General features: G+C 50.0%; 3 protein-coding genes across 4 annotated transcripts in view; 2 read left to right on the forward strand and 1 right to left on the reverse strand.

Annotated features, from left to right (window-relative positions):
• The window catches only part of LOC129046916 (olfactory receptor 14J1-like), a 20,748-nt gene extending 18,716 nt beyond the window's left edge, over window positions 1-2,032 (forward strand). The window contains exons 2-3 of the mRNA XM_054517064.1: window positions 1,285-1,372; window positions 1,435-2,032. Coding sequence (XP_054373039.1) covers window positions 1,285-1,372; window positions 1,435-2,032 — 686 coding nt within the window. The remainder of the gene's footprint in view (window positions 1-1,284; window positions 1,373-1,434) is intronic.
• A 6,885-nt stretch (window positions 2,033-8,917) lies between these two features.
• Window positions 8,918-9,337, forward strand: LOC118695662 (zinc finger protein 3-like). Its single transcript, XM_036397319.1, has one exon. The coding sequence runs from the start codon at window positions 8,918-8,920 to the stop codon at window positions 9,335-9,337; it is 420 nt and encodes a 139-aa protein (XP_036253212.1).
• Window positions 9,338-28,063: 18,726 nt separating this feature from the next.
• LOC118695648 (hydrocephalus-inducing protein-like) lies at window positions 28,064-51,817 on the reverse strand. Of its 2 annotated transcripts, XM_036397302.2 has the most exons (6): window positions 51,684-51,817; window positions 49,886-50,002; window positions 48,719-48,838; window positions 44,642-44,776; window positions 43,016-43,195; window positions 28,252-28,271 (listed from the first exon to the last, which is right to left on the reverse strand). In XM_036397302.2, the coding sequence occupies exons 2-5, from the start codon at window positions 49,955-49,957 to the stop codon at window positions 43,139-43,141; spliced, it is 384 nt and encodes a 127-aa protein (XP_036253195.1). In that variant the 5' UTR covers window positions 49,958-50,002; window positions 51,684-51,817; the 3' UTR covers window positions 28,252-28,271; window positions 43,016-43,138. The 2 variants fall into 2 exon arrangements, with proteins under 2 accessions (XP_036253198.1, XP_036253195.1); XM_036397305.2 differs by lacking the exons at window positions 43,016-43,195; window positions 44,642-44,776; window positions 48,719-48,838; window positions 49,886-50,002; window positions 51,684-51,817 and adding exons at window positions 30,423-30,491; window positions 32,421-32,881 and having other exon boundaries at window positions 28,064-28,271.
• Between the last annotated feature and the right edge of the window lie 18,448 nt (window positions 51,818-70,265).

Consider the following 70,265-nt stretch of genomic DNA (forward strand, 5'->3'; position numbering starts at 1 on the left):
GACCCTGCTGTGCCCCAGGGCACCAAGACTTGGCTTCTCTGTCCCCACCTGCCATCACTGCCTCCAGTTCTCTGCTCTGCCTAGGGCCTGGGGACACTTTCTCAGTCATGTCCCTCAGTGGGACCCATTAAAACTTCAAGAAACTTCGGAGTTGGATTCTGACTTGGAGTTCTGGAGAGGTTTCTTCAGCTCCCTCTCAGGGACTGATGTTCAGGGCCTCAGCACAAAACTCCAGAGAGTCATAAAGCCCTTGTTCTGTGTCTGTCCTGCTGAGCTGGGCCAGGCTCCTGGCCCAGAGGCAGTTCCTGGCAAGGGTAGCGCTGCAGAGAGACAGCTCTGCCCAGGACCAGCTCCTGTGCACAGCCTAGCAGGGCTGGGGTACTGCCTGCAGCCAGCCCGGGCACAGCACAGAGGCACAGAGAGCTTCAATCAGTCAGGACTGGGAAGGTGCTGCAAAGTGCCTGGGGCAGAATCACTGCCAGCCCTTGGCACAGGAACCTCTGGCTGCAGGACAATGCAGCTGCAGCTCCTGGGGTGATCTCCTAAAGCTGCAACATCCCAATGCCTACAGACTCTGTGAGTACAACTCTGAGTATTTCTGGTGCAGGGGAGGTGAAATGCTCATGGAGCTCTGACATGCTGAGGGTTTTTTATCAGTCACAGAATATTCTCAAGACAAGGATTTTGATAAAAATAAGGAAATTTCCTAAGATTTTGTGTTCAGTTTCCTACTATTGGAAGATGGCAGGGAAGGGGGGATAAATATTAAAGATATTATGAATTGTGACAAGTGCCTGAGATATCCAAGCTGTTACTCTTAGTGATCAATAGGTTCACAGGAGATCCGTCATGTGCTTTCAACCACGCAACTGCCCATGGACAGCACCAGCATCAGCTTTTGCTGGACCCATCAGGCTCAGTCTGAGCTGTCCTTTCTCCAAGCTGCACACAGAACCTGCCCCAGCCAGTGCCCTGCAAACAGGCAGGGTTCTGTAGGGCCAAGGAGAGTGCACAGAGATTTGGGGTCTGTGAGTGCTGGCGTGGAGAGATCAGGCACAGGAAAACACCTGCAGGAGGAAAATCTCCAGGAAACAGGGACAAGATCAGGGAATGAGAGAAAGTATAATCCAGAAATGTCCTGTCAGGAGAGTTTAGAGATCTCCATATGATCCCCTGTAGTGCAGTTGTGTCCCTGTGAAAAAGCCCCCTCCCTCTTCTCCCAAGGGATGGCTGCAGGGTGGGAAGGTGAGGCTGCAGCCAGGGCTGCCCAGGGCTGTCCTGCAGAGCAGGTCCTGCAGCCCTCAGGGCTCTTGACCAGCCCAGGGGATGTGCCACCTGCCCTTCTCACCATCACGTCATATGATCGCTATGTGTCCCTCTGCAAACCCTTGCACTACGAGACCCTCCTGGGCAGCAGAGCTTGTGCCCACATAGGCACGTATCCATCTGCAAACCCCTGCACTACGGGACCATTCTGGGCAGCAGAGCTTGTGCCCACGTGGCAGCAGCTGCCTGGGCCAGTGGCTTTCTCTATGCTCTCATGCACATGGCCAATACATTTTCCCTGCCCCTGTGCCATGGCAATGCCCTGGGCCAGTTCTTCTGTGAAGTGCCACAGATCCTCAAACTCTCCTGCTCCAGTTCCTACCTCAGGGAACTTGGGCTCCTCATAGTTTGTGCTTTTCTGTTATTTGGTTGTTTTGTGTCCATTGTTTTCTCCTATGTGCAGATCTTCAGGGCTGTGCTGAGGATCCCTTCTAAGCAGGGACAGCACAAAGCCTTTTCCACCTGCCTCCCTCACTTGGCCGTGCTCTCCCTGTTTATCAGCGCTGCAGTATTTGCCTACCTGAAGCCCCCCTCCATGTCCTCCCCTTCCCTGCATCTGGCACTGTCAGTTCTGTACTTAGTGGTGCCTCCAGCCCTGAACGCCCTCATCTACAGCCTGAGGAACCAGGAGCTCAAGGATGCCCTGAGGACAAAGATGACTGGATACTTTTCAGAAGCAAAAAAGTGTTTGTTTTCTGCTGCATAGTTTTCAGAATGGAACTCATGACTGGACTAGTCTGCCTTCTCAGGTCTTTGGTGATGCCTATGGGTTCTTCTTGCCATAATGTGCTCAATTAAATGTTTCTATGCATCCCGCACCTAATTCCCTATCTGCCTCTTGAATTTGATCCAGAAGCTCTCTAATCCAGGATCTGTACTATTGCTTTGTTTGAACAAAATAAACTACCTTGCAGTGCCTTGTTTTTCTGGGATCCCAACTCTGGGACCTGCATGAAGTTATAGGGGGGAAAGGGAAGGGTCCCAGCACAGCAGCACTGCCAGGGAGCAGCAGCACTTGGTCCTTTCAGAGCTGCTCTTCCCAAGTCCACACTCTCTTTCCCAGCCCTTTTATGGGTGTAAGGCCGGAGTGCTCTGGCAGCTTCGTCACTGTCCTACTGCATGACATGCTGTGACTACAGGCAGAGACAGGCCATGGGCACTGCTGGGACACTGCTGGGTTCCACCCCAGCAGTTCCATCAGCAAAGGGCATCTCCTGAGCACAGGGCAGGAAGGCTTTGCTCTCCCTCCAGAGCGGCTGGCAAGAATGTGCTTCAGGAATGTCCTGGCAGAGCAAAGCCCAGTGCCTGGGGCAGGGGGGGAGTGTGCAGAGGGGGCTCACAGCAGTGTTCTGGCACAGCCAGAGCTCCTGGGATGGAGCTGAGGGAGCAGCAGAGCAGGGTCTGGGCTGTGTCCTTGTTCCAGGGACAGCCTGGGAAGGTGCCCCAGGGTAATTGTCCCACACCAGCCCCTGCAACCACCATTCCCAGCACTGGCCTCTGCCCTCACCTGCAGGAGGTTGTTTGTCCCTGCATGGAGGGACACCAAGTGACCAGGCCAGCGGGCCATGTTTGCTTTGTACTAAGGAGACTTCAGGAGCGCATCATGTGTGTGTGTGGAGGGGAGATGAACCTAAGTGAGCACAAACACCATCATCAGCACTCGGGGGTGGCACAACTCCAGTGGCACAAACAGTGCCTTGAGGCCACTTCACTCAAGAGGAATGTCCTCTGGGAAACCACCTGAATTCTTTGCCTGGCTGTGCTGAGGACTGCATGGAGAGAAACATCCAGGGCAGGGAGGCTCCAGGGAAAATGCTCAGGACTGCCACAGACTGCACAGAGAGACATTGGAGTGGTGGCTCTGTGGGGAGAAATCACAGCTGCCTCCCTTCTGAACCACCCTGAGGACCTGGACAGGGCTCTGCTGTGTCCTGGGCACTAACCTGGCACTGAGGGATGTGGAAAAGGCCTTTGGTGTCAGGGATGTTGAGAAGGCTGGGCAGTGTCACTGTGAGACTTCTCTCAAAGCCCTTGGAAAGGCCAGAGCCATCCCAAAGGGTCCTGGGCACCTGGGAAGGGCAGACCTGGAAGCAGTCTGCAAACATATTGCAGTAGCTCTCTGGCCACGGAGAGCAAGGCACAACTTTCCCAGGCATTGTCCTGGGGAAGGCTGTGAAAAGATCAGAGAAAAGAATGAGAAACAATTCTTTTCTTCACTTGCTGCACCTGCTGTTGTGAACATGTGGAATGTGTTATGGAGATTTGTTTACCAAAGGGTGATTTTTTTAATTGGCCACTGGTGATGGTGTTTGGATTCAAGGACCAATTAGGTCCACCTGTATGGTGACTGGCTGTAAGGGTGATGGGTTTCTTAATAAGTATAGTATAATAAAGTGATTGATCAGCCTTCTGAGAATCATGGAGTCAATGCTAATTATTACCCCTTTGGGGACCCCTGGTTACGGCAAGGGGTGAACTCTGGTGTGACCCGGGGGGAGCTTGCGGTTGGGAAAAGGTGCCTGCAGAAATGGGCATCCAAATTTCTATGCCAGAAGGTGAAACCCTTGCAGTGTGGGAACTTATGATTCATCATGAGACTTCTATGTTGGAAGATGTTCTCTACAGGCTTTTCTGTTGGGCCAAAATTCACGGTTTCCTTGTGGATGTGGAAACCTCACTGGATCTGCAGGCCTGGGACTCACTGGGTCTCTGTCTCTGGGGGAACTCAGGTGAGATGTGAGTGTACCTTGACTACTATCAATCTGGTCAATGCTTTCCAGAACTCTAAGGGGCCAGATCCCATGGGAAAGTGAATCCACCTTGATAGGCACATGCCAGTTGGACTTGGAGGAGCACCCTCTGTGTGGGCAGCCACCAGCCCCTCTGCCACAGCCAGCTGTGGATCTGTTTACGGACAGCCACCACTGGCTCATTGCTCCCCTGCCCTGCGGGGGAGGCAGGGGGGCACTGCACCCAGAGCAGCTTGCTCCTGGCTTCCCGGTGCATGCGCAGGAAGGTGTGAGAGATGGTCTGGAGTTCCCCTCATTTGCCTCACGACCGTCCCCAGGGCAGAAATCGGGACCCTGAGGACCCAGATGGGAATTCTGGCCTGCGGGTGGTGGATGAGCACCAAATAATCCTGAGGCCCCTGAGCAGAATTCTAGCCTGCCAAGGGATTGTTTGCAGCTGTGTCTACAGTGACTGCTTCTAGCAGGGCCTGCCAGGGGGTGACGCGCCCAATATGCTTGCACCTGCTTTGCGACAATAGCTTATGAATTTCCCCACCTCTTGGCCTGGTTGGACTTTTCTGGGGTAACCTTTTGTGGTCCCCCTCACAGAAGAGCCATCATCTGCTTTTCAACCACCGTGACAGATGGACTGAAATGGGAGAAGCCTCACCCTCAAGGACTGAGACATGAGACCCCTATATGGAGAACCTCCCCCCTCCCAAGGACTGAGACTGAAACCCCCAACATGGGAGAGGTGTGTGGGGGAGCTGACCTGACCAAAGTGAGATATTTGCCTGAAGGTGTGGCCATTGGACCAAGAAGACAATGGTTCTCACCTACTGCTGAGAACATGGACTGTCTGTACCCGTCTTCAATACCTTCTTTCCCCCCAACGATTTCAATAGACTTATTCTTTATTGTATCTGTTCCCCCTCAACAATTTCAAGATTTGTTCCCCCCCTCAGAAATGGACTATAATAAAACCTTGAGTTAACCAGGAGTTTTGAGATCTTCCTGACGTGACTGGGCAAACTCCATCAGCTGGACTATGAGGACTGCGTCTCTCCAAGTTTGGTAGCTATACTCCCTCTCTCTCTCTCCCACTCTTTTGTATTCTTTTCCTTTCTCTAATTCCTTTAACACATTTGCTGTGGTCATTCAATAAAGGTGCATTTGTTCTGATTGATACTACAATCCCCTTTCCATGTTGGTTTTGCACTCTGAGATCCGTAAGCAAATCATCATGACCCCCGTTGGTATGAGCAGATCGTGACAACTGACACCCATCAGGAGCAGGCAGGTAGACTGCGAGCGACATCATCACTGCGGGGATCCCAAGGGACATCAGCGGGATCCAACACACGGAGCGGTACAGGTGGGAACCCGGCACCAGCTGGTAACTGAGCTGTCCATAGACTTCTCTGACAGTGAATGCTTCCACTGCATGCCAGCGGGAAGACGTGGGCCATCCGATGGTCCTTCCAATATATTAATTCTGGGAGACACTTTTCATGGACCTGGAGAAATTTATGTCATCCCCGAAGTCCAGACCATTAGCCCAGGGGAAGAAATTTTCGTACAGCTCTGTTGCACAGAACCTCCTTTTTATCTATCACAAGGGACTCCTATTGCACAAGCGCTTCTGTTACCTAAAGACAATTCGGAACAGGTTCCCCTCGACCCCATCATCATGTGGCACAGGTTGTGAGCTCCAACAAACCCATCATGGAGTGTGGCCTGTTCTGCAAAGGGGAGAAGATTTACTACCTGGGCATGTTGGACACCAGGGTGGATGTTACCATCAGAATGGTAGCATCCACAGAATGGACAGCAAATTGGGAACTACAGCCCATGGTGGGGATGATTTCGGGGATCGGAAGGGCAGCGGTTTCCATGAGGAGTAAGAGAAATATTATAGTAGAAGGTCCCGAGGGCAAGATGGCAACCATCCAGTCATTTGTGCTGAGGGCACTGATCACCTTTAGGGGCAGGGACCTTCTAGCCCAATGGGGGGCCTCTCTAAAAATTCCCAGTAGGGATTCTTAGTGGGGGCCACTGTGGAGTGCACAAAACCCACCATTCCACAACTCACCTGGAAACAACAACATCCAGTGTGGAATGACCAGTGGCCCCTTTCTAACACCAAGTTACGTGCACTAGAAGCCCTTGTGGAGGAGTAGCTTGCCAAGGGCCACATCACCAAAACCAGCAGCCCTTGGAACTCCCCTATCTTTTTTTAAGAAAACCCAGCAAAGATAGGTGAAGGCTCCTCCATGATCTAAAAAAATAAAAGAAGTCATAGAAGATATAGGTGCCCTGCAGCCCAGCATGCTCTCGCCTTTGATGCTGCCCCGGGACTGGAAACATTTCCTGAAGGAAACAGGACAGGCTGTCAGGATCACATGCAGGGCAGAGCCAGGGAGAAGAATGACTTTTGCATTTTATGGAGTTGTGCCTTCCCTTGGCTTTGCTGGCTGACAATAAATGAACATCCCTCTGTGTCTCTGGCAGCTCCTTCTCCAAGGAAAGCAGGTGGGAACTGGAGCCAAGGAGCTGAAATCTGCAGGTGCAGCCTGAGCTGGAGGGAGCTCAGATTTGCACAAGGCTGCTCTGAGTGCCAGGGCTTGGATGGGGAAACTGGTGGGGCAGGGGTAGGGACAGAGTCTGATTGACTGTCATTTGTAAAGGGTCTTGATTTTCATATCTGTTCCAAATGCATGAGGAGGTACTTGGGTTCAGTGTCAATTGGAGATTGCACATATCAATGAATTAACAGGGATAAAAAACCTAAACAGGACCAAAAAATCTTTTCTCACAGTCTTTGTAAATATAATACATTCACTTTGAACACAGTTCAGAAATCTATCGAATTAACCACGAAAGATTTGGAAATGTAAATCAAATTATTCCCAGAGGCTCAGCTTGTTAAGGTGTTCTGAATGTTAATGAGCCCTGGGGCATTGAATTCCTGAACTGAAGAGCTGAAGTCTGAACAAGCCTCTGGAGAAGTAAAATTCAGCATTAGCCTCCAAACTTTTAGAGTGTGTGGAGGACAACTTTTTGTCACAGCTGGTGAGTGAGCCCAGCAGGGGAGGGACTATGTTGGACCTGTTGTTTGGGATTAGAGATGGGCTGGGGGGAGATGTGGTGGTTGGAGGCCACATGGGGCATAGTGACCATGAAATGATAGACTTCTCAATATTTGGTGAAATCAGGAAGAACATCAATAAGACTCTTACATTGGACTTCTGGAGAGCAGACTTTGGCCTGATTAGGAAACTTTTATTCATAGAGTTCCTTGGGAAGCAGCCCTTAAAAACAAAAGGAGTTTGGGAAAGGTGGGTGTCCCTCAAAACAGAGATCTTGTGGGCACAGGAACAGACTGTCCCTGTGTGCTGAAAGATGAGTTGATGAGGCAAACATCAAGTCTGGATGGGCAAGGAGGTTTTGAAGGAATGTAGGAATTAAACGAGGATGTATCATCTTTGGAAGGAGGGTCAGGTCTCTCAGGGAGTATTTAGGGGTTTGCTAGGGCATGTTGGGGAAAAATTAGGGAGGCCAAAGGGCAGTATGAACTTAATTTGGCAAATTTTGTAAGGGATTATAAAAAAGGTTTTTACAAATACATTAACAGCAAAAGGAAGGATAAGACCAACCTTTGTTCTTTATTAGATGTGGGAGGGAACTTAGTAACTGCAGATGAGGAGAAGGCAGAGGTGCTTAACGCCTTCTTTGCCTCAGTCTTTAGTGGGAAGACTTGCCTACCGGATAACTGTCCTCTTGGGTTGGTAGATAGTGTCAGAGAGCAGAATAATCTGCCCAGGACAGGGCCTGCACTGTCAGCCCAGAGCCATGTGGGGATCGCCCGGTACTGGCAGGGCAGCAGGGAAACCAGCAATGGGGGAGCAGAAACGGGCAATATGAGAGCTGGGCATGCTCAAGAAGCCTGGACACATTGGGAGCATGGACAGGGGGTACCCATGGATACCCCAGGACTCTGAAACAGGGACCCCAGACAGTGCTGACCCCTGGGATGCCTGAGATGCCAAAGTGGTGAGCCCAGAGAAAGGGAACCTGCAGGATTACCTGGAGCACCAGCAGCCCAGAGAGGGGGAACACCAATACAAACTTGACCTGGAGCAACCCAGACAGGGGGGGCCTCCAGGAGCCCAAAGTGGAGAGACCAGAGAGGGGAAACTCATGGTTGGGTGTTTTTGCTGCATCTTGGTCGTTTGTATATTTTGGGGGACTGAATCTTGGTTTTGGAAGTTTATATGGGCGGCAGATTCCCAGTGACTCCTAGAGATGGACTTGGGCAGTAGGAACTCCCTAACCCAATATGCTCATACATTGTATTTTTCCCCAAACCAGGATTTCCCATTCCCAAACCCTTGGCTGGATGGAGAAGGAGGCTGCAAGGAAGAGGAAGATGTCCTGGGACAGCCAGGCAGGTGAGAAGGAAGTCATTGCCCCTTTCCCCCTCTCTCCTGCTCCGTCTCCCAGCCCAGCATGGCCCCTGGCTGCAGGACAATCCTGCTGCCGATGCCATCCTGCCAGGGACATACTGGGAGGATCTCCTTCCCTCTGGCATGGAGGCAAATCCCATCCTCTCCTTGTCCTTCCTCGCCCAGACAAGGAGCTGAGGATGGAGACCAGGGAGGACAAATCCTCAAGGTATAATCTCGTGGAAGAGGCTGTTTTGAGCAACTCCACAGCACACGACTCGAACAGGGAGGAAAATCCCCAGAGATCCTGCAGGTGGAGGGGCTGCAAACCCAGCCCAGGGTGCTCTGAGGAGGAAAGACCCATCCCATGCCAGGAAGGTGGACAGAGCTTCAGCCAGAGCTCGGAGCTGGTGGCCCATGAGTGGTTTGGAAAGTGGGAAGAGCTTCAGGCAGAGCAACACCCTGATCTGCCACCAGATGATCCACACTGGGGAATGGCCCTATGAGTGTGGCAAGCATGGCAAGTGTGGAAAGGGCTTCAGCTGCAGCTCCACCCTCATCATCCACCAGTGCATCCACACTTGGGAGAGGCCCTACCAGTGTCCTGAGTGTCTGGAGAGGTTCCAGAGCAGCTCCCATCTCCTCCTGCACCAGCGGATTCACACTGAGGAGAGGCCCTTCCGCTGCCCTGACTGTGGGAAGGGATTCAAGCACAACTCCACCCTCGTCAGGCACTGGCGCATCCACAGCAGGGAGATGCCCTACGAGTGCTCTGAGTGTGGGAAGAGCTTCACCCAGAGCTCTCACTTGAACAAACACCAACAGAGGCACCCGTAAGGGAAGCCCTGGAATGACACAGCTGAAGGACGAGCTTCATGCCCAGCTCTAGTTTCATCCCCTATTGGAGGATCCACGTTGGGAAGAGCCCTGGTGATCCATGTTCCCTGTGATCCATGCTGGGAAGACACCTGTCCCTTTTCCTGCCCCTGCCAATGACATGATGGGAGATGGAAGAATATGAGGGTCTGGTCTTGGCTGTGTCATTACATTCACTCCCACCTCAGGTCATTGCCAGGGGCAGGAAAGGGACTCTCTCTCTTCCTGAGAAGAAAGGTGTCCTTTCCAGGCAGGACGGAATACGTGGCCAGGAAGAGCCAGTCAGTGCTGATGTAGTTTTCCCTGTCAGTAGCTTTTCTTATCCCTTCTGTTATCAATATTATTTCTGTTCCTGTTTGTTCTTTATCTTGTTGCTGTTCCCAGTAAATTGTTCTTATCCCAGCCTGGGATCTTTGTCTTTTGTGCTTTCCATGGGAGGTGGGAGGGCAGCAAGGGCAGCGCAGTTTATACAGGAGCAGGAATTTGAGGAATCCCGTTCCTAAACCCCGGCAGGTGGAAATCGAGCATCCCAGCTGGTCCCAGCCTTGGTGGCCATGGCAGCAGCCTTGGGAGCGGGTCCCTGGCTGGGGCTGTGGGAGCCTCTTCCCTCTGGTGCCCAGGGACAGGAGTGGAGGGAATGGCTGCAGCTGAGTCGGGGCAGGCTCAGGTTGGATGTCAGGAAAAGGTTTTTCCCCAGAGGCTGCTTGGGCACTGCCCGGGCTCCCCAGGGAAGGTCCCAGCTCCAGGGCTCTCTGAGCTGCAGCAGCGTTTGGACAGCACTGCCAGGCCCAGGCCGGCATTGTTGGGGTGTCCTGTGCAGGGCCAGCAGTTGGACTGGAGGATCCTGATGGGTCCCTCCCAGCTCAGCCAATTCTGTGGTTCTGGGATCCCATGACCCTGGATATAGGACTGCAAATGGTTGCCATGGCAACGGCCTCTGGCTCCAGGCCTGAGCTGGTGTCCATTGCAACTACCCCTGGCATGGGGTCTCCATGGAGCTGCCAAGGGATTGACCAAAGCAACAGGGGGCTGGTGATGGTTGCCATGGAAACTGACCCTAGCAACAGGGGGCCTGGTGATGGTTGCCATGGAAACTGACCATAGCAACAGGGGCCTGGTGATGTTTGCCATGGAAACTGCCCATAGCAACAGGGGCCTGGTGATGGTTGTCAGTGGCACTGCAGCCCTTCTCCGCTGCTGCTGGGGCACTCGAGGCTCTGAGCAGCAAAGGTGACCCTGAGCCAGGAGCTTTCCTTGCCTGCAGCAAAGCCTCGGCCCCTTCCTGGGGCTGTGCCCTGCGCCAGCAGGGATTGTGCCAGCGGAGCTGACCCGAAATTCCTTCTCCCAGGCAGCTTTAGAACATGCAACATGGAAAAGCCAGAGCCCACTCTCAGCTTTGTGCAGCCCTCCAGCAGAATCTTGAGTGTGAAGCAGCCTGGGAACAGGGTTTAGTGTCAGGGGAAGGGAACTCAGAGCCCTTGTCTCCCCTTGGGCTGAGGCTCTGCATTTCCAATGGCCCTGCAGCTGCCAAAGAGGCCTTTCTGACTCAGCTGAGAACAGTTCTGCTGAAAGCCTGTCCTAAACCCGATTTTCTGCAAATGAGCCCAATGAATTCTAATTTTCTGCAGCCCCAGGTCTTGTGTGAGTGCAGGTGTGACAGGTGAAGGATGGAACAGCTCTACTGGGGGGGAATGAGTGCTCTTTTTCTTGTTTTGGTTTTTTTATTGTATTGCTTTGTTTGTTTGGATTTTTTTTTTTGTTCTTTATTTGGTTTTTGTTTGTTTCTGTTGTTTTGGTTTGGTTTTTTGGGGTTTTTGGTTTCTTTTTTTTCTGATATGGTTTTGTTTGTTTTTTTTCTTGTTTATTTGGGGGGGTTTCTGTTTTGTTTTGGTTTTTTTTTTTTAATCAATTCCCCCGTCAGCTCCAGGCAGAGCTCTCTAACTGTGTCTGACACTTATCTGTGGCACAGTGGAGGTGGGCAGGGGGACCTTCCCCAAGCTGTGTTCAGAGGAACCCACATCAGCCCAGGCTGGGGTGGTCAGTGGCTGCTCAGTTCCATTAAGGGTCACCTGGTCATAAAAGGAGACCAGGTTGGTCAAACACGACCTACCCCTCCTAAACCCCTGCTGGCTGGCTGATACCCTGGCCATCCTGGAAGTGCTGGGTGATGACACTCACTATAAACTGTTCCATTACCTTACTGGGTACTGAGGTCAGTCTGACTGGCCTATAATTACCAGGACCCTCCTTCTCATCCTTTTTGTGAATGGGGGTCACATTGGCCAGCTTCCAGTCATCTGGAACCTCACCAGTGAGCTAGGACTGTTGGTAAATGATGGAGACTGGCTTGGGAAGCTCAGCTGCCAGCTCCCTCATCACCCTGGGGTGGATCCCATCTGCTCCCAGGGATTTATGAACATCCAAGCAGCTCAGCAATTCTCTGACAGCCTCCTCCTGGATAACAGGGGCCCATTCTCCTGCCTGATACTCCTCTATGATGCTGTAGCTGCTCAATGACCTCACACAACAAACTCTGTGATGTCATAGCCCAATCTGTGATTTCACACAACCCACTCTGTGCTGTCACACAGCCCCTTTCTGACATCACAGCTGCTCTGTGCCTCTGTGACACAGCCCCGTCTGGGACATCCCACAGCCCCTGCCAGTGCTGAGCCCCTGTGAGCTCTGTCTGTGCCCTGCTCGTGTCCCTGAGGGGCCCTGGCAGTGCCCCAGCCCTGCTAGGCTGTGCATAGGAGCTGCTCCTGGGAGAGCTGTCTCTCTGCAGTGCTGCTCTTGCCAGGAGCTGCCTCTGGGCCAGGAGCCTGGCCCAGCTCAGCAGCACGGACACAGCACAAGGACTTTATGACCCTCTTGGGGCTTTGGTGCTCTTTGCATCAGACCCAGTCCCTCAGAATCTGCTCAAAGGACTTCTCAAGAACTCAAAGTCAGATTCAAAGTCCAAACTTTTATTCTTTTAATGGGTCTGAGGGACAAAACTCATGTGAAAGCATCCCCAAGTTCCAGTTGGAGCAGAACACTGGAGACAGTGATGACAGAGGAGACAAGCAAGGGAAAGGTGTCTCTGGTGCTGAGCAAACCTGGATGTGCGTCAGGAATGCAAAGGGCCAAGGCCTGAGCCCCAGCCCCTGACAGGGCAGATCCTGTCCCTCCCTCCTTTCTCAGGGCTCTTCCCAGGATGGGCACTGGGATGTGGGGATGTGCAATGCCAAGGGCAGGACCATGGGGTGGCCCCTGCCAGGCTGCTGAACACGGACAAGGAGCCAATGAGGCCCCAGGGCTGCAAGGGTCACTTGTCTCTTGCTCCTGGCTCAGGCCCAGGGCCAGCAGCCATGGCCAAAGTGCTGCCCAAGTTGGCTCTGTCAGGGCCTTGCAGCTGCTGCACATGCCTGTGCCCTGTGCAGCCCAGGCTGTCCTATGATGTCCCTTCCCTGCGCCTTTGTCCCTGCAGACATCCCCTGGCTGCCCCACCTTGCTGACCCCTTCCTTTGCTGACAGCTCTGCCTCTTGCCTGGCTCTGCCTGGGCACACAAAGCTTTGGGCTGCTCCAGGCCCCTTCTGAGGATGTGCTGCACCACAGAGCTGCCCTGGCAGAGGAATTCCTTTCTCCTGGTGCCCAGTCTGGGCCTCTCCAGCTGCCCTTGGCATTAATTCTGTCTCTCTCTGGCTGTTTTCCACTATGTCAAAAGGATCCACCATCCCTGAAATTGCTCTTTAAACACTCTCATGGCTCTGCTCCGATGTCCTCAGTCTCCACACCACTGAGCACAGAGCTCCTTTGTCCCTACACAGTGCTCATGTGCTCAAGGCCTCCAAACACCACCTTGGGACATCTCTGGGCCCTCTCCAAGGTGTTCCCAAATGAAAACATTCAGCTCATAGTGTAAGCAAATCACCAGAGGACAGGGCCAACCCAACCTGTCTGTCCTAGCTACTGTTGTCTGGGAGTTATCCTTGGATATGCAGAATTTGGGAGGCCAAATTCTAATTTTGGCCATGGTCCCTGGACAAGAAGGCTGGTTCTCTTCCATAGGAATGAAGGAACAGAGCCCCTCTGTTTCAGGGACAGATGAGAGGTGGCCACCAGAGGCCAAGGCCAGCCAGAGCTGGCAGCTTTTGTTCTGAGAGATACCCTTGCATAGAGGAAATTTTTTAGGGAGAGTACCAATTTTGGCAATGGGCATCTGAAAAGTCAGACAGTTCTTTTCCATTGCTAGGAAAGCACGGAGTCTCAGTGCTCCAGGAGCTGATGAGAGGCAGCCCTTGACTTCCCAAGATCAGCCAGACCTGTCAGGTGGCCCCTGGGAGGCCAAGCCAGCCAGAGCTGTTCCATGTTCCCTGGGTTTCATGAGGCCCCACAGTGTCCCAATGGTCCCTTGCTTCCACCAGGCCCTGAGGTGTCATAATGCCCCCTTGGTGACACAAGGCCTGAAGGGTCAGAATGGTCTCCAAGGTTCCATCAGGCCCCACAGAGCCATAATGGTCTCTGGGTCCATGAAGCCCCTCTGTGTCACCATGGCCCCTTGGTTCCATGGGCTCCAGTGGTGCCACCATGATCCCCTTGGTTCCATGGGCTCCAGTGGTGCCACCATGATCCCCTTGGTTCCATGGGCTCCAGTGGTGCCACCATGATCCCCTTGGTTCCGTGAGGTCCCCACAGTGTCACAGGGATCTCCATGGGAAGGAAAGAACCCAGCCCCAGTGTGGCAGGGGCAGCCACCAGAGGCCAAGGCCAGCCAGACCTCTCTGTCCTGGTAGCTTTTGTCTGAAAGCAACCCTTGGATATAGGGAATTAGGGAGGTTGAACCCCAATTTCAGCCGTTTCTGCATAGATAAGAAGGATGGTTCTTTTCCGTAGGAAGGAAAGCACCGAGCCCCAGTGTCTCAACAGCAGGGGAGAGACAGCCCCCAGGAGGCCAAGGGCAGTCAGACCTGTCTGTCCTGGCAGCTTTCACCTGGGAGCAATCCTTGGATATATGGAGTTTTGGAGGTTGAATCCCAATTTTCGCCATGGTCAAGATGGGTGGTTTTTTTTCCCATAGGAAAGTAAAGGACAAAGTCCAAGTGTTTTGGAAGAAGATGAGAGGTGGCCACCCTCAGGCCAAGCCAGCCAGACCTGTCTCTCCTGGCACCTTTTGTCTAGGGGCTTTCCTTGGACATTGGGCATTTTGGAGGTGGAATCTCAATTTTGGCCGTGGGCGCCTGGACAGTAAGAAGAGGTTTTTTTATTAGGAAGGAAAGCACAGAGCCCCAGTGTTTCAGAAGCAGATGAGTGCCAGCCCTCAGGAAGCCAAGGCCAGCCAGACTTGTCAGTCCTGGCAGCTTTTGTCTGGGAGCTATCCTTGGATATAGGGAATTCCAGAGGCAGTTGCCCAGTTTTGGCCATCAGTGCCTGGTCAAGATGGATGTTTTTTCCCATAAGAAAGAAAAGCACGTGGTCCCAGTGTTTCAAAGGCAGATGAGAGGTGGCCCCAAGGTAGCCAAGGCAGCCAGATCTGTCTCTCCTGGCAGATTTCATCTGGGAGCAATCTTTGCATATAAAGGAATTTGGAGAAGGAATCCCAGTTTTGGCCATGGACCCCTGGAGGAGGATCAGGACAGTTTTCTCCCATAGGAAGGAAAGCCCAGAGCCCCAGTGCTTCAGGGGCAGATGAGGAGCAGCCCTCGACATGCCAGACCTGTCCAGCAGCCCCCGGAGGCCAAACCAGCCACACCTGCTCCCTGTGCCCTTGGTTCCATGGGGCCTCACAGTGTCCCAATGGCCTCCTTGATTCCATGATTCCCTGTAGTGTCACAGTGTTCTCCTTTCTTCCGCATTGTCACAATGGCCCCTTGGCTTCCCTGACCCCTTGCAATGTCCCCATGGCCCCTCGGCTCGCTGTGGCCCCTCTGTGTCACAATGGCTCCTTGGTTCCATGGGCCCCACAGCTTCATCCTTGGCCCTTGGTTCCATAGGGGGCCTGAGTTTCACAATGGTCCCCCTGATCCTGTGAGGCACCAGAGTGTCACAATGGTCTCTTTGCTTCCACGAGGTTCCATAGTGCCACCATGGTGTCCTTGGATCTGCATTGTCACAAGGGCTCCTTGGTTCCATGAGTCCCATCGAATCGTTGGTAAAGATATCTGTCCTAGGTTGACTATATGATGCTTTTATCCCCAATTGTCTTATTCTGTTTATGCTGAATAATAAGTTTTGCACCTTTAAGACTTGTTCCAGAGAGTGAAGAGGGGAGAGAAGAAGCGTGCAGTTTGTTTTCAGACGCTGTACTCACTCCTCCACATTCCTGCTCCTGGACTGTTGTCTGCAGATGGACAGACAGAGGGACAAAGCTGTCCTTTGTTTTAGCTAAAACTAACTAAAAAGGCAAAGAAATTCCCTGGACTGTTTTTTTCCCCCTTTTTTTTGGACCTGTCTAAACCTGCTCTGGACTGAACACCAGAAGAGCACCAGCAGCTCCACCTGTGGCCACCGGGCCGGGCCTGGGCCACAACATTTCCAGCACCGGAGGGACTGATAAGAGACTGAGTGAGCTGAGCTGCAACCCGGGGAGGGGACTTTCTGAGTTTGTCATCTCTTTTGGAGCAGCAAGGAGTTTTATAGTTTGATACTGTTTAGGTTTTATTGTTTAATAAAAAGGGTTTTTTCCACTTTTCTCCAAGGAGGTATTTTTCTCCCAGATCAGTTGGGGGAAGGGGAAAATTGAATCTGCTTTACTAAAAGAGCCCCTTTGGGGATTCTCTCCAAAATTAGCTGATTCAGGACAACATGACAGTTGAACTATTTTTAAAGGGAGCTTGGGAATTATTATCTGGAAATAATTATCCAAGTCCCCCCTGAATCAGGGTTTGTCAGCTGTTTGCAGACTCTGGGATGATTGTACATTATTTCAGAGATTGCTATTTACCTAATTCCACCTATGTTGTTATCTTTGTCTGCTATTTGAAATATTTCTGATTGTTGTATCCAAATTATTCCTAATTGCTGTTAAGTTTCTTGTCCACTACATGTATTATTTTACTATGATGTTGCTTCATACTCATAACAAAAGACATACATCTCATTCTTAAAATCAAAAAAGAAGAGGAATGAACACCTTGAGAACGTTCAAATAATGCAATATTTACATGAGAAATTTGGAAAAAAAAGATCATCATATCTAAATCCCAATTGAGTGTACCACAGTGAAGCCTAATTGATTAATTAACTTCAGGAGAAGGTGTGCCTGTGTTTTATCATCAGCAGTTCAAAGCAGTCACCTGTTCATTCCATCAGATACTGATCAGCTCTGAAAAAATGAGGCCCAGTGCAAAGAGAAATAACCTCATCACCTTGCAGCCTTTGTGGCCAGAGCAGGAGCAGAAGGAGGACTGCCAAGACATGGCTGTGTCTGGAAACTGACAGAGGCAATTTGCCAACAAAAGCCTCATGGCATCCTCATGGTACAGAGCTCCTACGAACCTTCTCCAGTTATTCCCTGTTCCAGCTCCCAGGAGGAGATTCAGTGATGTCCAAGATCAACATTTCCAGCTCATAGACTTTCTCATACTTCTCAACTCATTGGAAACAATGGTCATTTCTTTCCATTTCCCTAAGAGACATTGGACATAATTCTTTTGTTTTCTCATGCTGCAAAACCCTGTGTCAATGACTTGATAGAATTTGGTAAGTTTTGTTGATTGTAATTGGTCTTTTATCTATCTTATCCCATCTCTAATAGATAACCAGTGATAACCTTGATGAGATAATACCCTTGTAAGAGTGAGCTGTTTCAGCATCAGAACATATGAGCCTTTTTTAAATTAACAAAAAGGGGGAGATGTCATAGACAGGTAGAATAATGATAAAAGAAAGGCCTTATGAAATCAGGCTTTGTTCTGCCATATTAATAGCTGGCCTGTCATCTCTTCTGAGTGCAGCTACGCAGTTACAAGTTCCCATGTGAAGCTATTTTGAGAATGAGACTTTGTGAACAATCTATTCTGAGGGTGAAAAACAAATGCACCTACAATAACAAGGGATTTGTCCCATGAGAATCAGTGAAGAGAACAGGTAAACAATACAATAGAGAGATTTGATGCACAAGTAAAATCTATTTTATTAACCAATAATAGAATAAATGGCAAGAAATATATGAACTAACTAAAGTTGCTCACGAGGTCTGTCAAACTGTGTAAAATGAGTTGTGTGAATAAAGAGTAAAGAGTTCTTCTCCAACTCAGCTGGGTCCTCTGGGATTTCAGTTCCCCCCTTCTTTGAGGCCTTGGCTTCCCCCTTCTTTAGGGCTTTGGCTTCCCTCTTCTTTAAGGCTTTAGTTTCCCTCTTCTCTGGAGCTTTGGTTTCCTTCTTCTTTAGGGATTTGGTTTCCTTCTTTTCTGGCGCTCTGGTTTCCTTCTCTAGGATTTTGGTTTCCTTGCTCTCTGGGAATCTGGTTTCCTTCTTTTCTGGAGGTTTGTTTTTCTTTTCTGGGAGTTTGTTTTGCTTCTTCTCTGGGAGTTTGTTTTCCTTCTTCTCTGATGCTTTGGTTTCCTTCTTCTCTGGGGCCTTGGTTTCTTTCTTCTCTGGGATTTTGCTTTCCTTCTTCTCTGGGGCCTTGGTTTCCTTTCTTGGGATTTTGGTTTCCTTCTTCTCTGGGGGTTTTCCCCTTCTCTGGGAGTTTTGGAGGTTGCTTCCCCACAGAGACACCGTTCTTTTCCTCCTTCCGCCTCTCTTCCTCCTCTAAGGCTTTTGTCTCCTCCTCAAGCTTTTGAGCCAGCTGCTTCAGCTCCCTTCTGCAGACAAAACAGAAAACATGGCTGAGAGTCTCACCAGAAACTTGGGCTCCCTAGTCCTGGCTGGCCCTGTACTTCATTCCTTGACCCTGAGGCCATTTCCATGAATTCTCCACAACCCACAGAGGTTAGGAACATCCCAAGTGAGGGCATTGGTGGAAGGGGACTTCCAGGACCAGCCAAACCTAAACTTTGCCATCATAAGGTCTTGACTGTGCAAGCTCACTCTTAAGGCACAGCCAGACTCCTCCAGCCCCCTGCCAAAGGCTGATCCACCAGCTCTCTGTGCTGATGCCTGAAAACGCCCTTTGTCTCTTGGCTTCCCAGTTTAAAGCAGAGCACAGATTGCTGACATCTACTTAACTCCCCTACAATTCTTACTCAGCTCATTCAGCCCCCTTCTCCCTGGGCATAGCTGAAGCATGATTTTAAAGAGTTCAGATTTCAGCTGAGGGTTAGAAGCAATTCACATTGATCAGGCTGTAAGTTAGACAGGCAGACCATAGGTTAATGATTATGAGATGCTTAAGCTGGAGCTGATTGTTCTATTGTTTACCATTAGGAGCTTCTTTCTAGGAGGAAGTGGAGTAAGTGAACTGTTATAAGAAACCAGGAGAACAATTGTTTAGCCCCTGGGATTGATGTCAATGAATCACTAAGCAGGGGACCTTGGATTGGTCACAGAGACCTGATGAAGACATTCTTGACTTCATTCCTTAAGACCACTGACCCAATTAGAGACCCAATTCAAGGGAAGAATTGCACAGGTGTGAAGGACCAATGACCTCATTTGAATACAGAGCGGGGATGGGAGGTGCTGGGTTTGTGCAGATGTATTGTATGTAAGATCTTGGGCAATAAAGAGAGGGCAAAGAACCTTGGACAGCGCCTTTTAGGGAGGACTCTGGTGCCACCCGCCGGTGTTAATAAACATACCACTGTCTAACTTTAATTAGTTAGTCTCTGTCCGTGATCTTCAGTTTTAATGACCCATAGCCTGCTCCTTAATGAGAACAATCCTATCAGTCAGAAAGCAAATGCTGCAGGAACTCCTCTCCTGCAAAATAGGATCTTGTCAGCCAGATTTCCTGCTGGAACCCAGCTGTGACCAAGCAAACCAGTGCTGGCTGCCATGGAAACCATTGGAAGCAGCCTCGTCCGTCTCCTCCCCATGAAACCAACTTCAGAAGAAGTCCTGATACACAGGCTGGCTTGAAGCACCTCCACTCCCAGCTCCACACTGGGCCTGTGTGTCCTGAGCTGGGCTGCCTCGCTGGAGTTGAGCTTCTCCTGTGCTTGCCTACTGCTGCAGCTGCAGGGGAGCCTAAAGGACATGAGCTTTTCTGGGTGGTGTCCCAACATAAGGAGAACCCTGGCAGATCAGCATTGCAAGGATTTCATCTCTGGCAGGAGCAGGACCCAAAGCAAGGTTTGCTCTGTACCCCACCCCTTCCCATACCACAATCCCACAGTTTTGGTGAAGAAGGGAGATGATGAAGAAGATGCCACTCAACTCCATGGACTTCAAGACACCTCTGGAGGCAGTGCCAAGGCAAGCCCAGAGCCCAGCTCCCTGCAGGCAGCAGCTAAGCCAGGAGGGCTCAGCACTCAAATAGAGAAGAAGATGTTCTGTCTCAACAGAAGAAGGTCCTTCCTCTCTTGGCAGCCAGGGAGCTTAGAGTGGCCATCCCTGTGTTGCTGCTGGCCTTTGCTATGCAGCACCTCTGAGCTCAGAGTCCTTGGAGCAGGGAAGCCCTGCAGGGACAATAACCCATGGAAGAGCAGTAACCCATGGAAGGCTTACTCACCTCTCCCTGAGAGGGGCCTGAGAGCCACAGTTGATCTCCCGGGGGCTCAGGGAGGAGCTGACACGTGAGGCCTCCCCGGGCACCAGCACCTCGGAGGTGGGGCCTCCCCCCACATGGCACAGCTCCAGGACATTGGAGGTGCTGTTGACGTGGCCAGAGAAGGTGGAGGAGACCTGCTGGCTCTCTCCTGGCTGCAGCACACCTGACAGTGGCAGGATACTGAAAGCCTGGATGGAAGACAGGAGAGATTGAGGTGTTGAGCATGGGAATGGATGCAGAAGAGCATCTTGGAGCAAAGTGCAGCTGTAGCCAGAGGGGCCTATTCTCCAAACACTGCCAGAATTACCCTCACCTCATCCTGCATCCATGCCACTGACCAGTGCAGGGACCATGGGGAAATTCTTCTCCCATACTCACGGGGTAATGCATTAATTAGTACATTACATGAAAATGAACTGGGATGTCTCCTGGCAGTAGAAATTCTCTCTGATGCACAACTTGCCTTAAAAAGTTTAAAAGCTTCCTGCTTTTAGAAAAGGAGGAGCCTCAGAGTGAGAGCTCTTGGAGCTGAGTGAAACGCAGCTCATCTGCACTGAGCACAGCTCATCTGACTCCTAAAGCTCTTCCCCTCTCTCTCTGATTTAAATGCTGCTTTCTCAAGGTGCTACAGCAAAAGCTCCTGCAAAAATTTCCTGTGGACCACCTGAGGAGTTCCAGGGGAAGCAGTGCCCTCCAGAGGTGCTGCACAGCATCCTTGGGCAGCCCTACAACGTTTCCTGCACGGCCTCTCCAACAAGCAGCTACTTCAGCAGCATTTTGTGATGGGCCTGCAGGGATGGGAGGCCGCGCTGTGGCCAATGCTGAGGGCCCCCAGTGGCACTGGGAGCTCCAGCCCTGCTTGCCACACTGACAACGGGCAAGTGAGACAGATTCCCTCTTGCCTTCTCCACTCCCAGGGGAGTGTGCGCCACGTCCAGGGAGCACCTGAATCCCTCCAAGCCTCGTGGCAGATGAGGGTTTGCAGGAGTTGGTGCTGGCACCTGAAAAACAAGCCATTTTCTATGCTGGGAGGAAGAGACGGCCACTTTGCAAAGTCTCCCTTTGTAAGACAGCTTCAGGGCCAGCAGTGCAATAGAAGCTCTGGGTAAAAGCAGAGCCCTGCAAACAGGGAGTCTGGCTGCCTTGGGAAGAGGCTCCATGGAGATCAGGATCATCCCAGCTTGCTCTGGGAAGGAAGCTGGAGGTCTTACCATGATGATGCAGAGAAAAGCCTTATCTTACATTGGGAAGGAAACAAGGCAAAAAATCCCACACTCAACACAGGCCTGTAGGATCTGAGTCAGCTTCTCCAAGGAAAACTCTCCTGTTTCTCCCCCCCACTCAGCCCATGTCCAGCTACTGGCCCTGCTGCCCAGCCCACTGTCAGGGCACAGCAGAGCAGGGCAGCAAAAAGGGAGCTCAGCATGAGCAGGACTTAGTGCTGGCAGGTTGGGGAGCCAACACAAGCACTGGATGTACAAGAAAATCTACCTCTGCTCCTGAAGATTGGCTAAAATCCTGCACTTCTTTCAGGGCTGTGACTGGCTCCTCCACATTTCTGATCTTGAACTGCCTCCATTGAGATGCTGGGCAATCCAAACTGGTTCTTGTCCCCCTTGGTGGTTGGGGTTTGAATTTAGGTGGGTAGAGCTCATATCTGGAAAATAAATAACTATGAACAGGGACCTGCAGTGGGAGGGAGCGACACCTGCACGAGCAGCTCCTGGTCAGGATGCAGCCCCTGGGTGGGTGCTGGCATGTTGAACTGAGAAATGGTTTGATCCAGCCCTTTCCAATCCAGGCTGGAGCAGGTCTGTTCTAAAGGCAGCCCAGGGATGACACTGAGGTGCTGCAGCAGCTGCAACTGCTTACACTGAGCAACTACAGAGGACAGGCATGAACACCTGGTGGGGATGCAAAAAGCACAGTGGGAGAAGGAAAGACAGAGAAGGCAAGCAAAAAGGTAAGATTTGAGGCACTCAGGGGCAGACCCAGCCGCTTCCCAGCCAGCACAGCCCCCCCAGCGCCCAAGGCCAGAAACTCTGCAGCTCCACCAGGGATTTATCAGGAATGTTCCCCTGACACTGCTGGGGGGGTTGGTTGACATTTTCCAGCACTCCCAGGTGACTCAGGTCTCATTCCCCATCCATCCATCCATCCATCCATTGGCTGTGGTGCTGGGATCCTGCCAAGCTCTGCCAGCCTTGGGCTTGGGGAGATTTCTGCCAGCTGTCCTGAGCTCCGTAATTGTGCTCTCTCTTCCAGGAAGCAAACAAGAAAGATTTTTAAAAAACCCAAAACAAACCACAACAGGGAAACCTAAAAAACCTTCAACAGCTCAACCCTGCTCAAGTTATCTCTTTAGGGACAGCTACCACTCTCCAGCTGAAATGATGGGCTTTTGGGGAAAAAGAAAATTACATGTTCACCTCCAAATTGAAAAGGATTAAGGTAAGATAACTTTTCAAACTACAAATTATTGGCCCAAAGCTTTTACCTTTGCAAGAAATCTTTAGTTAAGACCAGGCTGACAGTTAAACAACTGGTTCTTCTGGTGGGGAGAAATTTCCTTCTCTTTAAGGGAAGCAGCCTGATAGTTGAAAGAAACTGTTTTGTCAAACTTCAGGCTCCCTGGCACAGCCTGCCTTGCCTGTCCTTCCTGTTCACTGATTTACAGGCAGTGCCACAATGGCCCAGGTTCAGATGTTTGGTGCCATCCAGGGAATTTGGCCTCATCATTTCCATATGTCTTAATAGAAGTTTCAATCCTTGCAATCACTCTTCAGATGCCAGCTTTCCTTTCTTTTACAGAAAGCTCAAGGTTCCCAGAAGTTTTCTGACATCCTCTTTTGTGCTCAGAGAGATGAAATTTTCAAACAGATGTTTCCAAAGTTAACAGCATTTTAAAGAAAAATGAACTAAAATGACCCTGGATTCCAGCTTAGCTGAACTCCATTCTGTGTCATATAGTAGAGGAAATGTATTTGATTATCTGTATAGAGGGTTTTCCCCAGAGGTCCTGGTTGTCCTTGATGGGCTGCAGCTGCAATGTCCTTAATTGGGCTGTAACCAATGAAGATAACTGGGATAAAAGGGGAGAGAGCGAGAGCACGCGAGCGAGAGTGCGTATGGACTTTAGAAATCTGATAGAACAACAGTATGAGACTCTAGAGAAATAATAGAACAACAACAGTGTCAGACACTGAGATTCCCACCTCTAAGGCAGGAGCTGTTTGTGCCACCCATCCCTCCTGTCCTTCCCAGCAGCCTGGGCCTGTTTTCCCTGACAGAATCCCTGTCCCTGTGCACCCTGCCAGGAGCAGTTGTACACAGGCACAGATCTCCCCTTGCCCTCACCAGTGGGTTTCTCTCATCCCCAAACACGCTCATGACAATGTTGCTGCGATGAGTGCCCAGGGCCTGCACTGCCCCCACAACTGGGATCTCTGCTGTGCTCTGGGGCTGCACAGTCCCACAGGGCTTGGGGCTGGAGTAGAGCACAGCAGAGTCCTCCTTGCGTTTCTGGAAGGGACAGAATGAAATGCAACTTCAGAGGGACCTTTGAAGAAACTTTAGACTCCTTAACATCCACTACAACAGCAACTTACACGTTTAAAACTCCCCAGGATAAAGGTAAAAGGCACAAACAAGAACATCAACTGTTTCCTCAGCAGCTTAAACTGCCTCCTAAAGTTTACATTCAGGTAAGATCCTGTTCTCAGCAGATCTTTAAGACTGAATAGAAACCAGCAAGGTCTTATCCAAACCCTTTTTCCCCCTAATAATCTCCTCAATAATATTTGACAGGAGGAGGTGGATGTGATGCCAAACCTGGGGAATAAGCCTGTCGCAGCCAGGAAGGTGCTTGGGATTCCTAATGAGGATCTTCCTGTCATAGGGCACCTTCAGGTGGCACTCATCATACAGCAGCACTTGGGGAGACAGCTGGAGCTCCAGAACGAGACATCTGGGCAAAGAGATGACCCCAGGGCAATCATAGATACTGAGAGAATGGAGAATGTTTATCCCCAAGGATTGGGAAATGGAGCAGAACACATTGGTCACTGTCAAATGCACATTCAACATCTTTACAGTGATAAATTGTCTTCTACCTCTGCCCACTCCAACATGTCTTGTCAAGGAGGGGCAAACCCTGAGAGGCAGCACCCAGAGACTGCCAAGTGCCCCAGGCAGAGAACTTTGTGCCACAGCTGCCTCAGCCCCTCATTTACCCAAGAAGGCTTGCAAGGACTCGTGGAACAGTCCCAGTCCCAGTAACCCACAAGCTCTGGGGGAGCCTTCCCAACAAGGATGAGTCCTCACTAAGGCTCAAGGAACGCACAACTCCAGTGTCTCAGTAAAAATTACTCCCTTCTCTCCCATGGTGCTGTTGCCCTGCCTGAGAACTCAGCTCTTTGCCCCAGCCTTGGATGGCACGAGACAGCAGCTGCCCCACAGAGGGGCTGATCAGCCCCTGCCAGGCCCTGCAGCTCTCTGGCTCCTTCACTGTACAGCTCCAGGCACTGACTGGCCCCAGCTCCACCTGCTTTACAGAATGGCAGCCCAGGCACTGCCTGCATGGCTCTGCCTGGGACAGGGAACAGCACCAGGGAGCTGCATCCCTCTTGGCATCACACTGACACCCACAGCAGCACGTAATTCTGCTGCAGCAACAAGGACTTTTGGTCTCAATTATGAGACCATCAAAGCTCAAAATGGGAAGCAGAGGGAAGGAGAAAAACTGGAGCTGACCTGCCACATCAAGGGCTGCTTTCCCCTTGTAAGACCTTGCCCTCACCACTCTTGCTGGGAGCCACTTCCCCCTGCCATGTGCCCTCATGGACAGAGCCAGACCCTGACTCTCAGCAGGCTGCCTGGTGTGGCCCAAACCAGTGCACGGTGCTCACAACCAGCACAACTCCACCTCTTGCAGGAAGAAGGAGAGGAGGCCCTTGGGAAATTTGTTCCACCTCAAGCACCAAAACCCAGGCCAATCAATGATATCATTCCTGGTGCCTTTAGCAGAGGGCCCAGGACCGTGCTGGGCTGTGAGCAGGGGTGCTTTTCACCACAGGCTGCTGCCCAAGCACTGCTGTTCTCATGTCCAGCTGGCACAACATGAGGCCATTCAGCAGCACTTCTCCTTGGCAGCTGCAGCCAGCAAAGCCTGTGCAAGGCAGTGCCTGGGGGAGGCCAGGCAAGGGCTGGTACCTGGCTGTGATGATCAGGGTTGCCACTCCCTTGCCAATACCCTCCAGGTCCACCAGCATTCTCTGGTAGAACTCCATCACCATGTTGGAACACAGGGTCACCTGGTGGAAGAGAAGAACCGTCAATTCTTCCTTACAAAAGCTCATTACCCATGTGTGATATCCTTCTGTTCCTGAGGGAGGATTTGGCCTTAATTCTTCTGCTGCTCCATGTGTAGAGCACAGTCTCAGAGCAACAAAAGCCTTCTGGCAATACCAGATTTGTTAAACACACCTTGCTATCAGGGCACAGGTCAGCTACATTAAAACATTAGACTACAGCTCTATGGACCACTGCATTCAAATTAAGGGTCCAATTTCTCATTTGACTACAGTGACATCCATGCAGAGGAAATCTGACTTGAACACAATGAGTTCAGCTTTACAGCAGGAAGCTGAGGGCAAAGTGTGGCCCAGCAGGTACTGGGCAGTTCATGGCTGCTGTGGGACCCAGAGCCCGGGCTGGCTCTGAGAACTCTGGCACCACACCAGGAGTGGGGAACTGCCTCAGGATGGGCATTTACCAGAGGCAGAACCCTCAGAGCCACTTGCTCTATGCTGCAAGAGACAAGCCACCACAGGGACCAGGCAGAGGAGAAAGGAGGAGGCTCTCTGTCCTGAAGTTCCACAAGGAAGGGTTTATTCCAAGCAAAGTGATCAGAGCCAAAAGAGCCCTGGGCACTCCTGTGCAAGGGCTTTTGTACAGACACAAATCAGGGGGTAGATACAAACAGCAAACCAATAGGGAATCCTCAGGGGAGCACTGAGGGGATTCATCAAGTGTCTGGGGCCACTTGGGGCAGGAGGGTAGAGAGGATGGCTCACAAGGGCCAATGGGGCCTCCAGGAATAGGGGAATTCCAAAGGGGTGTTGCAGACAGGGATTGGCTCCAGGTTAAATTGGCAAAGAAGGTTGTGGAACAAAAGGGGCTGGGTTGCCTTGACAGGCAGGGAAAGAGCTCAAACAAGGGGCAGGGAATGGCATGAGGGACAGCTTTGAGCAAGGGTAAAACCCAGGGGTAAACCAACTCAGGGAGAACATGGGGGTACAACAGAACAAACCACTTAACAAGGAATCAATAAAATAAATTCAAACTGCTACACATGGCTGCAGAGTTTTTGTCTCCACTGGAGATTCCTGCAGTGAACACAAATCATTCTGCTCCCCAGAATGGGGGAAATGAGACCAAGAAGAAAAGCTAACTGCTTTATACAATGACATCTCTCTAACAGCCACCTTCTACCCTCATCCTTGCTCTGCCCAGTTGCAATCAAATAAATCCCTCTCAAAAACACAAGAATGGCTTCAGGCCTTGACCATAAGGTATGTGACCTCAGCATATGATTTTGGAAACTAAACAGTGCTCCTTGAGGAACATCCTGAGTAAGCCAGCTAGCAGAGGCCTCCCAGCAGTGCAGATCTCTCACTGCCAGGATGCTCAAAGCTGGCACCAGAGCTAAAGCCCTCCCACACTGCAGTGCAGCTTCAGCCCTGGTGCTGCAGCGTCTGTGGCTGGACTCTTGCTGTACTTCGATATCCTGGTGTCCCTGAGGGAGGATGGTGCCTTGGCTGGGATTCATGGTGAACTCCCTGGGCTCCACATAGAAATGGATTCCCTTCCTCCAGGCTAGGTCAGTGTCCCTGCGGATCTGATCCATGCTGTCCAAAGCCGGCTGTGTGCCATCGTCCAACATCCGGAGCTGGAACGTCAGGGGCACTGGGGAGCTGTTAGTGAGGCGGCAGCGCTGCGTGTAGGGAAAGCCTAAGGAATGACATAAATATCCATTCAGGCACCCATTAGGGCGTGACTCCTGGTGGGAATATCCTGTCAGGATGAAAGCGGGATTGGAGTTGAGCTCTTTATTATCTGAACTACAGCTTACCGAGAAGCTGCATGAGGAATTAATCATTATTTAGTTCCCTTTGACACAGATTCCAGACTGCAGCCTTGAAAATGCCCACTCCTAGCCCTGCTGAACACAGCAAGCTTCTGTCTTTGTGATGGGGAGGAGCTCCTTCACCTGGCCTATGGAATATTATTCCAAATATTTCCAGGTGGGATGTGCCTGGCCTCGTCTGACCCTTGCTGCTGGGCCAAAGGCGGCAGCAGTGGTGTTTCACCTCAGAGATACCTTTGGCTGGCTGGATGCTACAGCTAGGCACTCACAACAAATCCAGGCATAGTAGAAACTCAGTTTACCTCTGGTGGAAAAGGTTCAGGTGACGGTGAAGAGAAACAGGAGAGGATTCTATCGTAGAGTTTTAATCCAGAGTTTTATTCCAGGATGACAGACTCTGAATCTTGTAACAGCTCCCAACAGAATCCCGACCACATGGTCCCATCTCCTTTTAAGCCCCGGGGACAGGGGGAGGGGAAGACACAGGTGAGACACCAACCAGGAGGGAGGAGGGGAAGGCTCAAGGGATAAAGACACTTGGACAGGCCAATGAGCCCGGACCTGAGGGGCACCTTTTGAACTTCTGCCAACCACACCACGACCCTGCTGGAATGTTAAGATTGACGGACAGCTCTCAGCAGGAGGGAAAAGGGGGAGGGGAAAGGAGAGGTTGGCACACCTGGGGGGTTGGGATAGGTGAAACAGGAAATGGCGTCACATTGCAACACTGCCCCAAACCAGCACCAGTTATCTGTCAATGATGAGTGTGCATCCAGACCGAGCATTTACTCTGAGAATTGTCGTGGTTTAGGGCAAATTTGGAGAAGAATTTCCAAATTAGGGCCCCTCCAGTAAGCAAACCCACACAGCCCCTCCCCCCAACTGGTTCGGGAAGGATTCCTCGGAGACCAGTGGAAAGAACCTGTTTATTTAACAAGCACGGCACCCCCCCAGCACACAAAATGAACAATTCTGGATGACAGCACTCTGAAAAAGATGACAAATTCAGAACGTCTCTCTTGGGGGGTGGTCACTCTGTTCTCAGTCCCTCCGGCGCTGCGGCAGCTGCTGCAGGCCTCAAGGTGCAGACTCTTGGTGTTTCCCAGGTCCCAATCTGGAGCAGGTTCGAAATGATCAGAAAAAGGAAAGGAGAAACAGTCCAGGAAGAAATTGGACAGTTTAGCTAAACTAGCTAATGAGCAAAAGCAAGCAGAAGCGAAGCAAGCAAGAGCGAGAGAGCAAAGCAAAAAGCAAAAGCAGCAAAAGCAAAAGCTGCAGTCTCTGTGTCCCGCCAGGCTGATAAGAAAACCAAAACAAAACATTCCCTCTTCAGAGCCAGTCTTAAAGGTACAGAACGTAATATCCAACATTATCAGAACACATGAATGGGGGTACAAGCATCATAACGTCACCCTAGGACAGAATTCAAGCTGCAAAATTCCCTGGTAAGCTTGCCAACACTCCCACCGTTTTCAAGATATATGAACAGTGAGTCATCATTGAGAAGAAGCTACAGCAAAAGAAAGTGAGGATGGAACCAGGAACTAGAACGTGAGGCAAAGCACCCTAATGCAGCTTCTCTCTGCAGGATCCTTAAGGCATCTCTTGGTTTGGGCCAAACAGACTGAGCATGCGACAGCTCAGAGCCCACTCAACTGGGGGCACACCCAAGCCTTGCTTTGAGATTAGCAATTAGGAACCAGGTCCCACCTCACCCAACAAACAGGGACATCACAGCCATGCTGCTCACTGTGATTGCTGCCTGCAAGGGTTTCCCCCACTTTAGCTCTGAGATTTGCTTTCCATCCTGCAAAGCCAGAGATACAGCCACTCGTGGTGGGGATGTCCTGCAGAGCCCGCAGAGCAGCCACAACCTGCTTGCTCTGCAGTGCACATCTGGCTGGGCTGGCAGCTCTATGGGGAGGAGACTTCTCCCCAGGCCTGCTCACCAAGAGTCACTGGAACACAGATGGGGAGAAAAAACAACTGCAGGTGCAGCCCAGAGCTTCTCTGTGCCCATCCAAGTGACCACTGCCAGCTCCAGCAGTGGCTCCAGCAGGGAGGCAAGAGAGGCGCAAAAAGGTCAAACCCAGATGTCAAAACCTCAAATGAGACTGAGGTCAGCACATGCAGACAACAGTCAACAGTTACAAAGAAGCAAACATACAACAGCTGGCTTCAGCTGAAGAGACCTTAGGAATGAAATGGCATTCAGCAGGATCAATCTCCTGCTTCAGAACCGTATTTCCATCTGTTACCTTTCTTGTTTCATTTCTTCAAAAGGCAACTTGACAAGTGCCTCCGTGGTGATGCAGGCTGGGGAAGAAGCAGCTCAGGAAAGGCAATGAGTTTCCTTCAAAAGTTCATGAACTTCATTGTTCTGGGTTTAGGCTTGGCAGTGAATGTTGCCCTTGGTCTGGGAAGGGGGATAGGTGTTTTGGCAGGTTTTGGCCCTGGGCTGGGCTTTTCCATTGGGGGTTTTTGGGAGTTGTGGCGTGATGCCGTGGGCGGCTGTGCAGTGGGAGCTGAGGCTGGGCAGGGAGCGGAGCTTCCCTTCCTCCCGCTGGGGATCGCAGCTCGGCCGGTGCTGCTGCGGGAGGTTGTGTGCTTGGCCTGGGACTGCCCTGGCTGCAGCTCAGCGCTGGCATCGACCCTGCCTGCCTGCCCTATTCCTGCCTGCTGCTGCTGGGCACTGCCCACATCCCCCTGCCCTTTGGGGGTTTGCAAAAGGAGCACTTCCTTCCTGCCTGCCCTCCCTTCTTCCCTCCTTCCCTGCCAGTGCTAGCTGGGAGGGGATCACTGCCCTGAGCCCACAGCTCCTCCTGATGTGTCCAGAACTCCACCAAAGGGGAAAAACAGGACTTGGCACCTGGGAAACCTCTGTTCTTGCCTTGATGTCTGTGCTCTCCTGAGATAGTCTAGGAAAGAACTGTTATTCCTTTTCCCATAGTTTTGCCTGGGAGCCCTGTCATTTCAAAGGTACAATAATTTGGAGGGAAGGGCTCATTGCTCCATTGCAGGAAGATTCCCACCTTCCTTGGCAGACATCTGTGTTTTAAAGCAGCACAGAGACACCAGAAAATACTGACTTTCTATTCCTTGCTTCTATTTGATCTCACAATGGCAAAATGCCCTGTGAGGCAGCAGCAGCTGCCCTGCAGTTCACAGCCTGAAGAGGCTGCTGGGGCAGACCAGGAGTGAGGGATGCTTTTCTGTTGGAAGGCACAGATCCCTGACGCTGTGTCCCAGCCCAGGCAACACTCACCAAAGGAGACTGTTCCCGAAGTCAAGCTCAGGGAGGTCGAAGTGTAAACTCGGTGCAGTGACGCTGCCCCTGGAGACCGAGGACAGAGCAGGAAATGGCTCGGTTAAAGGGATTGCAAAGGTCCGGCTGTCGTGGCTCGGGGGCACAAAACCTGGGCTCAGGGCACCCTGGGTTTCCAACCAACACAGCACCATGTGCTCAGCACAGGGCCCTGTGCACAGGGGGCAGCTCAAGCCAAGTGGCAGCAGCCAACAGCCACTGATGGGCTTTGGGCACAAGGCAGGCAGGAGAAGCCCCCGGTTTGCTCGTGGTCCCATGAAGGACCCTGAACACACACCACACAGACATGGCTCTGTGCCTCAGTTTCGCCATCTGCAATGAGATGGACATCAAGGTGTCCCCACAAACTTCTGTAAGCAGCCCTTCCAGCCACAGGTTCCCTGCTTTGCTCCTTCTTAGCTGCCACTGCTGCTCCCATGGAGGAGCTTTCTCAGGAGAGTTTGACCCACACAATCATTACAGACAGAGTTCTGAGACACGAATCCAGGGCATTCCCAAACATCCTCTGAAAAGAGCAGCAACAGTTCTACCCAGGGGACAGATGAATCCTAGAAGAAAGGACCAGCTTGTCAGCAGTGCCCCAGCTGGCACAGCCAAGAGCAAGAGCTTCAACAAGCAAACAAGGCTATCCTGAATCTAGCACAGCCCCCCACCTGTCCTTGAACTCAGCAGACAGACTCCAAAAGTCACCAACATCCACTGAAATCAGCACTTGGAGCTGCACAACACTCACCGGTTGATTTCATGGTTGATGCCAATCGGTGCCCACTCTGCCTTTTGGTTCAAAATCAAGGAGCACAGAACTGGGCCTTCTGTTGTATTCACAGGACTGCCCTTGGCTCTGCTCTGCACATCTCAACAAGAGACACCTGCCCTTGCTCAAGGAGAAAGCTGCTGATGCAGAAACACCCCATGACCACTTTGGGGGAGGGAAAGAGGAGAATCAATTGTTTGATGGTGAAAGATTCCCTCGATTTCCAAAAGAAAAAAGCAGCTCTTTTCCTCCAAAAACAAAGCCAACATCATTGTGTCTCCACTATGGGCACACCAACTCACCACTTTTCTCTTGCTAAGTAATAACTTCCTTGTTCTTCTTTATCCATCTCCCTTATCTTATTGGTATCATCCAGTGCAAATTGCTTTCATTTCTTTACTGCCTTGAGCCAGTGCCTGCCAACAGCAGCAGCCCAGCTCCAAAGCTGCAGAGCTGCCAGCATCAGCTCTCCTCCTTCCACTCCATTATCCTAGCAGCACATGGCTCAGGCTAGAAGGGACAAGGCCTTACGCTGCTGTGGTCCTGAGGACTGAGCTCTGCATCCCCTATGATCAGCCCTTCTCCCTTTTGCTGGGCCAGGTTTGTCTCTTGCCATGGCACCAGCCCATGGGATGGTGCCCCAGTCCTTGGCACAGTTCCTGCAGCACCGTTCCCTGACTCCCACATCAGCTCTTTGCTGGCTGTGCAAAGGAGGCACCAGAGCACTCTGTGCACAGGAGCTGGGAGCACAGCTTGTCCCCCACAGCATGGCCATGAGAGCTGAGCTGAGGCTGCTGCTGCCCATCTGGCATGGATTATTCACACAAGGTTTTACAAACACTGCTGCTGCTGCAGAATCACCCAGGCTAGCCCATCTGCAAAGCCCTGGAGGCCTTGCTGGTGTTCAGGTGGGACATCCCAGAGCAGCTGCTGCCCAAAGCTGATCCATCCCACTGCCTGCCACGGCCCAAGGCACAGGGAGATCCTTGCAGGGAGGAGTCATTCCAGCTCCCAGGTACCACACAGGGCAGGAGGCATCCTCACACTAAAGCAATGCCAGGATTGGAGCAGAGATTCAGACCTCAGGAAACACCTTTTTTCTCTGCTCCACCTCAAAAGGAGGTGGGTGGGGGATGTCCCAAAGACAGCCACAGATGTGCCCACCCAGCTCCCAGGGTCCTTACTTGATGGTCAGGATGGCAGGCACAGGAGATCCAGCCACACTGAACTGGAACTCTTCCTCAAAGCTCCCCAGCACGGTGGCACTGAAGGAGATCTGAACACTCTGGCTCCCACCTGCTGCAATGATGCCCTCCTCGGGTGCAAACTTGAAGCAGAAGCCCACCTTGGTGGCTGAAGGGATACAGGTGAAGGGAGCATCAAGAGCTCCTTGGTTCATCAGTTTCACCTGCAGCAGCAAGAAAGCAAAGTGGAAATACATGTGGAACCTTCCCTTCTTGTGAGTTCTTGTCTAATGATGCAATGAACACCCAGAAAAGGCAGAAGATGCTTTGTGCTGCTGAATGGCAGAAGTCAAAAGATACAACAGGACAAGTTCTGCCTTTAGGTTTTCATGCAGAGCAGTGGCAACTCCACAGAACTGCAGTCACCCGGGGCTTGTCCCATGGACACAGAGCAGTGCATCTCTGCTCAGCATCACCAAGCTCATTGAGAGCTGGCCCTGAGAGCAACGTGGGCTGATTGCAGCTGCAGAGTGAATCACCCCAGAGCTGCTGCTGCCCCACTGAGCACAGCTCCAACAGCACCATCTACTCATTCACTTTTTCCCATACCATGAAACAATACATTGAGAATGAGGCATTAGCATCAAAATGTACAGACAGCACCATCTTTTGGTAAGAAAACTCAGGGTGTCTTTCTCTTCCCCAGCCAAGCTTTTGAAAGTGTCTGGCATGATGCAGTGCCTCATTTTCTACCTTTTCAGTTGCTCTCTCATGAATTTTTTGCAAGCTTGACACTACTGTGGGGGACGCAAATAGGTAGAAAAATCCTTTGCTTTATTCCCAGGAACACTTTTCTCTTTCTAGAGCCAGAGATGCACCAAGGCTGAAGTGTGGTGAGGGACTGGTCATCAAGAGAGAGAACTCCCAAGACTTTCCTGTGACCTGCAGGAATAAGCAGGAGACACTTGAAAGGGAGCTGTTTGCAGGGGCTGAAGCTCACAGGCAGCCAGTTTGTTGCAGCTGCTTCTGCAGAGCCCAGTCCAAAGGTGCCTTGTGTCTGGCACTGCCACAAAAGCCTCTGAACATGCAGCTTTTGGAGCCAGTGCTGGTTTCATGTGCCAAGGGCTTGTTTTGAAGGAAGCCTCCCAGCTGATCCCTAAGGAAGGCAGCCCAAAAGCAGGGACTGGGGCTTCAGGAACAACAGACACACCTTTCTGACCCTCCCAGATTTGAGCAGTACATCAAATATTCCCTGCTCACAAGTGCCCAGGTTGGCAGCAATTCCACAGCTCCACCAGGCTTGCTGCTGCCTCAGGAGCCATCAGGATCCATCCCAAGCCCTGCTGCTCACCTCATGGACATGGGGGGTGTTGACAAAAACGTTCCCAAGGTTCAGAGTATGAGAGCTGTGTTCAACCAAGGGTCCTTGGCCTTCCCCTCTGAGCTGCAGGGTCAGCCTGCTCTCACGGCCTGGGGAAAGATGTCCATTGCAGTACAATCATTGCCTCTGTTCCACTGGATTTTCCAGGCTGCCTCAGTGCTAGTCCCTGACTCTGAGCTGGATGCAACCAGCTCCTGATGCTGCAGGAGAAGATATGGACCCTTCTCTCCCTTCAGGAGATACCTTGGGGCTGAGTTCTAATTTCTAACCCATTCCTCCAGCTGCTTTCCAATTTGAGCCACCAGTTTGCTGAGTTTAAAATATCTCTGGTGTCCTGTAGTGACAGGCCAAGGAGTAATGGGTAGAAATTAAAAGAAAGGAAATTTAGGTTAGATATTAGGGTAGAAATTTTTTACTGTGAGGCTGGTGAGACACTGGAGCAGGTTGCCCAGGGAAGTTGTGGAGGTTCCAGCCCTGCAAGTGTTCCAAGCCAGGCTGGATGGGGCTTGGAGCTACCTGGTCTGGGGGTAGGTGTCCCTGCCCATGGCAGGGACCTTGAGACTAGATGATCTTTAAGGTCCATTCCATCCTTAACATACTGTGATTCTGTGGTTTCCTTCCCATGCACCTAGAGGAGCTTTGAAATCCATTCAGTGAAGGCACAAAGCTCATACAGAGTTTGGCAATTACCAAATTCCCTGGCCCAGTAGCACAGGACTTTGTTGCCCAAGTGCTCCCCTTCTGACACTCAGCACTGTGTTCTATTTGCACAGACTGAGAGCTGCAAGGTGACAACTCCCACATAGGGAGAGAAGCAGCTGCTGGCCAAGGCTGCTCCCTCTACAAACTGCCTGGGCTCAGTGGGGCTCAGCCACCTCTGCTCTGCTGCTGTCTGGGCACTGGGAGGTGACCCAGGCTCAGGGAGCCCATTTCTAACTCAGCTCCTACCACCTGATGATGGATCCATGTCAAATGGACCCATCCTGGAGGCCAGGGGCCTGGAGGGCCTTAGTGCTTGTTCACTAAAGCTGTTCTGCTCTGGAGCTCTCTGGCCTTTGAGGGAATGCTGGCAAAGCCATGGCATGAAAACCTCTCCCTGCACTGCCTGGCTTGTTCTGGGATCAGTCAGGCAGACACAGCATTCTGAGCCCTGGCCTTGCACAGGAGACTCCCTGGAAGCTGCAGGGCCGGGGAGGGGGGGGGGGGGGGGGGATGTGCCAGCACTGCCCTGCTGAGCAGGGACTCTTCCCAGCAGTTCCATGGGACCCCAGGGGGTTCAGGCTTGCACTATGGCTTCACTGAGGGGGAGAGAAGCAGGGCAAAGGAGCTGCACCTGAGATGCTGCAGTAAGCCACACTTCCATACTCCAGTGCTTCCAGGGGTTTGAAGGTCACCTTGATTTCAGCTGAACAATTTGGCCCAATTTCTCCCTCCTACAGCAGAAAGAGACAGCAAAACACTGCTCTTCAAACTTCACATTGCTTGTTTCCACCACACTCCTGTAAGCCATTGTTTAGAGCATCAATGGTGAGTGAACACTCCAAACCCAGCTCAACACAGCGCTGGAAGCTCTCAATGCTCAGCTGATCAGCTCCCATTCTCCACAATATTCCTGCTGCTCTGACACAAGCTCTTGGTCACATCATGCTGCTGTCAGCTACAGTGGGATGCAACTGCCACTGTGCACTGCTGGCTCTTGGCCTTAGATGGGCCATAGGAGTAACCAAGAAGAGAACATGATCCCCTTCCTTGAAATGCAAGTATTAGTTATCTGTTTTGAAAGAAAGCAGAGGTTGGGATTATTCTGGGCTTTACTCCAAGACGAGAAGGGATTTTGCACTGTGCAGACACCAGGCATTCATCATCTCTCACAATGCCAGTCGTCAGAATCAGGGCTCTGATTGATGGGAGCACGTGGCAGTTTGTTTGCATCACCAAAAAAGGAAAAGGTTTTCTGTCCCTGTGTGCAGGAGAACTCCAAAAGCCCATTTCAACCTTGCACCCTTGTGTCCAGGCTCACAGATAATACTGGAAGGCAGACTCAGAAATAGTGCAAGGTGTGCTTACAGGAGGGGATGGGCATTTCTGTCATTAACCTTGGGCTGAATTTGGCCTCCTTTTACCAGGGAACCATTGCAAGCTTCAGGTCAGTGTGTGAGCTGGCAGTGCTCCAACAGCCTCTGCTGAGCCCCATGTGTGGGGGGAGCCCCTGCCTAGAAGAACTGCTCCCTGTGACACTGCAAGGACACACACGCAGGGCCTTGAGCTCCAGCCTGGTAGCAGAGCTGGGCTTTGTCAGGCTCCCAGCCCTGCCTTGAGCCTGCAGGGCACAAATGCTTTTAGCAGGGAGCTCTGCAGCTGCTCCAGAAACTCCATGTCCTCCCTGCCAGCACATGGGGCCAGCTGAGGATCTGCCCAGTGACCACAGCTGGGGGAAGGGAGCAGGGCAGGGTGCTTGGGAGGAGCAAGAGGAAGAGGAGGAGGAAAATGAGGTTCTCAGCTATCACTTACCATTGGCTCAATGAAAAAAATGTCACGGGAGAACAGCATGGGGTCTTCTTGCACCTTTGCCATCTTCTCCTGGACCATGCTGCTCAGGAGGCCAGTGTGATCTCCACAAAAGCCCTTCACTTTCTCTATTTCTCTCTCCTCTGGGAAGTTTTCCTGGGACACCTCTTTGGGCGGCTGCAGCAAGCACTGCCTGCAGCCCCAGGGAGAGACAAGGCCAGCAGATGGTTTCATGAGCCACAGATTTGCAGAGAGAAGTGGGAGTGCAGGAGAGCAAAGCACCTGGGGAGGAGCAGCAGCTCCCCAGCAAAGGCTGAGCCCAAGCCACAAGGGTCCCACATGGATCGGAGGATAACTCGCTGTTCCCTGGCACAGCAGGGAGTTTTACTCCACACTTGCAAGCTCAGCAGAGGTTTCCAAAGCCAGCAGCCCTCCAGAGAAGCTCCTGCCTCAAAGCCTCTGCCACAGCTGAGGGAGAATCCACCAGCCACCTCAGCTGGCTTTTCCTCCCACTGAGCTGCTCAGGGGAGGCACAGAAAGATCACAGAGCACCCACTGCAGCACTTCCCTGTCAAGGGGAGACCAAGCTGGCTTGCAGCTACGTGTTACCAGCATCACTCTTTGTTTCTTCCATTTTGGACCTGCCCTGTTCTCTACTCTGCATTTCACAAGAGCAGCCCAGAGCGCTTCCAAAGGAAATTGATGAATTCAGGCACTGAATCCCTTCAGTGACATTCAAGGTTTATATGCAATATGCATGAACAGAGGCTCTGAGAGGGGAAGGGACTTTGTTGTTTAGGAGGGAGACAGCAAACTCCTGGAGAGACCTTTTCATGAGCCAGAGCTTTTTGGCTCCCATCCCAGTGCATGGTAGTAGAATGTCCTGAGAGGGAAAGGATCCTGCACTATCTTCTCTCATAAAAAATCCTCTCTGCTCTGAGATCTCCAAAGCTTCTCTGACAGCAGGACAGGGGGAGACAACCAGCCCACATGGGCAAGGAGCTTTTGAAGGAACTAAGGGAAAAAAAATAGGGTGTATCACCTTTGGAAAGGGCCTGGCAGCTCAGGAAATGTTTAGGGATGTTGCCAGGTCATGTAAGAAGAAGATTAGAGGGACAAGAGCCCAATTAGAACCTGAGAAAATCCAGTCATCACAATCAACCTTTCCTTCCCAAAATGCCATCCCTGGTTGGAGTATAAATGGAACTGGAATGCTGAGTGCTGAGCTCCTGAAGCCCAGGGACACACACCCCAGCGCCAGGCATGGTTTACTTGGCCTAAACCATTCAAAAGCACCAACAACCCCCTGAGGCCACACGTTAGTTTCAGTCTTGGGCCTGTATCTCAATGAAATGCATCTTTCAAACCAACCTCCTCTTGTCTTCATTCTCTTCTTCCTCAGTGGGAAAAGCCCTTCACTGAAGTGGGCTGTGATGTTACTCCTGTTTTCAACGAACACAGTTCTGTGGCTTGACATGGTGATGAAAGTCTTGTCAACCCCCACAGAATTTGTGCTCAGCCCAACGTTGACATCTACAGCTTTTCCATGGAGGTTTGTGTGGATTCTTTCTTCACCTTGAACAAAGCAAAGGGGAGTCTTTGCTCAGCTCACTGTCTGATGGAAGCCAAGGAAGGAACGGAGCAAACCACAGTGTCGCAGACATCTTTCATGAAAAATCCTTTCTTAGGATTTTTCCTTGTGAGAAGCTGCAGTTTCAGCAACCAAAGTAAACAATGGTTATCTGCTGCTGTGGAATGCAACAGGTAGACCCATGATTGGTCTCCTGTGGGTGTTTGGATTTCTTGACCACTCATGGCAGAGCTGGCTCTTGCTCTGTCTGAGACACAGATCTTTGTTATTCATTCTTTTCTATTCTTAGCTTAGCTAGCTTCTGAAGAAGCCTTTTCCTTTCTATTGCTTTTTAGTATAGTCTTAATGTAACATATATCATAAAATAATAAATCAAGCCTTCTGATCATGGAGTCAACATTCTCATCTCTTCTTCATCCTGAAAACCCTTGTGACCACAGTCACAACCACAGGGCACAGAAGAAAGTGTCACAGTTTTGAGCTGAATGAGCAATTCTGTGGATCAGTCCATTTATCACATCCTGACAGCTCTGTGTGTAGAAGGTGGGGATGTCCTGGGCAGCACCTTAAACACCTTATTTCTGAGGGTGTTGGTAGAGATTTGGCCCCAAGGTGACAGGATGGGCAGGGAGATTCGTCCATGTGCTCCAGTGATCCACTCAGATCAACGAGATTTCTGCATCCAAGTCCTTCAGGTGACAGGGCTGAGGAGCCCTGTTCAGTCCTGCCTTGCCCAGGGTCTCCCTGGGCATGCCATGAGACTCCTGTCTCTCCTGATCCCTTGGATCCCTTCTTGCTGACCAGCAAATATGCCTGGGGGCAGGTGGGCAGCAAAAGGAGGCCCAGAGGAACAAGTGAAGTGACAGCCCAAAGCAGGAGGGGACACAGGTGAGGAAACACAACCAGCCTGGCTCTGCAATGTGACAAACCACTACAAAATGAACACCATGAAAATCATCATCATCATCTCCCTGTCCAAACCCATGGCCACATCACTCTTGAAATATTTTATAGTGTTCTGATCTGAAAAACCAAGCTGGAGCATTGCAAATCAAATAAAAAAGGGACAAAGGAAAGATTAGTAAGTACAGAGCAGCTTCTACATTAAGACTGAATGGGATTCCTCAGTCTGGAAATCAAATGGGAGATAGATGTGAGAGGTTTGCAACAGTGTGAACGGCCTGGGAAATGGGGACAGGGAAAAATTTGTTTGGATTTCTCACAACAAAGGAACTTGAGGGCCTGAAAATGTTGTTGTGCAGAAACTACATCTATGTGTAAGGGCCACATAGAAAAAGGGTCTGTGGCAAGCCAGTGGAGAAGCAGCATATGGGACAGGTATGCAAGAAATCCATTGCATTGGAGAGAGTCTGATGGAGACTTCACCCACAGCACTGCCCAGGAATCAAATAAAACTTCAGCCAGGCAGTGCCACATGGTAGTGGAGAATCAGGGATCTTCCTTCCTCCACTCAGCAACTCCAGCAAAACAGGAGTCAAAAATCTTTGCCTTTGTTAGAGGGGATCCACTTTCTCAAGCCCCTAAACACCAAGGAGTTCTCAGTTTGCTTTGGGGTAAAGCTGAACAGGCGAGGCACCTCTAGAGGGAATGCAGGGGATGGGACAGCAGGGAGCCATGTGGAGAACTGTCCTGTGCCCTGCAGGGCCCAGCACTCACCTGAGCTGCAGCACACGGCCAGGGAGCTGCAATGGGCACCGCTGGCCAGCGGGTGAAATGCCAGTGTCACCTGCACGATGTCACCAGCGCCCAGAGCTCCTGTGGCCGGCACCACGGAGAAAGGACTGCAACACAAAGAGAGGCATCAGGCCTGGGGGACACCTGGCCATGAGATTCCTGCTGCACTGCAGCTCCCTGCAGCTCCCTTGGGCAAGCAGGGAGCAAACCAAGCACAGGCAGCAGAAGACAGCCAGAACAGACAGGATCAGAAACAGCCACTGAGTCACTGCTGAGGAGATCCAGCCCTCACAAGACCCTTGGGGTAAAATGACCTGAGCTCCACCATACTCTGCATCCAGCTCTCTGCAATGAGGATCAAGGATCCAGCTGCCACCAATCCCATCAGAGAATAGTTTGTGAAGAGCACAGAGAGGGTTCAGAGCTATCTGCATGCACAACTTGACACTGACTGCCTCAAGAATTTCTCTTTTCCTGCTGCCTATAAACCTCATCTCAGGAGATGCAAATGTTAGGGCACTCCCTGTCGTGGGAGATTACAGCCTAGGAAGCAGACAGGGAGAAGGAACTTTTCCCTAAAGACCAAGGAATAGTTACTGTTCAATTTGCAGCGGGGTTCTTTGGTTTCTTTTACCTGGAAAACATCCTGATTTAGCCTAAAAAGGACACATTTTATCAGCATTTCAATGGAAGCTGCTCTAAGAAAAGGAGCAATCAAAACTCTGAAAGAGTGCAAATGCAGATTAGAGCAATACAGTGACATGGAAACAAAACCCAAAAGGAGGATGCCATTTACAGTCTGAAGGGTCCAATCCCAGCTAAATGAAGCACCATTAGCAGGAGCACATCAAGGAAGCAGAACAGGAGTTTTCTTTGCATTTACCAGCAATGCTGTCTGGGACTCTGGGTCTGGGTTGTCATGCAGGCTGGTAATTGTTTGCTTGGCCCAGCAGAGAAACTCTGTGCAATGTGTTGGAAATAATTATGCAGATGTGTTGGTGCACTTTGGATTTACCACGAGCAATCAGGATTGGTCACCAGGTAAACAGCTCTTGCCTGACAAACACAAGACTCTGTGCTTTGAAGCTCAGGGACAGCTCAGGGGAAATGTGCTTGTGCCCAGCAGCTGCTGGGCTTTGTGCTCTTCTACAGCCCCAGTGAGAAAACAAAAGTTCCTGGCCTTGGTGCTTTGCTGCTGGTCAATCTGTCACTTAAAAGTGTCTTTTGGGGACTTTGGTGATGAATGCATCACACACGAGAACAAAGAGAACATCTGGCAAGCTGAACGTTGTTCATGTCAGTAGTGACAGCTGATGAACTTGCTTTGGGTTCTGCTCATTCAGGACCTCTTGCTGCAATGATGGGCTGACCTGTTCCCATTCCCACTGGTGAGAACATCACTGCTGGCTGATGGAGAAACCTTGGGCCAGCAATGTTCATGTGCTGGATGTGAGACTTTGGAGGGAGGGGAGGAAAGACAAGGCCCCAGCAGCCCCAGAGCCAGATCAGTGCACGTGCTCCTGCATCTGCCCCGGGGCTGATGCCAGCACTGCTGCAGCTCTGCTGGGACTCAGGGGGATCAGGGCCTGCTGGGGGCAAGGCATAGCATTCTTTTCTTAGTCTTCTGCCAGAAATTTCATCAGAACACAGAAGCTGCCAGTTAGGGGAACCCCTGGCCATACTTCAGCACTACCTTCCATTCCATTCCTGTTGTAGTGCGTTTTTATATTTTGTAATACTTTGAAGTAGTTTTGTTTTGTATTCCCATATTTTTCCCAAATGGTTTATCCCAGACTGTACCCCCCTCCCTTTACCTGTGTAATTCCTCTCCCGGGATGAGATCATCCCCAAACCCCCACCCTGGCTCTCTGTCAATCACTCAGCATCCCATCCCTCCATCCAGAAGTTTCGGTCCAAGTCATCGAGTGATTAGCCAGAGGCTAGGGGTCAGCCCCCCAAGCCTTGCCCCATATGCTGTCCTATATGTCTATCCCCCAGTACCCATCCCTTAGGGTCACTCATTGGTTGGTAAAATGTTATCTACTTTTGGTTTCCACCTCCCTTTAAACGTGACCTTGGCACATCTCCCGGGGCTCTCGGCAGGAGCCCCCTGAGGTGCAGGAGCTCCTTTGGGATCCTAATAAAACCTTGGATTAACCCCTGCTAAGAGTCGGCCCTTTCTCTTCTACCGATGTCTCTGGAGTCTCTTCTGCAGCAAAGGCGACCAGCCTAGGTGCCTTCAGTACCCTCGGGGCACAGAGAGTGTCTCCCTGCCAGCCCAGGTGCCCTCAGCACCCTCGGGGCACAGAGAGTGTCTCCCTGCTGTCGGCCGTGTCGGGGCTGCCCTCCCCAGTGTCTGCCGACTCGGGACTGGCCCAGGGTTCCTGAGAGGCTCGCAGAGAGACAGAGACACATTCCCTTCCCACTTCTGCCCCATGTTACATGCTCCCATGCTCCTGCCTTCAGATGGCAGGATGGGAATAACATCCTGGGGGTGACTTCAGGACTTGCCTGAGAAAGAAGGTGTCTTCTTCTTTTCAAATTATCAGAAGAGGATCCAGCCAAGTTCAGGACTCAGTTGTCAGGACTGAAAAACTGAGTGCAAATCAGCCTCTGCATCTCCTACATCCCTGGGCTGTACCCACCAGACTCCTCTGTTCCTGATGTAGCAATCATCTCTCAACTCCTCTGAATTTCAGCCAACATCACTAAGCTGTTCCCTAAGCCCACAGATAGAAGAGTTGTGAAGGAGACATTCCTGACACTGAAATAACCAAATGAAAGCCACTTCCAAGAGATGGGGCTGGCAAGCTAAATTTTGGCCTTTTATCTGTTAATTGTGGGCTGCTCCTTAAGACACTTCTCATCCTGTTAGATCCATCCTCTCAATGAATCTGCACCTGACAGGCAGAAAAGATAAGGGATGGAGAGGGTTTTAATAGGTTGTTTTCTTCTGCTTTTTAACTAGGTCCATTGACATGTTTGTTTCCTTGTATGGCATCTAAAGACAGACCCAGATCTCCCAATGGCACCTTGCAATCCCCAGACACTGCTCTTGCTTTGTGCAGTGTGTGTGCTCAGATGATTTCCAGAGGTCCCCTCCAGGACCACTGCAAAGCCACGTGCCTGTGGCCTCCCAGAGAATGGCTCTATTTGGCTGACAGTGCTGAGGAAGTATTTCAGAAACTGCTGGTGCTCAGCAGGGTGCAAGCCAGCTACCAACATGTTCCAGCAGCCTCCAGGAAATCTGGGACAGAGAAAGCTCAAAGGCCACTGAAAGCAAGAGCAGATGCCATCCATGCTGCTCACTTCCAGCCAGGCTGCAGGGCAGCAGATCCAATGCTTGATTCCTTCTGTTGCTCTTTCCCAATTCTGTTATCACCCAAGGTGTTTTGCACAGGGACAGATGAGCTGCCTCACCTCTGGGTGCTCAGCTGGTACCGAGCTGCCCGGGCACCGACATTGCGGACCAGCAGAGTGCTGACCTTGACTGGACACTTGGAGAAGTCCAGCTGGGCAGGGAAGTCCAGCACAGCTCGGGCATCAATGGCCCAAATTCCTTTCCCTTGCAGTGATGCAGACCAGCTCGTGGCAATAATCCTGCAGGAAAAGAAAAAAAGAAACTGCCTCAGCACAGGGCATTTAGTGCCATCCCCATGCCAGAAGAAAATCCATTTCTATAACCCTTCAAGGGCATCAATTTACCTATTGCACCCTCAAACGAACACTAAGTTCTTTTTAAAATATGTCACATTTTAAAGGCACCAGTGCACTTTGCAAAACCTATCTCTGTGGCATTCAGCTCTTGTGTCACTTGGGTCACACCCATACCCAAGGCCTCCATAATTTTTACTCTAAATTTGAATGATGTTAAAGAATTCCTAAGTCCCTTCTAAGGAGCATGGAGCTAGGGAACACAGGACATTCCTCTTTAGGTTTCTATATTCCCACTGTCTGAGAATAGGACAAAGTGTTCAACTGACTCTAAGCAGCAAAAGGAAGATGAGAAAACAGCTGCACCCAAAGAGATCCTGCACCTCTGGCCTGGTGTAGAAACATCAGTTGGCTCAGAACTCGCCTCTCACCTTGCCTCTCCAGCCAAGTCAGGAGAAGAACAGTGCCAAGAGGCAGCAGGATGCTGTTGGAAAGGGCCTCTCTTTGTTTCCCTGCAAGGCTTCCTCCCTTCCATGCCATGTCCTCAACCCTTCCGTATGAACAAGCCTCCAGATCAGAACATTAACCCTCCAGATCCCAGCACTGAGATCAGACTTGCCAGGGCCTCAGCAGTGCTGTTCAAACCTCCACACAAAAGCACCTTTGGCACGGAATGGGTGCCAGCTGATAGAGCAAGCACAGTGACAGGCATGAAGACAGAGCCACAGCAGTGTCACTGCCATGGGCTCTGAGCTCACAGCTCTGCCTGCAGCTTGTACCTGCCCTACACCAGCTCCTTCAGGCAGGTGTCCAAGTCCCTTGCAGCTCAGCAACCTCCTGCTGACCAAGGGCACCCAGAGCCCAGTGTGCCTGTGCCAGGCTGGGCTCACGGGCACAGCACATCCTCTGCCCTGGCCCTGCAGCTGTGCCATGGTCACTTGTGCTCTGGGACAGCACAGCTGCAAGGCTGGAGAACAGAGGGGGTGAAAAAGCACCGTCTTTGCTCCAGCCCAGGGGCAGGCAGGGAAGCTGTTGCCAGTAAGCAAGGAGGAAAGCTCTCTGACCTCTTTGCTCCTCTGGTGTTTTCCATCATAATGAAACCCCTTCCACTGGGCCTAGAGATGGCCCAACATCTATCAACAGCCCTCTGTCATTTTCATCCTGTTCCCTGTGCATCTTCCCCTGGCAATGCTCAGGGATGTGCAGGGAGGGGAAGCAGAGCCTGTCAGTCCTGGCTGCAGTGCCTACCAGCACGTGCCAAGGTGTGACTGGCTGCAGGCTGCCTGCCCACGGCCTGGAGCCCAGCTCACAGCATGCAATGGGCTGGAGCCAGAGTGCAGGGAAAACAATGGCTGTGGAGATCATTGTGTGCTTTGCCTCCTCCAGCCTCACCTTGTTCTCGTCGGGGCTGAAGCGGATGCGCACAGGGGCAGAGGCGCCTGCTGGCACCATATGGTACACATCCCTGGGGCACGCCAGCTGGAAATAAGGGCAGCTCTCCATGCACACCTTCACCAGCCGAGGCATCTGCAGCAAAGACACCAAATGATGATTTTGCCACTTGTGGAAACAGGACGAGAGGAGACCTGTCCTTGCCCTGCTGACATCCCTGCCTGGCCCCTTTCCCAAAGCACTTTCAGCTGTGCAGGCACAGGCACATCATTCACAAGGCTGAACTTGAATCCCTCCTGTCTGGCTCCAGCATTTTGGCCAGGGCCATTAGGGCAGTGCCTGCTGGGAAGGAAGGGCCGAGCAGGTCAGCACCAGCAGGATGTAGACGGAACACCTGAACCAAGTCATCTGCATATTCAACAAGGCCAAAAAACCTGCTGGCTTCTGCCAGCACACAGCCATGAAGTTGTCATGTTCCAGAGAGGGAATGTGCTACCTAAAAGCAAAACAGCACATTATCCTGGGGGAAGGAAGCAATTCCCTTCTAGCAGATCAGGTTGGGGTAGGGACGTTGTAGGGATAGAGTGAGGCAGGTAGAGCAGCAAGAGAGGAGAGCAAACACTGTGGCCTTACTGGAAATAAAAGCAAACCTGAAAAGCAAAAGAAGGAAGGAACACAGCAAGACAATCCCTAAAACAAGGAGATGGCAAACAGAATTTAAATGGGCAGTAAAGCAGCAAGGAAGAATCATAAAACCAGGAGAGCAATCAGCTTGCCAAAAGTGACAGAAACACAGACAGGCTGTGCCTATTGACTATGGGCTTCAGAGGCATTTTCTGCCTGGAGAAACATGACCAGCACTGACTGACAGTGTGGTTCCAGTATTAAAGCCAATCTTGGCTCTCCAGGGCTTCTTGCTGCCTGTGCAAGCAAGCTGGGCTGCTGGGCATTCCTGCCTGCAGCCAGCAGGCCAGGTTCTGCCCTCTGGGGTTCACAGACACAGCAAATAGGCATTTTCTAGCACACTGATATCACCAACCCCCAAGCACCAAAATGCTCTCCAAAAGTCTAAACCAGATGATTTGGATTCCCTCCTGTCTCCTCCCACCAGCCCACTCTTGGCGCAAGCCTCGCTTGAGAAAATGTTTCCCAGACTGAAATTCAAATGGTCTCAAGTTTTCCTTTTTACACTGGAACACAGCTGCTGACATTTTTCAATTTTTCCCTCTCAGCTCTGTTGGGAGACTGTAAAACAATCCAAATTTCTTCAAGTGAAGGTGGAAATCTCCAGGAGCACATGGCTTTGGATGTCCTGTGTTCTCCAAAGGGAAAGCAGAGCACCATGTTGCTTTTGGAAAAGCTGAGCAGAGCTGGATGAAGCTGAGCAGGAGCCTCAAGTGGCACCTAAAGGCCTCTCACTGCTTCTGCTCCATCAGTCTGATTGCAGGGGTCTTTCAGAACACCTTTCCTGCAGTGCCAGTGCCATTAATAAGAAGTGATTCCAGCATAAAGTGGAGAAGACTCAGCCCCTGAGCTTTGACTGTGAGCTGCACAAAAGGAGCCAAACTGGCCTAGAGAGGCAGAGATTCCTACCAGGAGCCAAGATTAATCAAGGAGACACAGGGTGTGCTATAGACTCAAGGCAAAGCATGAGAACAGATAAGAACTGTACAGACCTCAACATTCCCATCAATCCAGAGCTTTCAAGAGAAGGAAACTCCTTTGGGATAGACACCATCAATGCATGGCCAAGATCAGGGGACAATTCCCAGCACAGGAAGATTTCCACCATCTTGCAGAGCAAGGTGCTGAGACATTTTGTCTGCATGTGCTGCAGCAGATAACTTGCTTTGCTGTACACTGGGGGAATGACAGCTCTCTCCTCTTCCAGCACAGTGTTAAAGCTCTGGGTGCCAGCACCTACATTGTCCTTATTCATGAGAGACAGCACCATTTCAGACACCTCCCAAGCAACGAAGTTCTGAAATACCATCTCTGGTGGAGAAATCCCAAACCAGCTCTGTTTTGGGGCAGCTGACAGCAGCTGGAGAGGAGAGAGAGCAGGGAGAGCTTCAGCTGCTGGGAGAAAGGTTCATGCAGGAGAATCTTCCACTGATCCCCAGTGAAGTACAGACTCTGGGTGAGCATGTCTGCCCAGCCCTGTGATGGTTTGACAACTGGGCAAACAGTAGCTCACCCACCTCTGCTCTGAGCTGATCCAGAGCTGCTGGGCCACACAGAGGAGGCTCAAGCCAAGCTGCTCTTTTGGCATGGATTTCTCCAGCTTTCTTTCTCCAGAATGCCAGGCAGCACTTTCCTTAAGCACAGCTCTGTGCCCATGTGGTCACAGAGCTCTGGGGCACTGACTGAGCACTCATGGAGTAAGTAAAACCCATGAATTGACAGGAGACCCCATGGGAAACAATTTTGGGCTGTCCTTTACTCTGAGACAGGGAAACCGAGGCCCACACAACTGCAAATATCTTTTTTGCTCTAGAACTTTGACATCAGAAAGAAGAGCACAGGACCAGAGGAGGTGTGAGAGATGAGGTGATACTTGGCTGAAGCCAAAAAGTTATGAAGCAAAACAATGGAATTTGTTGGTTCTGTGTGTTGTTTGTGGTTTGGACTTGTTCAGGTTGGTTTGTTGAGTGTCGCAGGGAGAGGGACGGGGTTGAAGACCTGACCAAAAGGAAGGAGGACGAGAGGGGAGGGGACAGAAAAGTTGGTGGTCAGTAGAGAATGGAAGCTCCTAAGACCCATCCAATGGGAAAGGGGACAGGGACCACCCCAGCCAGGTACAAAGGGGATACAAAGACTGCCATTTTCTCGGAGGGTGTGTGTATGTGCTTGGCGCTCGGGGAGGGAGACATGCCCGGCTCAGCTGAATTGTGACTAATAAACACTTTTCTTTTGCTTTGATTATTTTGTCACCTTTCGTTGTACTTAAAAGTTAGTGTGTTTCAAACAGAGGGAAAGGCAAGAATAAAAAGACAAATGAGCTGAACATAAAAACACAAGTGAGGTGAATGCTGAATGAGGATAAGGTTCAGTTATTTTCTCAGCAACTTGGGCAAAAGTAGAGTTGGTATCTCCTTTTTCCCTGAGCTTTAAATGGGTGCTTTCTTGTTATTACTGCTATCTTATTTAATGCCATTGTAGAGGCACGTCTGGAATGACACAACAGCAAATGCTTCTGGAGCAGAGACATTGCTTGAAGAAAACTCTGCCCTGCTTTGTCTGCCTTCTCCAGCCACACTGCTGTCACTGCAGAGACGCAAGCAGGTCTCCTCCGTGACTTCACAGCAGACACATTCTGCTGAAGGGAATGGCTGCAGCACACTGTCCCTTAGCTGTGCCCTTCCCTGAGGTGTTCCCAAGGCCCCTCTTCAGGACAATCCTTAACCTGGATTGTGTTCCGTGTCTCTTGCTGCCAATTTCCTGCTCAACAGCCCACCTCAATCACCTACCCCTTTGGACTGTGCTTTCTACTGAGCCAGTCCTGCCAGAAAAGCAGCTTTAAACACACCTCTAAGAAGGCACTGATCCAGATAAAGCACATCCATTCCCCTCTGCCCAGGGCCAGTCCCCTGTACATCTGGCAGCCTGCAAAATCTAACAACCACTCCAGGTCCAACACATTGTTCCAACTCAAAGCAGTAATGCAATTTGTTTTGCTAAATCTGAAGTAATTCCTGCAGATCCTTGGCCTTCAAAGGCCAACGCTGCCACTCTGGAGGCAATCCTGTGACCCCAAGCATTTGATGGTGACCACACCAAAGCAAGAGGTGGCTCCTTCAGCAGGAGAATGGCAAATGGCAATGTTGTGCCTTTGTGTCCCTAGCCTTCCCCCTGTTAGCAATGGCAGCTACACTCCAGCACACCCCAGCAACTTCAGCAGAGGTTATTTGTGTTGGCTTAGTGCAGATCAGGACTCCCAGTCCACCACTACCAGCACTTTGCAATGACAATAGGACCTGGACACTGAGGTATTTTGCTGGAGGCAAGCCTGTCACAAGCACACACTGTCTTCAAACTTCATGTTAAACAAAAAGGAAAAGAGCAGGAAAAGGCTACCTTTGGGCGAGTCTCAGTCATGTCTAGAAATGGGCCAATTCTGGGCAGAATACTCCCCCCAGTGCTGGCCTCCTTCTTCCTGCTGAGAAACTTCTCCCACAGGAACTTAGAGGGAAGCAGCTGAAAGGCAAAAATACACCAGCTAGAGCCTCAGAGATGCGCTTGTTCAGAAAGACTTTTCTTGAACAAGTGGCACTGGTGAATAACTTGTGATCACAGCCACTAGGACAGTCCTGGAAGCCCTGGAAGTTTCCTGCTGAAATACTTAGCATCAGTCAATTAATAATACAGAGTGCAATACACATACTCCAGCCACATGGCTCTGTCCCATTAGCTTCTCCATGATTGGATGGGACATGGTTGGGGATTTCTGCTCTTTGGGCATTTGTTTCCTCTTATGTTTCATTGGATTGAGGCAGTGACCTTTCCAGAGAATGGGGAGGAGCTCTCAGAACTGCCTGAACTCCATCCCTACACGACACTCAGAACTCACAGCAAGGAGATATCGCTGTACCAAGAAGGAGGTGCACAGGAATGTGTCCAGGTTTTAGTTCTCCCTGTTAATTGTTTTCTCTGTCTGGGCTGACAGAGCCCTCCACAGAAGAGAACAGAGGGATCTCCTTGACAGAGCCTCAGCAGTGGGGCATCTTCAGTCAAGTGAGCTGCAGACAGCAGAGGGCCTTTGTGGCCCTGGCTCCAGTGCTGCCTGCAGGGCTGGATCTGTGCCCACACAGGAGCTGGGAGAGAACAGCTGCTTTGGAAGCTCTTCCAGCTGGGACCAGCCATGGCTCTCAAGGCTTTGGGCAGAGTTTGAGCTTTCCTCCGCCACATGTCCGGGTGCCAAGGGCAGCTTGGTCAGAGCAGCACAGGTGAGTGCCCAGCCTATCAGAAGGAATTCCTGTGGCAAAGGGAAAGGGACAGAACACATGCTCAGGGCTTCAGCTGTACATTGGTTTCACTTGGCTCCGCTGGCACAGCCAGGCAAGACACAACTGAAGCATCCCACAGTGTTCTCTAGTGCACCAGGATAGCCCCCAGCAACAGGAGCACGGCACAAAGGGCTGGGGAGGGGCTCTGCAGCTCCACAGCACTGCTGGACAACGGGGGCAGGGAGAGGAGGGACACCAGGGCAGTGCCAGCCTTAACACAGCCCCAGGGGCTACTCACAGTATCAGGCTTCAGTCCTTCCCTGGACAAAAGACGAGGTGTTGGTGTCTTCTTTGGCAATCCAGACGCCATTTCCAAGGGAGGATGTTGCAGATGAGTGACAATGCCTCAACAAAACTGGAAGGAGCAACAATGGAACTCTGAAAATCCACAACCCAATTCATGGCAGATTCAAGGCATATACTGGTGCTGAAAAATTTGATATGATTTGAAAGTAGCTAAGTGCTTGTTTGGCATAAGTAGCTAGTATTGTCAGGTCTCTAGTTGGACTTTATTTGAATTCTATGGCTACCTTGTGCAATTCAAACATGGATCATACTGAAACCTGGAGCTCAAAAGCTGAACATTAATAGGAGTTGGAACAGACAAAGCTGTAACTTAAATATTACTTCAAAATAGCTAGAGTGGGCCTCCTCTTCTTTAGCTTAAACCACCCCTGCTCTCTCAGCTGCTCCTCACAGGACTTAGGAGAGACTGGAATGTTACGGCTAATGGCTTAAATATTATTATGAAGGACTTTTTGCCCATTGTGACAAATAAAGAAGCTGCAACTACTGAAGCCCACCCCTCCCTGAAAATGCCTCCTGACTGGAACTTGAGATTGTGAGTTAAGCCACCTAAGGGAACTTGAGACAAGATCAAGGTGACACTATTGTCCTGTTAGCTCAGGTCTGGGGAGAGCTAAATAAGGCTAATTGAGAAAAATGTATCCACAGCAAAGCCAAACCCAGCAGCTGTCCTGAAAATCAGCTCCGTCTGCCTTCAGGCTGGGGAAGTCATAGCCACAGACTCATCTGCTGAGGCCACGTTTGCACAAAAACCTCCCATCAACAGAGGCAGGAGGAGGAAATTTTGGGCGTGTGGCGCAACCTCTGGTAAGAGGTAGTGGACACCCATCCTCCCTCAGACAAACTGGCTCAGCTCTAAAACCCCCCAGCCCCAGAAGACCATATCCAGGGGACATTATGAGGGGCAGCTGAGGGGGTGTCATAACCCATCAAAGACCTCCAAAGTGCTCCCAGACCCATTCCTGAGGCCTTGCACCAGGTGACTGCATGGCATGCAAAGTAACACAACAGATATGAAAATCCACAACCCAGTTCACAGCAGGCTCAAAAGGATATACTGGTGCTAAAGATTTTCTATTATTTGAAAGTAGCAAGAGACAGAGTCCAACTTGCCCCATCCCAGGGAGGTACCTGGGCAGTTCCACCTTCCCCAAATCTGCATGAATCCATTGGAGTCTATGTTTTGCAAGACCTCACCACAGAGAAGACCAGAAGAGGATTTCATGGTATGCCAGTGAGATCCATGCAATGGTGATACTTTCTATTTAATCTGTCACTCTCTCCCCCTCCCCAACTCCCTTCTCTATTTCTCTCTCTCTCTCTCTCTTCCTCACATTTGCTGTTACATAAAATCCAGACCATTGATTTTGGCATATGGTCTCGTCTGCACCTTAATTCAGGGGCATCTCCGTAATAATTTTAATAACTAGATCGTAATAACAACCCACTGAAACTGGAGCAGAACTCATTCACCTTTAAGCAGTTTAAGTATTCACTAGAGGAAAGAAAATTTATAGACTAGTACATTTAGGAAACTCTTCATTTCTTCAGTGAAAAAAAACCGCACAATCGATATATAGAGCATATATCGTTCATCTATTCAGCTGTACATGCCACTGAACTGCTGCACCAGAAGAGTGGCATGATCATATCCTCTGTTTCCCTTTGGAATTCTCTTTCAGAGCACAGATGTGACATAACCAAAAAGTACAACTTGAGTCAGTCTTTACCTTCAAACGAAATTCAGGCCTCCTCGCTGGCAGAGACCAATGCCCTGCGAGTTCAGGCCTCCTCGCTGGCAGAGACAATCTCTGTGCACAAGTCCCTCGGCGAATGGCTGAATGCAGCTGCTGCCCGAGCCCAGGCTGTGAACACCCAGCCCGGAGCGCGCTCTGCGGCCCCTGAGGCGGCAGCGCCGTCACAGCCGCTGTGGCCGCGCTCGCGGTTCCCCGGCAACCGCGGCACCCGATTGTCGGGGCCGGGCGGGGCCGGGGACCCCGGGCGGGCCTGGGGCCCCGCTCGTTCCAGCCCTGGAGCTCCCTCGGGCCCCGGGCGGAGGGGGAGGAATCCGCTCCGGGTCCCGGAACGTCCCGGGCCACAGCGGCAGCGCTCGATATCGCCGGGGCCTCGGCCCCAGCTCCGGACTGCTCCTGCACAAGGAAGGCGGGGCCAGGGGGAACCCAGGCTCTCGACATTTTGTGTGCAGCGCATGGGACAAGTGGGAATCAGCCAGCTGCAGGCAGTAACAGGGACCTGCTCGTTCTTCTTAGGGACACACAAGGAGCAGAAGGCATTTCCTGGTGTCATGGTTTATCACCTCATCAGCAGCCAGGAACCAGTGGTCCAGAAGACTGACATGATCACATCCTGTATTTCTCTTTGGCATTCTCTTTCAGAACACAGATGTGCTAAAAGGAAAAAAACCTACAATTTTTATCAACCTTTTATCTTCGAATGAAATACAATTTTCAGTTGTATTCCCAGCATTGTAATAAAAACACACTAGAATCAGAATTGTTGTAAGTTTCCTTGCAGTAAACTCGAGATTCTAATACTTTTTCTGAGTTTATCTGTAATAGCTAGGTTTATATATTCTAAAGAACTTAGGTTTTTTTAATTACTGCATCCACCTTCCTGCTGCTGAGCAATAGCACAGATTGATTGTGTCTTCAGCAGAACTGGTTTGTCTTAGTAGAAAGACTTGGAAATGAAAAACTTTCTGAGTTAACCAGAATTAATAAAGTACTTTTGAAAAGGAGGGAAGAAAAGACCAACCCTCTTAGTTTATGATGTTTCTAAGTCTACTACTCTGTGCAGCCTAAGGAAGTTGTAATGGAATAAGGGAACAGAGATCTTACAGCCATGTTATCCCTAAGTGTGTGGAAAACCTTTCCACAGAGTGCCTGCATGGCCGCTTTAAAGACTTGGTGACAGAAGAGCAACACAGGATTGAACTAAGACAGACAAATATCCAATTCAAGTCAAATTACAAGCGATTTTCTTTTCAGATGGGGCTGGAGATTGTACGCTGCTCACCATCCTGGGGTTCAGGATGTCCTGCAGCATGGCTGAGCCATGAGACTTGTGGAGTAGAATTTTTAAAAGGTGAAGCACAAACATTTCTTATGCACCTATATTGCATTACCAACTTGGCACCTTAAAAAGTGTTTTGCTCTTTTAACGGAAGTTGATAGCTGGAATTGAAGTTTTTTTAATTATTGAGAAGCTCTGAGTGGAAGCAAATATTCTTGCTGGGTACCTGTGGTAGGTAGGTACATGATACCTGGCAGTGGAGGAATATGCATGTACTTATATTTAAACCTCTGAAGTATTCATTATATACCATTCCCATCAGTCACTATTGTTTCTACCTTTCTACCAATATTCTGTCCACACAGCATCTGCATTGTGGTTCTTTCTAACCAATCACCCTGTGCTCCCAACACTACAGAAAATGGAGTAGATGAAGAACAAGAAGGAGATCAGACAATGCCCAAAATCCTCCATCGTCTCCTACCCATCTCCATACTAAAAACCCAAAACTCAGAGTTTTTCACTCTGTGATAAGCTGTACTACTATTTATTTCACACACTCATAGATTCCAATTCATCTCAAAGTCTTGGAAGCCTTCTCCATGGAAATAAAAGTTAAAAGCAGTGTTTTCCTGGGGATCAGGACATCTCAGGACAGGCAGAGAAATATTCCCTGTGCCCTGGGTTCCAACAACTCATGGCAGCCAAAAACGAAATAACCAATTACTGCCATTTATTTTAAATTGGCCAGAATAGCTTCCTACATTTAAAGATAAAACTAGAGGCAGGTGTTCAAGGAAATTTCAGAGAACAGATTATAGTAGCGCAAGGCAATGGATATAGAAGCTCATCCTGGCTGGACTAAGCATATTCTGCAAGTACTCAAAATTGATCAGCCCTAATGGTCCAAGAACATGCAGAATGAGCTCACAGCTGAGCCCTGGGTGAGTGTCAGCAGTTCTGTTCTGCCTGGTTTAGTTACTGTTTTCTCCATGTCTGAAAGCCAGTGAAGTGAAAGCTTAAGTACAGAATTGGTTTTAGATCAGGTTTGTTGATGCCTTGTTGATTGTGGAGAGACGCTGGCAGTGGCACTGGGATTGGCTGTCTCGGGCTGTGCCACAGCACTGAGAGCAGCTTTAGTGAGTGCAGAGCTGCTCATGGCTTGATGTTTGACTGACCCAGCTGGACAGCTTGAAACTGGCACATTTCTGCCTCTGGGAAGCTGCTGGTGGCAAATACACAGGCAGGGTATGAGATTCTGACTGAATTAGAATCATTGGTCAAAGACAATGATTATTTGGGACTATGAGAACACATAAACATTATTATCATTTGAAGTATAAAAAAAAGAAAGACGCCTTTAAGGATAGTCACTGCCATCAGTATAAAAAGTGCTGTTTGTTTTGTTGTTGGGTTTAGGTTTCTCCAATATTCCCATGTCCATTTTATTCTACCTAACTGCAGCTTAAATGCAGTGATAATGCTCCCTGCAATTTGAGCAGCTTCTTTTGCCTAATAATCATACTGATTGCAGTATTTAATAGACTTCAGCTTTACTGCTTTTGCAGTTATAAATGCACAGCGTTTTTCTGCCAATCAAGTTAAAGGTCAGCCTTCTTGCCAAAGCTGAGCTTCCTGCTGCACTTGATGAGTGACACCACAACTGCTTCAGCTCAAGTGAGGGATGAGCTTTGTCTGTGTGGATGTAACTGTGGAATAAAGGGTAATCTTGACGTGTGAATAGTCTTTACTGCTTGGAGCTACTCCAACAGTGCAGCTTTGTAGCTGTTACTTGGTTTAACAACTCCCCTCACTGAGAGTCTTGAGTACAAACAATATCTGCTACAACAATATCCTCTGTGAAGCATTTTTTAAAGCCTAATGAAAGGTTCAAAACCAGAACTTTAAGGACTGCATCAGTTTGAGCACCACATCATCACAGCAACTAAAGCCTTGGCATTGTTGAATATTGCCTTGGCATATGCTGAATTATACAGTGTCAGCCCATAATAATAAAGCAATCTACTAAACTGTCATACAAAATAATTAAATTTTTAAATAATGAGTTTATAACTTGATGAATTAGGTGTTTAATTTAGTTTCAGTCTCAGCTGTTGTTCAATTACTGATGTAAGTTTCTAAGTGGAAAAAACAAAATTAACTACAGCAATTTTGTACAGAATGAAAGAATATGAATATAGGTATGTTAAAGTCAAATAATGTCATGCATTTGTAGAAAAGTGAGTCTATCAAGATGCCTTTGCTCTGAAAGCTATCTTTTCTGCCAAGTAAATGGAAGAACCAAAGCCTTTCATTAGTCAGTATTTCTAATGTTCTACTGGTTTTGCTGAAGCTGACCTTTCCTCCCCTGCCAAAGCTCTCTTCAGGCAAATAATCAAACACAAGGACATTATGTTTTCTTTCCTGCAGTCCATGAGCCATAATCCCTCTCTGAACTATGCTCTTGCAGAATGAGTTTGTGTTACTACTGCAGTTTGGCTTGCTCAGTTTTAATCTTCCAGTCAGATCATGACTTGCTTCTAAAAGGTCAAAATTGCCATCTTTCCTGCAGGAAGCATTACTTCCTTCTACTAAGGCACTGACATCACAAGCCCAGATTCTTACCTATTCCAATTAACCAGAAATAAAATGGGCTTGAGCCCTGCTGTAACCAATGAGAGTAAAGATGTGGAGAATGAGGGAGATGGAAAAGGGAAGCTCATGAGTCAAATTAATGGGAAGGACTAGGTAGAATAGTGGGGTTTTTAACTGAAAACATACATCAGCTGTTTGGTTGTAGCAGGTGGTGTAGCAGAATCAGTGGTGTATGTGTTAAAGGTAAGTTTGTATACCATTTTCTTACACAGTGTTTGTTTACACAATCCATTGTTGTGGCAAAGTCCATGTCTTTTAAAAATTCATGTTAGAACTTGCTGTCAGAAAATGTCAGTCAGAGGTAAAGCAGAATAAACAAAGCATATTTTTAAAAGGGCCTTGAAGGAGAGGTCTGCAGCTGTTGAGATGTGGTGAACCCTGTCTGTCATTCTTCCAGGTCAGCCTTTCATAAAACAAGAGAGTGATACTTCCAGTAACAAGATTCACATCATTTAAAATCCAATCATGCTGACATTCCCTGTCATCAGATTAGTCTACCAAACTGCACTGTTACCTGGGATTGACATGAAAGTCTGAAATTTCTAAAAATTAATCCTACTTGCAAAATGAGCTAAAACCAGCTTGCATGCAACATATTACAGAATGTTCTTACTAGATGGGGTATATTTTATTAATTCAACTAGTTTTCTGTTCTCTTGGCGTCGGAGTACAGTAGCGAATGAAAGGAGATTTTTCTTGTTTCTTTGTAGTCTTACAGTTGCTCTTCAGATTGTGGCGGGTGACACCTGGGATAATGTAGAAAATCTGTTCCAATGGATTAATGGGCATATCCACAACCTTAAGTGAGACATTAAATAGTAGTTCTTTTGGGAACTGTTAGTGCCTTGAGGCTACCTGACCCCTATTTGATCTAGTCAGCAGGACCTTCCTTCTATGAATTCCCTACTGTATTTCCTCTACATCCGTGAGCTCCATATCCTGAGAAAAGCCTTGCTTTTCTAATTCCTAGTGGAAGGTGGCCCTTTCTAGCTGACACCTTTTTTGGTTGATTCTCATGTAGTTTTCCACATTTAAACAGAATTCAGCCTAGTTTTGCTAAAATCAACAGCATGAATGCAACTACTTGTTTGAAGCCTCTTTCTAATCAAAGCACTAATTATTGGCCCTACTCTCAGTTTACCATTTCCAGCAGTCGAACTGAGCACAGTGTCTGAAATTGTAGTGAAGAAATAAATACTGTATGCATATCTGGAATGATCTGTAGCTCCCAGCTTAGCTGTGCTCATTTTAAAATGCCCTGCTTTTCTCTGTATTATAGAATTTTGTGCGTGATCTCTGTATAGGCAAACCTTGACTACAGATTACTCCTCCTTTGCAGCCTGCTCTCTGAACAGGCCACTTGAAAATATTTTCACATGTAATAGATTTGCTTTTGTTCTGGATATTAGAAGGCCACCTTTGCTTTCTGTAAATTGTATAACCCCCTGAAATTTTCACTTGAGGGAAGTTGGTTCCATATTACTCACATTTCTATAAACTGTACGTTGGAGCTTGCAAATCTTTGTGTCTCCTTTAGGCACTGTACTCTTAGATCTGACCTGAACTGGTTCTAAAGTTCTAAAGTCCTGTTTAATTCTGTTTCAGAAAAGGCTTGTAGAAAATCCCTCTCACTGACTTACTTTTGCATTTTGGTTGCATGAGGAATATTAGCTTAGTGACAAATGAGCAGAGATTTTATTGATTAGAACTCATGTTTACTCTTTCATTAAACTTTTAAGTTGGTTCAAGAAGTCTCTGCCTACTCTCTTTAAAAACTACTTCCCAGATCGTATTTGTTCAAATGAATTTAGGCTTCTCAGTAAATTTCCACAGGATTATTATAATAACCAGACACCACAATCACCTGGCAAGTACTTGAAACAGCAGTAAATATGTTAATGGTATCAATTAGCAATTTGCTTTGTGTAAGTTACAGCTACAGTGAATGTTTTTATTGTCACATTCTGAAGAAAAAAGTTCTCACAGGTAAAATGCTCATACTTAAACAGCCATTTGTCATTGCTGAATAATGAAAATAGAATGTAGACAGCTGGCATCCTTGCATGGCTTCTCTGTTGTGAATGATGTGATCACACTCCCATAGGAAAGAACAAAAAAGTTTAGGTATATATGTATCTGTTCCTTTTGGGAACCCCAAATGAACCTTTTTAAAATTAAGTGTTCTGAGGAAACCAAATCAGGTTTCAATCTCTTGCCCAGCTCTAGATAATAGGATGCTGAAAGAGCCAGTAAGTATAGCCTATGCAAACAAACTGGAAATTAATGAGTTCAGCACTGATAGCTTGGTAAACAGCAGCCAGTCAATACAGAACAGCACTGCTCTTGGCCCTGCATCTATTCCCTGAACTATTGAACCAGAAACTACTTTTCTCAGGACATGATTTTGCTGTTTCCATATCTGAGTTTGTTAAACAGGTTTACCTTTGATTACTGTTTGGAGTGACCGGCCTTGAAACTGCTGCAACCATTTTAAAGGTTCTCCAGAAACATTGTATAAACACTACTAAAGTCCCGAGGGGCATTTCCTATGAGTTGTTTTCATTCAGGAGGCAAACACCTGCAGCTGGATGTGTGGTACGGCTGCGCTTTGGTTCCCGGGCCCTGCTGAGCAAGCCTGGCCGTGCTGCGAGAGGGCAGCGCTGGCCAGGGGGAGCGCTTCAGGATCGGGATGGGAATCAGGAAAAGGTTCTGCTTCCCCCAGAGGGTGCTGAGCACTGCCCAGGCTCCCCAGGCAATGGGCACGGCCCCAAGGCTGCCAGAGCTCCAGCTGCGTTTGGACAGCACTCCCAGGGACGCACAGGCTGGGATTGTTGGGGTGTCTGGGCAGGGACAGGGGTTGGACTGGATGATCACACAGAAAAGGATGGAGGGGGACTGTTCACAAGGAAAGGCAGGGAGTGCAGGACATTAGCTCAGTTGGTTGGAGTATGGTGTTAATAACGCCAAGGTTGTGGGTTTGGACCCTGTTTGGGTCACTCACTTCAGAGCTGGACTTGCTAATCCTTGTGGGTCCCTTCCACTCAGAATATTCTGTGATCCTGTGACATGGGGGAATGGATTCCTACTGACAGAATGCAAGTTTAGATGAGATATTGGGAAGAAATTCTTGACAACGAAGGTTGGTGAGACCCTGGCACAGGGTGCCCAGAGAAACAGCACCTCATGGCTCCTACTGCCTGGACAGGAGGGGTTGTATTGAACAGCTGCTTCTTGAGAGCAGCTTCTGAGGGAATCTGCTGCTGGGATCATCCTCTGTGTCCTTCCTTTGAGGCATCCTCTCTGTTCTTTTCTTGCTCCATTCCTGTGGCTCAGCTTAGGCAGAGCTGCTTCCTGGCCACTTGTTGGCTCTGTCTCTCTAAACACACCCTTCCACAGCATCCCCATTATCGCCTTTCACCCCCCACCCTGCCCCCTGGCTTAAACCTAATTGTTCCTTTGCTTTGTGCTCTCTTCACTGTCAGGCCCACCTAAGTCAGAGATGAGGTGAAACAGGGTCCTTAAACCAGCACCACTGGAGGAAGAAGCTATCAAATTCCTTCTGGGGGAGGGAGAGAAGGAGCTCCTCATGGGGAAGTGTCTAATGCTGAAATCAAAGATTTTTATTTGTCTTTAGCAGCTGTGAAAAATGCCTATTTTATGATTGGGTTTTCACAAATATTAAAATGAATATTATATGTGTTGTGTTAGAAAGTAATGCTGTATTAATTCTTTTGAGTAGTGTGTTAAATACAGTTTTAAGTTATTAAAAAAAAAATTAAAACAGAAACTATGCTATGTAGGATGCTTTTTTTTAGAAAGGACTCGCAGCGATATAGCAGCCACAGGAAACCTAAATCTTTCAGAGAAAAAGAATTTATTGCCTTCTTATCAGAAGAAACTGACTTCTTCCTGCCTGGCTAAGGATCGAAGGCGCCTTAGGATTAGGAGGAAGAAGTTGACGATGACCAGACCGAATCCTTTGTTTGAATGGAATTTATACATCATGTATGAGGTGTATGAATATGCAACAGGCTATTGTTTTTCAGGGTTAAGCCTTTGTTAACGTGTGTCCTTTTTCGAGTTTGTGCTGCCCAGAAAAAGGTACCTGGACCATCCATAACTCTTTGTTTCTATTGTCTCATATTGTCCTAATTCAAATTGTCCAAATTATTATTACTCTAATTGTATTACTATATTTATAACCATTTTATTACTATTAAGCTTTTAGAATTTTAAGAACCAAGTGATTGGCGTTTTTCACACTGTATTTCCCTTTGGCATTCTCTTTCAGAGCACAGATGTACAAAACCAGAAAGTACAACTTGAGTCAATATTTACCTTCAAATGAAATTCAGGACTCCCTGGCAAAGACCAATACTTTGCCAGTTCAGGACTCCTTGGCAGAAACCAATGTTCTGCCAATTCAGGAGTCCCTGGCACAGACCCTCCTGACCCAACCGTGATCGATCCCCTGAACTCCCTACGAGTCCCAGGTCCCATGTGTGACAAGAAAAAGTGCTCACTTCCCCCTTGACCGACCACTTCCCTCGCAGGAGAGTGGAACTGCGATCATGGGGTCCACACTCACTTCATGATAGAATCATGTCTCACACACATGCTCGATCACACCCCACTCAATAACACGGTACTCATGGTTCCTTTCCCATGTGGATTCTTCATGCATGTCGATTTTCCAAGTGAAAAAAAAAAGCACCGCAGCCTCGGAGATTCTTCTTCAGATTGTTCTGAGTTTCCGAGAGCTCAGAACAATCTGAAGAATTTTATCCCATTTTATCCCTCTTTGGCTGTGGTTCTGGCTTCAGTTTGGTGTTTGATTGGTTTTGCGAATTCCCAATCCCGTCAGGCTGCTGAAATCAGCAGGGCGCTGTAGCATTGTGTCGTTTATACAGGTTTTATTGTAAAGTTGATTGTTTTTTATAAGTTAAGATTTGGTTTGACCCTCAGTTCCCCCTATGTTCTCCCTCATAATGGTTTGTTCCTCCTGCCAGTTGCCTGTCCATCATTGTAACCACCCCCCCTTTCATTTCGAGAACTTTCTATGTCAATCTTCCCTTACCTAACATATGATTTGTCCCCTGAGCCTTTTCCCTCCCCTGGGCCATTCCTATTGGTTCAGTTGTGTCCCTCGCTCCTCCCCTGGGCTTTGTTCATTGGTCCCTCGTGGCTCCTCATGTCACGCCCTTCCCCTTTAAAAGTGCCTCCCCAGCGGTTTTTCTCTGGCACTGTTACTGGCCCTGCCTTGGCATCCATACGTGTGTCCACTCCTTCCTTCGCCTCAGTGCTTCACAGTCCTGCTCTCGCCTGTGTCACTACGCTGCAGACAGAGCCACTACTCAGGGGTTCTCGCAGAGGATCTGGGAGTGGCGGATTCATGGTCTCCACCGGTCACTCCAGGAGCAGCTAGCTGGCACCTGTCAGCTCCAGTGGCCGCGGGACGAGACTGCAGGGCACCTCCTGACCGGAGAGGGGTCCCTGAACCCCAAATTCAGATCACGTCAGGGTCACCAGAACTGTTATAGATGATCAATCAAAAGCCAAATTATCAAAATTGCAAAAATATTTATTTATCTTTTTCCATGACCAAAATACGGTCCTCAAAACCACCACAGCCAAAGAGAAAGCGTCAAGCCTGGGATCAGTGCTGGGTGAACCTGGATCCAACCTCTATCGCATTGAATTCCCCCCCATTCACATGAGCCGCTTCTAGCAGGGATGTTTTATACAGTTTATTGTGCTCGAGGCAAAGGAGTCCAAGTTTCTTTTGTAACTCTGCATATTCCTAGTTGGTTCTTTCACTGTACAGAGCTGGACAATCACCATTTCCTGGTTGATAGCCAGCGTTGATTGAATCCCGGGAAGTTGCATATTCACATGTATCTTTCTGGCATGGTGATCATCACGCTGGGTGCGTCTATTCATAAGCTAAGTGCCGATTGTTATCTGGCCACCTTCAGGAATTTCAGAGTTTGAATAGACATCCACCTCCCAGGCTGCTTGTGGTCAGAGACTCATTTGGATTTCACAATCTTTATAAAATACATTGTTTTTATAGCATGAATTATTTCTAACATACATTACATACGTGAAGCAGGGTGGGAAGCCCTCCCCGTGCCCCAATCGATCAGTTTTTGCTTATGCTTTAGTCAAACTACTGCCAAATTTCTTTTCTGTAACTACTGAATTTGAATTATATCTGATTGTATTAATTAATCTCAATCAAAATCGCAAACCTCAATTAAAACTGCTGCTAAATTTCAAGTTTGTGATTTATTTAATTGCACATATGGGACCTCATTCATAACAGGACAAAGTTGTACAAAGGTTCAATTCCACCTGTATAATCCTTTACACATAAATCCTTGACAGAGTCTGGGGCTTGTATTGGATCCAGGCACTCCCAGGCTCCTCTTGAAGAAGGAGTTTAGAAAACCTGGTGGTCCTGGTTTGGGGGAGCTTAGGGGTATAATTGGGGTGTTGAGGGTCCTTTCTACACCCTGTGACTCAACAGGAGCTTCTCTAATAAACTTTGCCAGAAGCTCCCACTCTGCCCATGACAGGAACCCCTGGGAGTGTATGTGACATCTGGGCTCTTTGGCAGCCTGGGAGCTCCTGGGATGTCACCCTGGAGCCCCTTGTAAGTGTCTGAGACATCCTGGCTCATTGGCAGCCTGGGGACTCCTGGGATGTCACCATGGAGACCCTGTGCCTGAACAGCTCTTTAGCATCCTAGAAACCCCAGTGTTGCAGTCCGCAATGGTGGTAGACACAACCTTCTCCGAGAGTGTCTTGTGCCAACAGGTAGGAGCCATGAGAGCGCCTGCACGTGCACACACACACACACACAGCAGTTTGGCAATGAAGTAATGGGAGGGTGCAGAGATGGAGTTCCAACGTACTTTATTTCAGGTGATGCTGAAAGCGTCCAGGGGCCAAAGACAAAGGAGGGTCTAGGGCATAAATACAGGAAAAGATGGCGTAAAGCGTCCAGGGGCCAAAGACAAAGGAGAGTCTAGGGCATAAATACAGGAAAAGATGGCTTGGAAAAGAGCATCACGGCCAATGAGATGAGGACACAGAGGTGGTACAAAGGACAGAAACCAATAGGAATGCTAGGGTGGATAGGTGGAATTACATAAATGAATGGGGTAACAGGGAAAGGAGAACTTACTAGAATATGAACATAAAAGGGTAAAAGGGGTAGGGAAGGCCAACAGGCCAATGGGGAGGACAGAACTGAGACAAATTAACATAGTGTTGCAGAACACCATGGGGGAAGATTCCTTCCCCATCCTGAGCTGTGAGGAATGCCTGGAGCCTAAGGTGCATTTCTCTAGGGCATTGCTATTGCCCTCTCCCCAGTAGGCTCATGGGCTTGCACACCCCTGGAATCTATTCATTCCTACTCTGGTGAGTATGGATCCTTAACAACTTGAAGGTTCTTTGATGAATTTTAATTCTCAGCTGGCTTATTCAGTCCTCAACTCTTTAGTTCAGGAATTCAGTGACAAATGGTCATTAATATTTCAAATCATTCTAACACGACAAGTCCCTGGGAATAATTTTGTTTTAAAGTCTTCAACTCTTTTGTGGTAAATTAGACAGATTTCAGAAATGTACTCAAAGTGAATATACTGTATCTTTAAAAAATGCAGGGACTTTTTTTTGGTCTTATTCAGCTTTCTTTTCCTTTTTATAGATTGGTATCAGCAATCTCCAGTTGACATTGATCCCAAGCACCTCCTAATGCAGCCTGAAAATCAAGACTCTTTATGTCTGACAATCAATCAGATTTTGTGCCTATCCCCACCCCACCATTTCCCCCATCCAGCCCCTGGGACTCAGAGCAGCCTTGTGCAAGTCTGAGTTCCCTCCAGCCCAGGCTGGACCTGCAGCTTTCAGCTCCTTGTCTCCAACTCCCACCTGCTTTCCTTGGAGAAGCAGCTGTCCGACATACAGAGAGATGTTCATTTATTGTCAGGAAAACAAAACCAAGAGAAGGCACAACTCCATAAAATGCAAAAGTCATTCATCTGGTTATACATTAAATCCACTTTCCACAGCAGACAGTCTCAGACTAATGGAAAACACCTTCTGTGCCCAGAACAGATCCTGATATTCCCCAAAACCTCCCTGAACCAATTCTGTCCAGATTTGCTCTTGCACACACAAGTCACATGCTGAAGTCACAAGCTCCCTCCACGCCCAGAGGGAGAAAAAGAGAGAAAGTGGGTGAAAAGCTCTCTTGTGCAGATCTACAGCTGCACTAATTCCAATATTCTGGGCTCACAGGAATTTGATACAGCACACTGCGCAACATGTATACCCTGTGGGTCTCTGTTCTGGGATTGGGGTTTTTTGCTCATTCTCAACAGTAGGTCCTGGCTGTGGGCTCTCAATGTCAATAGTTGGCTGAGGGTCCTGGCCATTGGCACAGGGTCCTCCACCACCCGCCAGTGCCTGGGGTATATGGATCTTCTTACCTGGGTCACCTGGAGCTGCTCGTGGCCATCCCACAGTGGGCGCAGGGCACCCCAGGTTGCCCAGATGGGGGTCACTGTGTCCCCTGGGGGAATACACCCCAGGGATAGAGCCAGGAAAGCAGCAGGAACCCAGAGCCTCAGACAGGATGTGACTGATGTGGCCACTGGGACATGAGGAAAATAAAACCATGGGCCAGGGGTCTTGGGGTGCCTCAGGTGTCCTGTCATAGCAGGAGATGGGAGAACCCCCCTGTAAGAGACGGTCTGAAGTTTCTCTCATTTGCCTCACAACCATCACAAGGACAGAGATCAGGACGCTGGGGACCCTGACTGGAGTTCTGGCCTGGTTGAAGTGGGATGCTCGCCAAGTTATTGTTCGCAGCTGTGTCTACAGTGACACCATGGCATACTGCTTGTAGCAGGGCCTGGCAAAGGACCATCTTGCCCTATATGCTTGCACCCTGCTTCTTGACAATTGCCCATGAATTACCCCATCTCTTGTCCAAATGAACTTTCAGGGGTAACTTCAGTGGTCCTCCATGGAAAACCCTTCATCTGCTTCACTACCACCGTGACAGATGGAGATTGAAGCCCCCTCCCGAGGACTGAGACTGAGACCCCTATAATCCTAACACGTGGCATGGGCTAGCCTGATCAAAGCAAGATGTTTGTCCAGGTGTGTTCCCTGGACCAAGAAAACAATGGGTCTCTCTCACTGCTGAGGACATGGACTGTCTGTACCCGTCTTCAATATCTGTTCCCCCCATCGGCGGTTGCAAGACACTTATTCTTTATTGTCTTTTACCTGTTCCCCCCACCCTTGGTGAAGGATTATAATAGACCCCTGAGTTAACCAGGACTTTGAGGTTCTCCCTGACATGACTAGGCAAATTTCCATTGACCTGGACCACAAAGATTTCATCTCTACGTTTGGTAGCTATACCCCCTTTCTCTCTCTTTCTCTGTCTCTGTCTCTCTCTCTCTCTTCATCTTTTTTCTCTTTCCTAATCCCTCAATCGCATTTGCTGTGGTCATTCAATAAAAGGTGTATTTGTTTTGATCAATACTGAAATCCCCTCTGTGTTGTTTTTGCACTCTGAGATCAGTTAACGAATCATCACAACCCCGCTAATACTAGCAGATCATGACACCCCCAAACCCTTGTGCCCTGCCCAGTCCCGCAGGGATTTCCTTGGGGTCTCGTGGCTGTGGGGTTGAATCTGCTCACACAGGAGGAGGGGCTGAGCTTGGCTGTGCCACATGTCACCAAGGAGGAGTGGCAGAGCCCTGGACAGATCTGCAGCCACATCAGGTGAGCTGGGGGCTTGGGGGACAGTGTGGCATCCATGGGACATTGCTGGGGACAGCCTGGCAGCCGTGGGGACAGTGTGGCACCAACCGTGGGGACAGCCTGGCACCAACTGGGACAGCCTGAAACCCATGGGGACAGTGTGACAGCATCCATCAGGACAGTCTAGCACCCATGGGGACAGCATGAAACCCATAGGGACAGCCTGGCACCCACTAGGACAACTTGAAATCCAAGGGGACAGAGTAATACCCATGGGGGCAACCAGACACCCATCAGGACAGGAGTCAGTTAGGTCAGCCTAGAACCTATAGGGACACCCTGGCATCACTGTGGACAGCATGACATCCATCAGGATAGACTGGCACCCATGGGGACAGCCTGGCACCCATGAGAAGAGTGTGGGACCCATAAGGAAAACCTGACATTTCTGGTATGGCCTGGCAGCCACTGCTTATCAGGCCATGACAGCCACAGGGACATTGTGACACCTATGGGGACAGCTTGGCATCCATGGGGAAAACCTGTCATCTGTTGGGAGAGCCTGACACCCATGGGGGCATTCTGACATCCCTGGGGACACACCTCCACCCACCCATACCTCCTGTCCTCAGCAGCTCCAAGTCCTACATACCAGTACATCTGCAGGGCCAGATCCAGTGGCACAGCTTCCTCCCATGCCAGCACCTCTGCTCCAGCAAATCCCTGTGGGAGCTCAGGGGCTTCTGGACACACAGGCCCCACCTGAAATTCCAGTCCCTGCTGGCCCTGAAGTGGCTCCAGCACCTCTGCAGTGAGGAGGAGTGTCCCTGCATCCCCTGCCCGGGATCCAGCATGGATATCGCCATCCTCGTTGGAGAGAGTGGGATGTCCTGGAGCTGCAGCAGCTCCAAGGTGCTGGTGGTGGCTGCAGTAGGGGTCCCATGGTGTGGTGATGTGGGTAGCAGCACCAGCAGTGTCGCCACAGAAGCACCAAGACTTGTGCAACATCCTCGATATCACTGACATGAGCACTGAGCAGGCAGTGAGCCAGGAGGGCGGCCCCTTGCAGAACCGGCTCATCACCCTCCCCAAGATGGACAGCCAGGTGCCAGAGAACTGGGGGCATTTTGGGGGGGACCCAGAGGGTCCCTGCCCTGATGAACCCAGCTGTTGCTCCACAGCCACGCTCCAGCTGGGATTCCAAGTGGTGCCAGGTACACCAGGGTGAGGGTGGACACTCATGGCTGTCAGGGGTGGTGCACAGGTTCTGCAGCCTGTGGGATCTGCTGGGCACCTCCAGGCACTGGGGACTGCAGGCACAGGGGGCTGAAATGCACCTGGAGGCCACCCCTCCTTCCCACCCAAAAGGTGACACGAGGGCATGTCCAAGAGAGAGGGCTGTGAAATCTCAGAATGGCTGTGACAACATGAAGGGGCTGTGTGACATCACAGAGTGGGCTGTGATATCACTGGGCAGCTATACGACATCATAAAGTGAGCTGTGTCCTCACAGAGTGAGCTGTGACCTAATAGGGTGTCTGCATGACATCATGGAAGGGGCTGTGACATCACAAGGCACCTGTGTGACATCACAGAACAGACTTTGACATCACAGAGAAAGGCGTGACGTCACAGAGTGGTGGTGTGACATCACAGGGTGCATTGTAACATCACAGAATGATGCACAGGGGTGCTCACACAGGGGTGCTGTGTGAGGTCACTGGGTAGATTAACATCATGGTTTAAAAAACAGGTGTCTGCCCAGGAAGATGGCAACTTTCCTAGAATGGAAAGATCACACCACCCCCCCCATCCAATTCTCAATTATGACTTAGTAATTGCAAAAATATAAGAAAAGGAATAACAAATTTTATATATATATATATATATATATACACACGCATACAAAACAGAACAGAATAAACAACAGTGCAGTTCTTGCCACAACCTGCAGGGGGCACTGGTGGCCCCGGAAGGACAGGGCAGGTGCTGTCTTGCAGCCAGCAGGGGGCACTCAGTACCGGGGTGGGACCTTCCTGGGCAGTGATGGCACAGAAAGGGACCTGGTGGGGACAGCCCCAGCCCCAGGTGGCACTGCACAAGCTGGTTCCAGGCTCCCAGGGAGCAGGGAAGCAGGGAGACTTTGGTGGCAGTGCTGAAAACCCCAGGGCAGCAATACCCTGGGCAGCCACACTCACTCTGTCACCCACACTGCCACTCCTCGTTCCTGAATGGAACGGGCAGCCTTGGCTCCACTCCAGTAGGGTCCTGGCCATGCTCACACCTCTGGTGATATCCTTCAAGCTGCGGGAGGTCCAGGGGGAACACTGACCATTTGTGGCTCAAATGACCATCGGATACCCCATCACCATGAGCTACCCCGAAGACAGGATTACTGAAGCTGTGGCTGTTTTTAAGGTGGGCCCGGCTGAAGGGATTTAGAGAGACCAGCCACCTTCAGTTACACCGGCACTCCCCTGGCACGAAGCCAGTGGCATGTGCCGACCGTGGGTGGGGCGAGAGGAAACAGTCACCGATATTAAAGCAACCGCACCGCAGGAGTGAAGAAAAGAGATGGCCCTCCTCTGCTGGGTGAAATAACTTGGTTTAATCCAGGGTAGGGGAAGTGCAGGGTGGCCACCCAAAGGTGGCGAGCGGAGGAGGAGCCCCGAGCCCCTCCGGGGACCGGGTTTTACAGGGAAGGGGTGGGTACACAAGAAACCAATCATAGAACGAAAATTTGGATACATTGAAGACTGATGGGTGGTGTGGATCAATGGGGATAGGTCAGGGGAGGAGCCCAGGCCTACCAGCCAATCACTTGACACCCTAGCTGGAAGATTCTGGAACTTGGGGTGGGGTGCCGGTGACTGGCAGAAGGCCTGGGGAGGGGATACAAGGACAAATAAGGGATAATGAGGGAAAAGAAGGAGGGGAAAACCGTGACTGACATAACTGGGGGTTTGAGCCAGACCAACTTGCCAAGCTAGGAGAGGGGAGAATGGAACAAACCAAACGCAAACCACAACATCTCCCCCTTTTTTGTTTTAAAAAGAAAAGGAAGGGAGAAAACAAACAGTCCCTTATAATCAGGCGGCAGTTGTCTCTTGTGCTGTTTTAAAGTCCAGGCTTCCACCGCTCACGCTTTCAGAGTCTGAAGTCGAGGCAGGGTCCTCCTCGATATCTGAAAGCTCCAGATGGTTTATGTTGGCCGCTGAGGCATTCAGCAGAAGTCTCTTAACCAATCCCCACAATAGGGAGCAGGCGATGACAATTACGAATATAACTAAAACAAAATATAAGACGGACCGAACTATGGCATCGGGTCCATGCAGGCGGGAGATCAACTAAAAGGAAACAGAAATATAAGTCAAGAAGGTTTGGCTCGAGAGGGGGGGGTCAGGACCGTGGTCAATGGTGGCTCACCCACCAGTTCCTCCGTTTCCGCCGCCAACACGCCTCTGCTACCTGTGGGACCGGTTCTGGTTTTGCACCCCGCTTAGGGCGGAAGGGCTTGACCCACTTTGATGGAATCCATCTCGGACCTGAGGGAGTGGACACGCAAGCGTATCCCCTACCCCAGGTCACGAGATCAAATGGCCCTTCCGTTTTCCAGGTCTCCGGATCCTTAATGAGGACCGGGGGCCTGGCCCTAGGTCGCAGCTCCTCGTGCTTCCCGAAGTGTCACACTATGGGCGGGTTGAGATTTTCAAAGGAGCAATTTAGAAAGTTGATAGTATACAACGCCCGTGCGAGACGGATGTGAGGGGACTCCACCTTCACTGCCGAATGCTGTTGCTCCAAAACCCTTTTAAGGCTCTGGTGGGTCCTCTCCACCACGGCTTGGCCTGTCGGGGAATAGGGGATGCCGGTCTTGTGTTCTATTCCCCATTGCTGCAGGAAGCTCCGCAGTTCCTTGGATTTGTAAGCTGGGCCGTTATCTGTTTTAATTACCTTAGGGATGCCCAGGACCGCGAATGCCTGAAGCATATGCTTCCTGCAATCCGCAGCCCTCTCACCTGTGTGGGCAGAGGCAAAGACAGCACTAGAGAAAGTGTCCACAGAGACGTGTACAAACTTAAAACGGCCGAATGACGGATAGTGGGTCACGTCCATCTGCCACACCTCGCAGCTGGACAAACCACGGGGGTTAGCTCCGAGTGGGACGGAAGGGAGCTGGTGGGACTGGCAGTGAGGACATGTAGCCACAATGGCCTTGGCCTGTTCACGCGTCAGATGGAACTGCCGAACTAGGCCAGGCGCATTCTGATGGAACAACTGGTGGCTGATCTTGGCTTGACTGAAGAGATCAGGGAGCGGGGCCGCTTGAACAGGGGCGGCAAGGGCATCGGCACGCCGGTTGCCCTCCGCTACGAACCCCGGCAAATCGGTTTGTGATCTCACATGCATGACATAAAAGGGTTGCTCTCGGTGGGAGACCAATTGAACCAATTTGGAGAGCAAGTCGTACAATTTTGGGTTTGACACCTCCTGCAGCACAGCATTTTCAGCTCTGGACACTACACCCACTACATAGGCCGAATCCGTAACTAGATTGAAAGGTCCAGGGAACCTCTCAAAGGCTCTGACGACTGCGTCCAACTCGGCAATTTGAGGTGAACCTTCAACCTCGGTGACATCGGACTCCCACTCCCGAGTTTGGGGATTCCTCCAAGTCATGACTGACTTGTGGGATCTCCCGGACGCGTCTGTAAAAATGGTCATTGCCTTTAGAGGGGTTCTACTCTGGATCGATTTCGTAGATAACACAAATTCCTGATTGAATAATTTGTGGGCCGGCCGATCAACACTAATTTGGCCGGGGTAGCTGT

Source organism: Molothrus ater, chromosome 22 (assembly GCF_012460135.2).
Source record: "Molothrus ater isolate BHLD 08-10-18 breed brown headed cowbird chromosome 22, BPBGC_Mater_1.1, whole genome shotgun sequence".
In the NCBI taxonomy this organism is placed as follows: Eukaryota; Metazoa; Chordata; class Aves; order Passeriformes; family Icteridae; genus Molothrus; species Molothrus ater.

What these genes read in the sequence shown, in the direction of transcription:
- LOC118695648 (XM_036397302.2), bottom strand. Translation starts at nt 49,957, where the DNA reads ATGGCGTCTGGATTGCCAAAGAAGACACCAACACCTCGTCTTTTGTCC. An exon ending in AAGGACTGAAGCCTGATACT is followed by an intron (nt 48,839 to 49,885) that starts GTGAGTAGCCCC and finishes TTTGCCTTTCAG; the next exon opens with CTGCTTCCCTCTAAGTTCCT. An exon ending in TCAGCCCCGACGAGAACAAG is followed by an intron (nt 43,196 to 44,641) that starts GTGAGGCTGGAG and finishes CTTTTCCTGCAG; the next exon opens with GATTATTGCCACGAGCTGGT.
- LOC118695662 (XM_036397319.1), top strand. Translation starts at nt 8,918, where the DNA reads ATGAGTGGTTTGGAAAGTGGGAAGAGCTTCAGGCAGAGCAACACCCTG.